At 38.8% G+C, this 71069-nt stretch overlaps 5 protein-coding genes across 8 annotated transcripts in view; 3 read left to right on the top strand and 2 right to left on the bottom strand.

Moving 5' to 3' along the window:
* The window catches only part of LOC140937748 (far upstream element-binding protein 1-like), an 18800-nt gene extending 11705 nt beyond the window's left edge, over positions 1 to 7095 (top strand). For all 3 annotated transcript variants that reach the window (XM_073387313.1, XM_073387312.1, XM_073387314.1), the window contains 7 exons: positions 3155 to 3266; positions 3559 to 3660; positions 4240 to 4544; positions 5036 to 5060; positions 5531 to 5614; positions 5967 to 6173; positions 6817 to 7095. In XM_073387313.1, the coding sequence (XP_073243414.1) occupies positions 3155 to 3266; positions 3559 to 3660; positions 4240 to 4544; positions 5036 to 5060; positions 5531 to 5614; positions 5967 to 6166 (828 nt within the window). In that variant the 3' untranslated portion in view covers positions 6167 to 6173; positions 6817 to 7095. The remainder of the gene's footprint in view (positions 1 to 3154; positions 3267 to 3558; positions 3661 to 4239; positions 4545 to 5035; positions 5061 to 5530; positions 5615 to 5966; positions 6174 to 6816) is intronic.
* A 6582-nt stretch (positions 7096 to 13677) lies between these two features.
* Positions 13678 to 16710, bottom strand: LOC140937148 (bcl-2-related ovarian killer protein homolog B-like). The gene is made up of 2 exons (XM_073386680.1): positions 15860 to 16710; positions 13678 to 14164 (listed from the first exon to the last, which is right to left on the bottom strand). The coding sequence occupies exons 1-2, from the start codon at positions 16433 to 16435 to the stop codon at positions 14057 to 14059; spliced, it is 684 nt and encodes a 227-aa protein (XP_073242781.1). The 5' UTR covers positions 16436 to 16710; the 3' UTR covers positions 13678 to 14056.
* A 3595-nt stretch (positions 16711 to 20305) lies between these two features.
* Positions 20306 to 46867, bottom strand: LOC140937746 (outer dense fiber protein 2-like). Of its 2 annotated transcripts, none has more exons than XM_073387308.1 (28): positions 46731 to 46867; positions 45563 to 45694; positions 44598 to 44642; positions 43160 to 43246; positions 42444 to 42521; positions 41688 to 41771; positions 40817 to 40912; positions 40547 to 40638; positions 40189 to 40318; positions 39938 to 40069; positions 38969 to 39043; positions 37991 to 38062; positions 37024 to 37140; positions 36545 to 36616; positions 36087 to 36130; positions 35110 to 35179; positions 34929 to 35017; positions 34614 to 34665; positions 33688 to 33771; positions 32424 to 32483; positions 26301 to 26405; positions 25839 to 25898; positions 24927 to 25025; positions 24197 to 24297; positions 24033 to 24114; positions 23518 to 23631; positions 21738 to 21830; positions 20306 to 21057 (listed from the first exon to the last, which is right to left on the bottom strand). In XM_073387308.1, the coding sequence occupies exons 2-28, from the start codon at positions 45680 to 45682 to the stop codon at positions 20911 to 20913; spliced, it is 2400 nt and encodes a 799-aa protein (XP_073243409.1). In that variant the 5' UTR covers positions 45683 to 45694; positions 46731 to 46867; the 3' UTR covers positions 20306 to 20910. The 2 variants fall into 2 exon arrangements, with proteins under 2 accessions (XP_073243409.1, XP_073243410.1); XM_073387309.1 differs by lacking the exon at positions 46731 to 46867 and adding an exon at positions 46594 to 46718.
* A 2294-nt stretch (positions 46868 to 49161) lies between these two features.
* On the top strand, positions 49162 to 61495 carry LOC140937744 (endophilin-B1-like). The gene is made up of 9 exons (XM_073387306.1): positions 49162 to 49277; positions 49349 to 49490; positions 52596 to 52724; positions 53863 to 53996; positions 55051 to 55143; positions 57182 to 57271; positions 58109 to 58209; positions 59129 to 59303; positions 59718 to 61495. The coding sequence occupies exons 1-9, from the start codon at positions 49182 to 49184 to the stop codon at positions 59823 to 59825; spliced, it is 1068 nt and encodes a 355-aa protein (XP_073243407.1). The 5' UTR covers positions 49162 to 49181; the 3' UTR covers positions 59826 to 61495.
* A 4172-nt stretch (positions 61496 to 65667) lies between these two features.
* LOC140937736 (E3 ubiquitin-protein ligase TRIM45-like) lies at positions 65668 to 68164 on the top strand. The gene has a single exon (XM_073387300.1). The coding sequence runs from the start codon at positions 65806 to 65808 to the stop codon at positions 67981 to 67983; it is 2178 nt and encodes a 725-aa protein (XP_073243401.1). The 5' UTR covers positions 65668 to 65805; the 3' UTR covers positions 67984 to 68164.
* Positions 68165 to 71069: the final 2905 nt, after the last annotated feature.

Here is a 71069-nt window from a genome sequence, read left to right as displayed (position 1 = left end):
GGAAGAAGTTCACGCATCAGAGGACCGACGCTAATTACGCCGAATATAAGAAACAAAGAAACAAATGCACGTCAATTAGGCGCAAAGCGATTAAAGATCATTTTAAAAACAAGTCAGAGACCGACAATCCACGTGCATTTTGGGAGGCTTATCGTCCTTTTATGCATTCGAGGTCCAGTAAACAAGCCAATGACATCACACTAATTGAAAACGATGTGGTTATTACGGATAAGAAAGAACTAGCTGAATTGTTCAACAACTATTTTGTTCACATCGTTGATGATGTACAGGACATTAAAGAAAATAACTTTGGAAATGAATTCAGTGCACACCCCAGCATTCGAGCAATTGCAGAGGAAAACAGAAGAAAGAACGCCACACATAATTTTAATTTTAAATACACCAATAAGACCCAGGTTGAAAAACTACTATCAAACATCAACGCACGCAAGGCCTGCGGCCACGACACCATAACTCCGCGGCTTCTTAAGGAATCCGCTTCTGCGATATCTGGTCCACTAGCAGAGTTAATGAATGAATCGATCAAACAATGCAAGTATCCTTCTCGATGGAAAATGGGGCAGGTTACACCTCTTTTCAAGAAAAATGATGAATTGAGTAAAGAGAATTATCGACCCGTTACTGTTTTACCGGCCCTAAATAATGTTTTTGAGAAACTTCTTGCTTCTCAACTAGACCAGTTCTATTCTGAAATATTGTCTGACTACATCTCAGCTTATAAGAGACACTATAGCTGTGAAACCTCGCTAATGAGGTTAACAGAAGATTGGAAGCGTAGTCTGGATAATAAACAAATTGTTGCAGTGATATCAATGGATTTATCTAAGGCTTTTGACACGATACCGCATGGACTCTTGCTGGCCAAGCTGAAGGCCTACGGTGTTAACAGTAGAAGTTGTATGCTTCTTAAAGATTACTTACAAGGTAGGATGCAGCGGGTGAAAGTAGGTGATACAAGTTCTGATTGGCAAGAAGTCATGCGAGGGGTACCTCAAGGCAGTGTTCTTGGTCCAATGTTTTTTAATATTTTCATAAATGATTTATTCCTACAAATCAAAACTGTACAATTAAATATGTATGCAGATGATGGTCAACTCTACACCGCCGATACGGATCCGGTATCTTTGGAAAGGCGTATCTCGCGTGAGGTTAGCTCAGCAAATGCCTGGTACGAGATCAATGGAATGATAGCAAATCCCAGCAAACACCAAGGGATGATACTAGGAAAAACTGACCATCAGTTTAATTTCTCAGTAAATGACTCAGTGGAGCTTTTCGGCATTACAATTGATAAAGATCTTACGTTTAAGCAACATGTGTCCTCTATATGTAAAAAGGTAAACAATCAGTTTAGCGTTATGTCAAGGTTTGGCAAACTGATGTCTACTGAAACCATGCTCCGTCTTTATAAGGCATTTATACTTCCTCACTTTTATTATTGTTCTATGGTGTGGCATTTCTCTAGTAAACAAGATTCTGATAAACTGGACCTTTTAAACAAACGTATTCTTCGATTTATTTTCAAGGATTTTAACTCTGAGTACAATAATTTACTTAAAAAGGCAGGAACTGCAAACCTTAAGGACAAGCGTTTACAAAACATGATTCTCACTATTTTTAAATGTCTTCATTTTTCTGATTATCCAAGATATTTAAAAGATATGTTTCGTTTACGCTCTAGCACCTATTTTTTAAGAGGACATAATATGCTCTGTTTGCCCAAACCATCGACCACTTCTTATGGTATCAATTCCTTTAGTTACTTGGCAGCAACATCTTGGAATTCTCTCCCTGACCATTACCGCACTATTTCTGATTTTACTTCTTTTCGACGACTGATATCTACTGGGAACAATAATTTACTTAAAAGGGCAGGAACTGCAAACCTTTCTACATCATGATAATTTGCAAGTTAGTTGTCTAGGTAGTTAGTTATCTTTTTTGCTATATAGAATTAACTTTTTATTATAATTATTTATTAATGTAGTTGGCTCGAAGATATTAGCACTTGAGTGCTACACTGTAAATTCGAGGGTAAATAAAGTTTATTGATTGATTGATTTTTGATGATTTTCAAACCCTTTGGAAAAGGTGGTCGACTTGACCAGGGGTATTTAATGGTACTTTTCATTCCGGGCAGGAGAGAACCCTGGTCTGATTGCCCTGGGCAAGTGAATTTTGATCTTGGGCAAGTAAAAATAGAAGTTTGGTGGCCCAGTGGGCAAGTGAAATTAGCTTCAAAGTCTGTTTGAAAGTGTCAGTTTAGTGATAATATCCAGACAGAAACTTATTAACAACTGAAAAGATGAGTGAGACAGTTATTTGAAAGCATGAATGAATTTAAAATCTAGGATTGCTTGTTGCTCCTCCAATCACCACAATTATTGGTCTTGTTTGGGACCAGGCTCTGCAGTAGGGAAAAGCACAAAAAAAAGTTGAAAACAGCCTAAAACAGGCGAAGACTCCTTCCCCAGACCACCGCTTGGCTCGCTTTGTTCGCCAATTTTTTTTTGCTCTCTCGATTTTTCTTTTTCACCTTTTTCCCCCACTGCAGAGCCTGGTTCCAGGCTATATTCGTTAAATCTGGTAGTTACTCTGAACAGGGTTCGCCTGCACCTTGAAAGTCCTTGAATTTTAAAATAAAAATTCAAGCCTTGAAAATCCTTGAAAATTGTAGTTGGTGCTGGAAAATCCTTGAATTTCGGTGCTAACTTTGTCCAACCTGGATTCTCAAGTACTTACAAGGAGCAAACACAGAAAGACCCTCAGGGTAAAATTGCTCATGTTGTGGAAGAACTAAAAAAGACATGTACTCAAGACTCTTTTTTGTATTGAATGGAGTCCTTGAAAAATGGGAAATGTGTCCTTGAAAGTCCTTGAAAGGTCCTTGAATTTTTTGTCCAAAAAATGGTACAAACTCTGTCTGTATCTGGCACAGCATTTAAGTACTAGTGATGTTATGTGTTATAATCTAAACTTATTATTATACAGTACCTTAGAATTATAATGCATCCTTCATCAAAATAATGTGGTGTCCGAAGTATGCAGTACATGTAATCGTGCTCATTCATGTACAGTTTGTACTGCAATAGATTTATTTATTGCTGGTCCAATATTAATTTTCCTTATGCAGTCCAGACAACGAGGAGGACCACCCCCCAAGGGACCACCTGCCAACATGCCTGGAGTCAATTCTGTTGAATTTCCTGTACCAGGAAATAAATGTGGATTGATTATTGGAAAAGGTGAGTCACATTATGGTGAAGTGATGAACACTAAAAAGATCTTCATTTCTGAAAGTGTAAAGTACTTGTTCAACTTTCTGTATTAATAGATATGATTTATTGTATGTACATGAAAGGATAGTAAATTTAAGTCACTGACTACTACCCTTAACTGACACTGTGCCGAAACACTCTCATTGCTCATACCTGCACGAGTGAAAATAACTGCAATTTAATCAAAACCACGACATATGGTGTTAGCAATTTTCTTGAGGGTAAGTTGATACTATGGTGTGTCTATTTATTTTTTCAGGGGGTGAGACCATCAGAAATATAATAAACATGTGTGGAGCCCATGTGGAATTGAACAGAGCTATCCCTGAGAGTGCTCCAACAAAATACTTTATTATACGAGGTACACCATCGGAAGAAATTTTTTTTTTGTATTGTCTTAATTATGTGGAGATTTTGTCACCGAATTTATTTGTTTGTTTGTTTGTTTTACTTTTTTGTGGGAAAATTATTCTGAGATAGTAGGTCATGATCAGGGAAAGAAAATTCATCTTGAACGATAGATTTGGAATCTATTCTCCTCTGCTTTGGCACACTTGATCACTGCGTAATCAAACATAGCAGTCAAAAGGGAAAAAAGGAAATGATTATCATGTAAAGGGTTCTTGATTGTTGAATAATTATCTTCACTTTATTGCCATGGGAACTGTATAAAAACTGCAGAGAATATTGCATGCCAATTTAAAGGTTTATATGGTTGTAAACCATTTGTACTTGTTGGGAAGACTACTCGGGAAGGGTTGATGTTGTAGCGACCTAACTATTGATTTCTTTTGGTTCTATTTTTCCTCTTTTTTTCTATGAAAGTAGCTGGAGATCATGTTTATCCATGGCCCTGTGCCATGGTGACCAAAATAGCTTCTGCTTGGAGTACTAGGGCCAGACAACTTTGGAACTAATGATTGTTAGTTTTTGATCAAAGGTACTGATCAACAGATCCAGCATGCCCAGCAGTTGATAAGGGAAAAGATTGAAGGGGATCGTGCTGGCGGTGGCAACTTTAACCAGGGAGGGGGGCAAAACTGGAATCAACCTGGATGGAATCAGCAACAGCAGCAGGGCCAACAGCAGCACCAACAGCCACAGCAAGGAGGCTGGTCACAGTATGGTGGCCCATATGGACAACAACAACAGCAGCAATATGGTCAGCAATCACAGCAACAACAGCCTCAGCAATACGGCCAACCACAGCAACCTTACGGTGGACAGCAGCCCCCACAGCAACAAGTAAGATGCATGCTACAATTGCAGTAGTAGTGAACTACAGCATTTATATTGGGAATATTTATAACTTTTGTCTCGTGTTAATCTTCTTATGAAGGAGGTAGAAGCTGTAAGGAAGAAGGCAGGCTCCAGTTTTTGTATTAAGTTTGCAAAGTATAGTCTAGATAACCAGCTTGATTGTACAGTTAGATATCTGAAATTATATTTGTTTTGTGTGTGAGAGTTTAAGGTAACCCAACTTTGAGCTAAAAACCTAAACAAATGATAGTTCAGAGTAAAAAATATGACTTCTCCTATTTTTTCTGAGGGTAGCGAAAGGCTGTACACGGACTAACTACCCCCCATGCAACAAAATTTTCACTTACATGTAGGACAGTTATAAGTTGGTGAGGTTTGCCTTTGAATGTTTCAATGGTACATGTACAGCTTTACCTATAAGATAATGGTTGGTCTGTTGTGTAATAAAACTTATATCATGCTTATTGTTTTTTTAGGGTCAGCAGCCAGGGCAGCAGCCAGGTAAGGTTATCTAATGTCATTTTATTGAACATGCAAACAGTTCCGGAGATCAGTTCATCCTTCATATAATTGTAAGGTTTCAGGGCTTGAAGAAAATTTGAATTCTAGCTCGCCCATTGGATAGGCAGCGTTAAAATTTTCCTTGCCCCAGGACAGCTGCACGTTGTATGCTTGTCTTAGTATTGTTTTATTGTGTTCTTTATTGCCTGTGTAAGCAGGAAAAGGTACATGGCTGGGAGGAACAACTTCTTGTGCCGGATGAATGAATGGGATATGGCTTAAGCCCCAAAAAATTCCACTTAAAATGTAGCCCTTGTCATATCAGACTGAGTCCACTAACATCTTAACATCCCCAGGTGATTCTGTGATTGTTATGAGGTTACCAAAATGTTTTGGAGTCAATGAATTTGAGAGGCACATTAGACCCTTAGTTTTTCTTGTTTTCATCAAGAATTATTTATTTTCTTCAGGCCAGGGTCAAGTAGACTACTCTGCAGCATGGGCAGCTTACTATCAACAGTACTATCAGCAGCAAGCAGCTGCTGCTGCCGCAGGTAAGTTGATCTTGTCTCAGTAGCTATTGGTAGTTGATAAACAAGTAAGACATTTATTCTTTCCTCTTCCTTTACACCTTGGCAATTTCACTTTCTGTATTGCAGTATTGCTCAGGCAGTATAACAACAAATATGATTATGTAGGATGTTTGGACTGATTGAGGTTATTTAATTGCCATGATGTATGCACTCCTGTGACTGTTATAACAGTGGTTGGCCCTTCATACAATAAATGGTCGGTTTTAATCTTACTGGGCGGATAACTGATGAAACAACCATTCTGATAACACGTTAACACCCTCCGATGAAATATTTGTCATGTGGGAAGATTTAATAACTTGTGTCCAAACAGGTCAACCAGGAGCCCAGCCAGATTACTCACAAGCTTGGGCAGAATATTACAGACAGCAGGGATACTATTACCCATACCAGCAGCCACAGCAAGGACAACAGCAACCACAACAACCAGGAGTACCGGGACAGCCGCAACAAGGACCCCCAGGGGGACAGCCTCCTCCGGGGGGACCCCCAGGGGCGCCACAAGGCCAGTAGAAGTTAGGTGAGTAGCTATGGTAATGTTTGATTTGAAGGGGTAATGTTAGTGGGATAGAGTAGGGGATGTTTCTTGGAGGAGGTGGGGGGGGGGGGGGGTAGTGGTAGCTGTGCTTTAGTCATTGTATGTCATTTGATGTTTATCCTCAGGGCATTTCTGACATAACCTTTATAAAGACTAAGAGTATATGTATCATGAATCAGTTCTTGAAATGTTTAAGATTTTTCTTGAGTTTACCTATGCTGTGGTGATGTTGAATTTTATTGTTATTTACTAACGGTGATTATCTGAGATTGACATTGTATAGTCAACTACTAAAATATAACAAAGAAGAGCTAAAGATCATGCAAAGAACTGTCACTGTCAGGTCAGCGTGCCACTGCATAATCATTAAGACATGTTCTATGATATAAAGAAAATTTTAGAGAGAACGTCATGAAATTAACTTCTCCTTGGCAAGACTTTAAGATTAGTGGGTCTGTCCGTTAAATAATCATTATAATTATGTTTTCTGTTGCTTTGGGTATCTTGATTAGTTAAGCAATGAGTAGCTTAACTTATTTTATACATATTTTAAAGGTGTTGTGTTAGCTCTTTCACAAGATTCAATAATGTTGACGAGTTTGCTGTCATCACTTGTCTCTTGTAGGAAGATGGCAACAAACAGTGATGCAGAAGAAGACCCCAACTTTTATCCTATGTTTTTCTCTTTCAACATCATAATCATGATTTTGCTAGTTCTATAATCATAAACTGTATCCTGTATATTGTGCATTTTTAGTTTATATGTGTAAGCAGTTGTACTGCGTTTGTACTAAATTTATTTGGATGCTTTTGTAAACATGACCGTTCATGTACGCTCCTAGACGAGCCTGAAAAAAACCGTCTCATAGGTAGGCCAATATTAAAGAAACCATTTTTATTTGTGCGTGAATTGTTATTTTGCTGCAAATACTTTAGGTAAAGACGTCAGCTCAGGGACTCGGGTGAGTCATTTTAGAGTGGTCTGTCGTACATGATAAACTTAATTTTATCCCTTTCCCTAGTAAAGATATTCAGTATTTTAACAAATATTTTTTATTCTTAATCGGTGAAAATAATAATAAACAGCACATCGTAAAGTACTACCTACCTGAAAGTTTACTTAGTTTGTTCAGGTGAAGAATTTAAATGAAAGTTCATATTCTAGGAGAACAATTTAACGTTGTTAGAAAAAAAGCACTTTCGCTTACGTCTTAGACGGTCTGTGGTCAAAATTTATGAAAAATCCCCAGTTTCTCTTAACATGATACATTGTGTTAGCAATGCTTATTTGAATTTTGTTCCTTGACTCCTTAGTTGATTCTAGGAGTTAAGACCTAAAGACACCGTATGACATAACGTTACATTTAAACAGTGACCTTAATGATAAAAATGATGTTTTTGAAGCAGGGCATTGCTCTTTTTTTGTGCTCTGTTTCTTAACTTTATGTACATTGATTGTTGAAAAACTGTTTCACTGGCTGTTTGCACTGGAGCAGAAACGTCAGCCTTTCGGCATATCTTTTTTTATGAGGGCTTAGAATATGTTTAAATGGATGTTAAATGGTTGTGTTTTTAATATTCTCTACTTAAATCTTTGGATGGGAATTTTGTATCTCATATGTTAATAACTTAATTGAATTGTTTGTGTCTGTGTCGTTGCCTACCAGGCATGAAAAGGAGGACGTTCTTAGTTTCATGTTACGGCAGTTACAAAACTTAATTTTTACTGTCAAACAGATGAGAGACGTTGTAAGCTTAGGAAAGACATATTCTTGAAACTAAAAGTGTTGTCCTTTTCCTCAACTAAGTCTCATATATATACCTTTGTATTCTCATGCCTAACGTTTGATTCAAGTTAAAATTAGTTAAGATTGACTTGTTGTCTTTTTTCTGACCTTTAGCATGCTCGTCCCTCTTAAATTTTATCTTCAATGATATGAAACAGTGATATGTGCATTGGGACGATCATTTTAAAACGTAACCTAGTAATAATGATTGAAATCAGTATTATGACATTCGTTTTGTCTGGTATGAATGCTGCTTGCTTAGACTGTCATGGTTATTGTCTATTGAAGTTTTTGTTGTTGCTATTTGTATATGCAATCTTGCTTGTAATAAATTGTTTAGTCTAGATTTTTAGGTTGGGAATAACCACACTGAATAGGAAAAGACACAGTAAGCTTACATATTAAAATAGCATTTTATTCAGAATGACTAATGTGGATGAAATATGAGTTGTTTAATTTCTGTTTTCACAAGTAAACTGTCTTTAATTTGTTCTTGATGAAATTGCATTTATGCTTGAGAAATGTCATAAAGAGGATATTTTGTTGCATTTTTGCATTCCAGACGCAATCGACTGGCAACATGGACTATCCCAAAGTCCCGGCGCGTTCAATTGCCGGTGGTCATGGGTTATCTAAACAATTTAATTGTCGTTGTCACACGTGTTGTTATAATTATTTGACAAAGTTTTGAACAGATTTTAATGTAGCCTACTAAAGCTGTTTCATGCATTCATGTAATTTTTGCTCTACGCGTTGTTAGTATAAATAACAGTGTTTCTTTTCAGAATGTCTCCACGGAGTTGGGGCTTGTCTGGGCGATTGATCCGTTATGTTGCGATGTATCTGCCCTCAGAACATTTCTGTACTGTTTATTTCGTCTTAATGTGGTTTTGGCGAAATTGTATTAATGCGGGAAAAGTTTTATTTTAAACTGCTTTAATTGTTGCTTTGTTTTGGATTAGTGGCACAAATAACGCCGATATTTGGCAAGAATACGAATACATCATAAAAGGTCAAGATCATGAGGATATTTCTGTTTTAGGTCCATTCCGTTCTAAAGTCATTGCTTAGTACCTTTACCCATACACAAAATGTTCCTGTAGAGTTATGAAGAAGATATCGAACTCAAATTTCATAAGGGAGCACTAACTATAATATTTTTTGGTGATTTTCAAGTTTCAATCCATGTACATTCTTGCCATCCGTAACAACAGACGAAAGGAAAATGTTTCATTGCCTAACCTAACAATAGTGTTAAACAACAAAAGTAATCACAATCGTCGCAAATGAAGAGAAATGCTTATTGTTAAAACTAGAAATGTTGCCTTTCCCCCTAAATTTTTTTAGTTTACTCTGTGCCATTAATAAACCTTTTAACGTTAATACTACCAGTGAAAAAATAATGTTCAACTTGTTTTCTATACATTTTCTGTGTGCTGTGTGAGTAATGATGAGCATTTTACTTAGTGACCGTTTGCGCTATTCTCAATGACGTTCATTAAGCAGTGACATTTTAAGGGAAAATTAATCAGGACTGATTTTTTTGTTTTTGTTCTAACCTGTAGCAGGCGATATGAAACGGAGAAATGTGTCGACTGGGACGATTATTCTAAAACGTAACTAATTAATAACAATCTTTGAATTCATAATCATGACATTGGTTGTGCTTTGTTTGAATGTTTCTTGATGAGAGTTATGTTATGGCTGTCGTTACTATTTGTGTATGCATTCTTTCTTGTGAAATGTTTAATTTAGAGTGTAGGTTGGAGCAACCACACCGAATGGGAAAAGACTCAGTAAGCTTACATAGTTAAATAGCAGTTTGGTATTATTTAGTATTGGAATGAGTGAAGTGCATGAAAATTGTCTTGTTGTTCAGTTCCTATTTTCCTATTTCTTAAATTTATTCTTGATGAAATTGCATTTATACCTAAAAAAATGTTATGAAGAACCTGTTTTGTTGCATTGTTGCATTCCAGACGCAATCGACTGGCAACAAGGACGATCGGAACGTCGCGCGCAATAAACTTCTGGGTGTTGTATTTTTAAAAGCAATTTAAATCGTTTGTTATTGTCGAATGTGTTGTTATAATTAGTTGATGAAGTTTTTTGAAGTTAAACATGGCCTACCAAATTTGTTTTATAACTGCATGTTTTTGTTTTTCGCTGTATTTGTCCATTACGTTTATTGGAATGAATAACAGTGTTTGTTTTCAGAATATTTCAACGGAGGTGGGACATAATTGGGTGACTTATCTGTTGTTGTGCATTTATACTCTAAGAACATGCAATATTTTATGTCGTCTTACTTAACTTTTTGTAAGTTTTATTAATGCGTTGAAAGTTCTATAAAGAAAATGGTTTGTTGCTTTGTTTTCTGGATCAGTAGCATAAATGGCGCCGATATTTGAACGAGAATACATGACCAATTCAAGTCTCGAATTTACTTGCAATATCCTTTAAAAAGGGAAATATCAAATTTGTTCAGTATGCATTCATTTGGGCGTCGTTTATGCAAAATTTTTATAACATTGTTGTATTCTAGATATGAAGATCATGAGAAAGCCTTGACGTAATTAATCTGTAATGTCGTCGTTTAATCACTTTAATAGTCAAACCGTTTCTGTTTGCATTCGTGTTGATATTGTCTATAGCTCTTTTCTAATTACTAGCACAGGCTAGAAATGGATGTGGGATGCCGAAACCAGAGGCTCACTTTTTATAATTATTACCAATGTAAGACTTTTTTGAAAACTTGCTTTTACCAGTGAAAAGTTGTCTTTTTTCCCTCTCCTATCGATTTATTTATTGTTGAAATTGTTCACAGTGTTTCTTTACAGAAAGTACTACTCAAGAATTTCGAAGATCTCTTGAAGAAGCTTGTAGAAGCATTGTAATACCATATAATTTTTCGGGGTAATTTTAGCCTTATTTCTGTGGCTAAGTATTTCAAATGAATTGTTCATTTTCGTTTATGCAATTGTGTTGTTTAATTGCCCTTTCGTATGAAAAAAATTTCGCATAAATAACAGCGTTGCATTTCAGAATTGTTTCTCATGCTATTTTGTTGGGGTGTTTTTATTGCTTTACTTGTTGATGTGAAAATGGTGATGTTGCCTTTCAGAATCGTAGGGTATGGTGTTCAGAAAGCTCTAAACTAACATCCTGTTTATGCCGTATTGTCATTGCAGTGTTCAATTTTGTTTCTTGATGCACAGTCGTTGTTATATACACCTTTTGTTTGTTAATACTTGGTATTCCACTCCTTTCTAATATGGCTGATGAATATTGTGAAAGGTGTATCATTGTCCTTTGGTGTTTGTTACCTGATTTTAACTTATTTTGATACATGCTATTGTCATTTTTCGAATTTATTGTTGTTTTTGTTGCGAGTGGTAATGGTCTTTTCCAGAAAATGACCAGGGCATCAAGAACAAAGCAATCGAACAGTAAGCTTTAAAATGTTTAATTGTTACTGACTCTTCGATCTGATCAATCTTTGCTGTGACATTTTAACACTAATGGCACTGGTGCTCCCCCAAAGTTTCTGAAAGCGCTGTTTTTTTATTAAGGCCAAACTACATGAAAAACTTCGTGTTTCAAATAATGTCAAGCGCCTGAAGAAGATAAGTTCAGGTATCCTAAAACCAGACCGCTTTGAAATCCGGCGGTTGGGCCGTGTTCCCAGTTTTTTTTTCACGAAAAATGTTTGATAGGCGATGCTCAAGAGATCGAATCCATTGACACGGGTTTGTTTCACATTAACTATACCGGGGTGTATTATCAACGTTAAAAAATGGGATGCAGGGCGTACTTAGTGTCGTTTCTCATGTGCAATTTTATTTCAGTCTAAACCTATCCATGATGTCCTTGCAAGTACCCTTTTTTTGCATCCCTTTTTCTAGTGTTAGTTATTACCGTGGATTGTTGCAAAAATTGTGTAAGTTGAGGTCTTCATTGTTGTTTGGAAAATAACAATGTTGCTTTTCAGAAAGAGCGGCCATGATACTAGCGAGAAAGCAAGTGAGGTGCTACTCTCCCAAACGTAAGCTGCTGACATTCCAGTTGATAATTATAAACCATTTTGGCGATAAATATAAATAAACATACTTCAATACTTACTTGAACGTGTTTGATTGAATCGTGTTTGACAATCTTTTATTTATGTGCCGATCACTTCGAAACTTCAAAATTCGCCCCTCCCCCCACCACTCCTCGGACTCCCGAGGGTGGGGAATGTGAAATTTGCCTGGGTGGGGTGGGGTGGGGACCGAAAGTGTCAAGATTAACTTCTTTTTATCCGGTGTTAGCTAAATAAAGTCTATCTTTTATTCGCCAACTTTTTCGTTTTCTCTGTTTATAACATTCCCGTGAAACAGCTAGGTTGGTAGCTGCACAGTAAACACCCACAAGTCAGAACCTGTGTTAGCTAGAACAGGTGGCACAAATTTTTAGGCTATTTGGTATTTGCCTATCTTAAGGTTACACGTGGGACTGGGTTGCTGTTGTGTCCATGCACTGGCTCTTTAGACTGTTTTTATGACACTGTGGCTTTTTCATTTGCCCCAAACAGTCCCACAGTGCAACAGGCCTTTTGCAATAGTCACGTTATCAACTAAAACAGTTCGCCTTTGGAAAGTTTTGTTAGTAGGAAGAGTAAGAACATATTAAAATTAAGTAGCCTGTGAATTATCAGCCGTATACTCGAAAATAGCGATTGCAACGGCCCCCTATGAGAAACTACCCTTGCCACCCAGCCACGCTTGAGTGGTTTTCCATAGGAATCCTTGTCGTTAAATCTTAACCTTACACGTTTAATGGCTCAAATTCCCTGTTATGAATTAAAAGGAGATTTGAGCCCCGTAATGCCCCGTAAATTTTCTAATTTCCAAGGGTTTGTATGGAAACCACTTAAGCGTGACTGGGTGGCAAGAGTTGTTTATCCCATACAAATCCTTCTACTTTTGAGATATACGGCTGAAAATGTACATTTTTGCTAATTTTAATATGCTCTTTCAGTTCCTGCTAACAAACTTTAAAAGAGAACTGTTTTCGTGTTTCAGAACGTTGATCACGTGATCAACTAATGCGAAAGGCCTATTCCACATAACGCCAACCAGGTTTCTTGTGCAACTTTAAAATACCAAAATCGCCGAAAGGAACTCCAGTTCATCAGATATTGGGCCAGAAAACTAACAGTCCTTTAAAGGTATTTTAAAACAACAACATTAACAAGTATTTTCTAACCACTGTTGTTGGTTTTTTAAACATTTCTGAAATATTTTAAAAAGAAAGAGAGATCAAACGAGACTGTAGGTGAGATGACAAAGGACTGAAGCGTTAACTGAAGGCAGGATATTGACGCAAATATTTGCGCATATTCCTTTGTGGAGCCGTTTAAGTTTCCTTTGTGAAGAGAACAGCAGGATGATCTAGAGGATGAAGTCCTTGAACAAGAGCTCGGTTGCATAAGGCAACTTGGGATTAAGTGTTTATTTCCTGCTATCACTCTCTTTGGCCTGGAGGATATCCATGCTCAATATCACCGAGCAGTCGGCCGAAGGCTAAGTTTTGAAAAGAGAATAAAGAGTACTTCCTTCCGAACGCAGAAAAAGATTGCCGAAAATTCGCGCTCAATCTCAATTTGCTGTATTCAATCGTACCCAGGTCCCTGAATGATCAGCTACCATATATGACTTGATCGCTGAGTTTCCCTGATTGAGCTGCTGCTCGGACTTTAATTGCAGAGTGAGACCGGAGTTCACTTGGACCGACACCTGAATTTGTTAAACTATTAAACGAACCATACACAAAGCAATGAAGACTAGTCAAGAAACGTGTTGTTTATTGACTAATAATAATTATTAGTGGGTGGGGCGCGATCAGGAGAGAGAGCACCCATGCATCCGTTCCCTAATAGAAAATAATGTCTATATATGACGGCATTTTCCCAAACCAGAACTTGATGGAATATTCAGAAAGTTGATAACGACCGCTATTCAGATACAGCTAGGCGATGCAAGCTCCTCCTTAAGCAACTCCCAACGTGAACGGTTGAAATGACGCAGCTACGTTGATTCACTCGCCAGGCTTCTGTTTCAGTCTTGGTTGATTTCGTTTTAACCATTTGCTAAAGGAATTCATTACAGACCGCTCCTCTTCCTTGAAATGCGAAACGAGGCCCTCCTGTAAGTCGGGATTAAAACAAGCATATCAGTTTTAGAATAAGTGCTTTGACCTCTTTATAATTGAGTTTCCGGTGAGAAGCCTAAACTAAGCAAAATTTATGTACGTTTCCTCATTTGTTTGTTTGGTTAATTTGTTTACTGGCTTACGAGCACGCTCCAGTCCCTTACCAGAAGTATCCGTTTCACATAATTTTATGCCCACAGCCTCTTACCTAGCCTAGTCCCTAAGCATCAATATTGGGCCCGGCCGATGTGTTTCGGGTCACGTGATCTGAGCGAGTTTTTGAGCCATTCGTCTCTAACCCTAGCGCTAACCCTAAAACAGCATTCTTTAAAAAAAAAAAGATCGACTCCAATCCCGGCCCCGGCCCCGGCCCCGACGCCGCGTTTTACTGACACCCTACCCCTTTCACATACTAGTTTAAAACGATGTATCCCTTTTAACTATTGAGCTGTTTTAAATGCACCGTCTTTTCAATATCACTAAGCCAAAAAGATTTCTCTTCTTCACAACCCCGGAAAAAATGTGCTTGATAGCCCCTTATCTCCCATAGAAATCCCTAAGGCTCTTTTGGGCGAAGTTTCGCCCCCTCCTCCCCGGGCTAGTCTGAAAGGATAGGATAGGATAGGATAGGATAAGTGCTTTATAATCACCAGAGCGCCTACAGACACACGTGCTTACAACGATAACAAAGATTTTAGTGCAATAATTACAGTGGTGTACATTTGTAGAATTTATACAACTATTAAACAAGGTTATATTTAACGCGTCTATCTCTTTTGCGGAAGCGATCATATACGTATTTAGCCACAATAAAAGAAGAGGGAGACTGAGGAGAGCATGAAGGTGTACGGCAAAAGGACCCTCATAGCCCCAAATCCCTTCAGAAATCTTCGAAGCTTCCTCGAATATCTTCGGACGTCTTCGGATATGATCGTATTCTTTACGAAAAATGCATGTCCTCCAAGGAATAAAATCACACCATCGACTCAAAACAAGGCAAAACAACAGGAATGAAACACTGAAAAGCAATTGTTCGCCCTAAGATACCCCAGCACAGAAAAATCTGTCTCACAAGCCACGCTCAGTCTGTGTCCAGGAGAATTGTAACACATCCTTTTGATCGAAAGAGGCAGAGCCGATCAAAAGGATCTGTTTTTTTTAAAAAAGCTGTTAACTACAAGCTAAAACCTAACGAAAATCAGGTTACACAAAATAACCCAGCCCCTCTCCCCCGCCCCCGCCTCCCCACCTTACCGGGAAGTTCTCTAATTATAATTTCTAAATGAATTTTGCGTTTGATATATTACTAGTGATCTAGGCAAACAACACGAAATAAATAAGAAGGAAGTTTTCGCCGAGTATTGCAATGAGTACTTTTAAGAATATACTGAAGTATGAGAGAGTTTGAAGGAGGACACGCTTGAGTGACGGAAAAGCCACTCAAGCGTTTTCTTTTCACAATTTAATTGTTTTGCTAGCTTCACACGTACACAGTTAATCCAAAGAAATGCAAATTAACGTAGTGTAAACCGGCCCTGATCTGTAATAATTCAATTCAAATAAACGCACGCGAGTAATTTCATTGAAATTTTAAGTTACCACAGAAGAATAAACACAATCCTAAAAATGACCGGAAGACTTAATGTGGTTTGATCTGATTGAAATAGATATTAAAACGAGCCTACTCACCCATCCGCCATTCTGTCTAATCCACGGACTTAATCGCCTAGCACAAAATCGTCCCATCCATCCGGACACATTGCGGATAAATCTCGTGTCACCGGCTTGAGTAAAATCATACGCAAGCGCACCGGCAAAAGCGTATACCGCGACAATGCGTCCCCAGTTGATTCCCGAGGCAATGATATTCTCCGAGACGCGATTGAACATATGACAGACGAGGATCCCAAGATTTATTCTAAAGTTCAGTTGTTCCAACACGTTTATGTAGAGCTTGGGGTAGCTATTTTCTAGTAATGTACCCACTTCACAAAGAGTCTTGATCACATCTTCGGAACACGTGGCAGATGAATCGAGCCTCTCGTTTTTACGGCTCTTTGGATTAAAAAAACACAATTCTGAGCGGGTAAATCTGGCTTCGATGTACTTCTGGCACAAAAATGCAGCTTGTTCTGAAATTTGGACTTCCTCAGCAGACAACGCGGTTGAAACATGCTTGATACCTTTCCTCGCCTTTCGAAACAGAAATCCACTTAAACTAGTCCAAACGCGAACTAAAAATCTCCAGATGATTGTCAGCTCCATAATTTTATATACGCGTGTGTTAACAGAGCCTCGTGTTGTCGTTTGAAGTTCAAAACAATGTCAAGCTTACTGTATTGAAATTACCTGTCCACTTCAAATTTACATATGAATACAAACGGCGATCGGTGCGAAATGATTGTGTATGCTGGCGGACGTTTGTGCCCTCACGAGGCTCTTTATAGAAGCAACGTAAGGAAATTAAATGAAAAGCATCTGTCCTCTCAGTATCGCAATGATCATGAATAGTGAAATGAGACACTGTGATCAGAGTCTGGGGTATCGATATTAACCTTGACCCAGTGGGCGCTCTTTTCAACAACACATGTAATAACTGGGTTCAAGCCGGGTACTTCGATGACGTTATTGGTGGATAAGTCGCTTTTCTTTGCTTCCGTTTCAGAAGAAAGAGGATTTTTGTTTACCAATAAATGATTACGAATATGGTGTTTCGTTTTTAAAAATAAAACAAAAACTAGTTTGCATAACATCCGTTTCAGATTTTTCAGGGGCACCCAACGTTAATTTTCGGAAAATATCTGTTCGGAAGACGATTTGAGATCTAGAATTTTCGGAATGATTTGTTGTAAAATTTCTTTCTGGCTGAAATCTTCGAAAAGGTAAGTTTTGATTCCTATAATTTTCGGATCACTAGACTTTCAGCTAGGAAATCCGACCAGATGAGCAATTTTTAGGGGATAAAAATATGCCTATATCTACCGTTTAAATACTAAAATACGTTTAACAATGCTTTCGAACTACATTCTCGGTGGGTGCCCCTGATTTTTGATAACCTACGGTGCGCACATCAGGTCCGGACAATCTGCGAGACATGCGAGCTATGGGAAAAATAGAGTTTTATGAAATTGTAAATGTATGAAAAATGTTTTCCTGCTTAGTTCCGAGGTTTTTGCTGATGGAATATTGCAGAATTACGCAGTATTGGTCGACTTTCACTAATTAGAGTTAATTAAGCGCACATTTTACTGGCTTTACGGATTAGGATTAAGCCGCGCTCTTCAAGGTTAAAATCTTTTTTAACGGATTAGGGTTAAGGGCTTTTTGGCCTTAAACTTTCGTTTACAACGGTTAGCTTTCGGTTAACTTTTTTTCGTATTACTGTTTTTTCGACTTTTTCTATTTTTCTTTCGCATGGCTCGCTGGCACGCACTATGCCTAACTCGCGCCCATCGTCTGGTGTCAACCTTTTCATAGCCTGTGTAAGGGACTGTACAATAATTACCAGGAGGGGGTGCTGAAAAACTAGAGTTATCTAGCAAAAACTTAGACAGTACCCCCCCTCCAAAACAAAAAAAATTAGTTCTAACCCCGCCTCTGTTATGTTAAAAATAACATCGCCCCCCTCCTCCTCCCACCACACTGGTAAACTCAAAACTGGACTGAGCTGCCATCACAGCTTCAATAATGACAAACGTTATTATGTAACATCTAGTATCGAGAAGGATGTTGATCGCTTGATTGAAGATTTAGACAAAGCATTTGCTAAGTACCGGGGTGCTTACCACATTGGCTCAAAATCTACAACTTCTGAAGCCAGAAAGAGAAAGGAGCAGAGAAAAAAATCAAAGAACAGGAGATTGAACGCACAGACGAAAAAGAGCTTGCATTATATTTAGATCCTTGGGAGGAGAACCTGTTGAACTTTGTTATGAGCCACATATATATGGAATTCAGCAAATCGATTCAGTCGATGAAACATTACTTTTATTCACATCAAAAACCGACAAAGCTTGTCTAGGAGATCTGTTTGATTCCCATTGTTTTAGGGGGAAGCTGAGAAACAAGTTCATGATTTTTGCTTTACATAGGATCAGCTCAATTAATTACAAGACGGGTTAAAATTGATCAGTTGTGAATTTGCTTTTCATTGTGATGGAATATTTTCAATAAGCGTTTAACAGCTGTTCGTGTTGATATTTGTTAGTCTATCATGATGCCTGTATTGAGAATCTTTTATTGCGTTTAATTTTATTTACATTTCGAATAAAACTTAAGGCTCCCCCTCCGTCAAATGAGTGATTTTACTTTGAGCCCCCCTATCTTGGCAGCAGTTTTATGTAATGCCCCCCCCTCTAGTTTTTTAGCCCCCCCTCCTGATAATTATTGCACAGTCCCTAACCGCGTACCTTGCCGGCTTCGCCGCTTGCGAAAATCCCTCGTGTTATCGCTGCCTAACCGCCGCCAGGTTATAGCTCAGTTGGGTTACGTTAAACAGCACCTAAAATTCTCGGCAAAAAATACTGGGTGAAGTAATTGTAATTTAAAAAAGACTCAAGTTCCCCGAGGATGACAGAACAGGTACAAATTTTAGTGCCGCTCAGAATGCATTATTCTAGAGGTCTAAAAGTACTTTGCTGGATATCCTAAAAGTGTTTTCAATGTATTTAGGAGGAAACCGTCGTTTGGCGCCCCGGCCAGTTTTCCTTCAAACGCTTGCCACTCGTGCCTGCTATGTTCTTGATCTGTAGGGAACCTACAGTGCTTCTTGGTAGGAAGGACCCTAAACTGTGAAGTTGAGTCAACGGCACTAGATAAAAATCGCCTTCTTTGTAATTCTCAATATGGCGTAATGAAAAAAAACTGAAGGATGACTGCTTCAGCGACCTCGCTTTAACATATTGGCTACTCTGCAATCGGTAAGGATGACTACCGAAATTGAGCAGCGCACCGGAAGATGGAAACTGACTGAAAAAGGATCTAAATTTGGCATTATCTTGAGAAGTCCGGTGCGAGTGGAAAGCGATCTTGCAAAGTCTGCACACGGAGATCTGCTCCTTTTGCCGGTCCTCTTGACGGATCGCGCAAAAAAGCCACTGCCAGTAGGAGAGAACCCTGGGAACGAGGTTGATTCCCCGCCAATTAAATATTGAAAAGGCGCGTTTTTGGCCTTCTCGTGCGCGGCTTCATGCTCCATTTTTGAGGGGATTGAGAGTTCGCTGCTGCATCAATTATTCTGTCCAAGATTGTAGCTTATCACGACTGCAATCTTTTGATCAATGGCGATGGTCGAAAGGATCGCGACGCGGCGCTAAGGACTCCAAGGGTCGGGTGTAGAGAGCAAGAGGACTGCAACATAAGGATTTAGTTGATCTTCCGGGTAAGGGAAGGAAATTACTCACACGAGAACGGCATGGCCCTCTCTCCTCTTTCTTTCACACGGCACCGTACGAATTTTCGGCTGGCTGAAAAATTTGACCGGAACACTTCCTTCACGACGAACCTTTTAATATTTCCGCACTGTTCACACGGAGCTGACGAAAAAGGTTGAACTTTAACTTTTGTCGGTGGTTTTCAGTACCATCTGCCGGATACTGTCCATGCGCAGAGCGGCTACTTTAGCAAATCCAAAATGGCGTCTCCAAGCTGAGTTACGCATTTATGCCACCACGCCTTTGCCGCACAAGAATTTTGTCGCTGATGGTGTTGACATCGCGCTGGTGAAATTTTCGATCGTACCGGCTAATAATTTAACCTCGATTTTTGTGTTTAAAATTTTGAACAGCTAGGCGTCTAAATTCGTATGGTTCACTGAATGTGGTTCCGTGTGACGAACTCATGAACGTATCCTCAGTCGATCATCCGAATAAGGGTGTAAAGATAACCTTCATACCAGCAGACGTACGAGAAGGAAGGAAGAAATCGGGCGAGAACGCGATGGCCATTTCTGGCTGTCGCACGCTAATTAAAATTGTCTCTTTCCTCTGTAAACAGGGTTCCGAGTAAAGGCCAAAGGCGACCGCATCAATAGCCTCCCCGCAGACGTCCGTTGGGGTTCGTTTGTCACGCATTTGACAAACGAACCCCAACGGACGTCTGCGGGGAGGCTACCGCATCAAAGGTTAAAGACAAACATAACTTAGGGCACACTTCCTCTTTATCAATTTTTCTTTCATAAAGTGATCATGCCCTTTCGTTCACATGTCGATTAAGATTAGAACAGTAAATTACACATCTCATTTCGTACCAAGATTTTCTTAAAAAGTGGAAAAATTAACTAAAATATCATGTAAAATTTACCTTTCAATTCGTATGACATAAACTAATCTAGGGAATTACACAATGTACGCTTGAAATGTCTAACGCAGAGGAAACAAAAAATGGACAGGGAAAGTTGCCAATAAAAGGACACAAGGTTGTCCTGTAATATGATGGATGTTTGACTGATATTTTGTGAAGATAAATACCTAAAACTGTAAGACGGAATAGAAATGATCGAGAATATGGAAAAAGTGAAATTCACTCAGTAAGGTATGGTGAATAATATATGCGTTATCGCTGTTAGTACTCTAATGTTGTAAGTTGAACATAAATGAAAGTGATTCAGCACATACACGAACTTAAGTGACAACTTAAAACCACGTTTTTTCGTTCACTTAAGTGTATAAAAAGTTAAATACATTTTTGTCATGAATAAAAACCGTTTGCAGCCCGTAAATATTTCCCAGCTATGCTGTTGGTCATCTTGGAGACTCGAGTTCATCGAATACGTTTGAGTAAGATGATTTCAGAAAGGACACATAGTTTTGCATGCTTCGTGTTGTGCTGTTCGCCTGGTCCAATCTGTCCCTCATGTCGTATAACTTGGAATTGTATCGCCGCTCAGCCTGAAGTAAAAGATAACACTAGGATCAGGTACGGATATGGGGAGCATGCGTAATGTAGCCCGCGTGGGAGGCGTAAAAAGGCGAGGAGGAGGGGGAGAGGGAGAAATCCTCTACCACTTTCGACGCCTCCTGCCCAGGTTATAGGTGATGGTAGCTTGGTTGCCAAGACTTTTCATGGGTAGTTTCCGGTTTGGGCCGAAGATCTGTCGGCCTGCAGCTGACACCAAAGTATCTTGCCACATACACGTGTACATCACGAGCAGTCATCCTTCTTTCTTCAAAGGCCAGCGCGGCGAGCGAAAAGGTAAAATTATGCAAATTTGTGGTTAAATGGCAGAGAGGAGGTGAAGAGAAAAAGGGCGACCGCCGTCGTTCTCCTCAACTTTGCCGCTCACGTCAACGCGCTCTCGATTTTTTGTGACTCAAACGAAAAATAAGAGACTGCTCGCAGTCTATTACACTCGAGAGAAAACTCCTCTCGCAGCTTCCAGGTTAGCGTGATGGGCGTATAAAGAAAAAAAAAGGAACATTACGTTCTGGGATGAACTCCGATCTCTTAGCTTAGACTCTTTTGTTTGGAAAAACAGTGACAAAAGGCACCAGTGATTGGCAGGTTACTGCGCCTGCGTATTACATGTACCTGTGCTTGCGTCATTACTGTATTACTAGTGCCAGATTACCTCGTCTTTACTTCTTTTGAGTTGCGTCGCTGTCGCAGTAGCACGACTCAGTTGAGCTTCCAGGTCTGTGATACGCGCCTGTGCAGCTCTCTCCTACGAAATCAAAGCAAAATGAGACGTAATTACAAGAAATACCTCCGATAGATAGCCTGAATTTCCGACATCACCTCGAACCGCTCACTCCCTCAGCGACGTCTGAATCGACGAGCCGTTAATGCCGTCCAATGACGTCACTACTCCTTTGCTTTAATTCGTTCAAAAAGTAAAACACGATTTTCAACTAGCAAACGAAAAAATATCTTCCGGAAATGTCTCCATGGTATAGAATTGCTTTATTCTCAAATCGTAATTCATGTTTAACGTTCAAACTGTTAACTGCATGCAGTACTCTGAACGAATTTGTTGCATGTATCTGATGTATAGCGCCATAATTCAATAATCAATCACGCAATGAAATACACACACCTGACACAGAACACTTTAAGACCACAGCAATTTGCTTTAATTGAAAAGAAGCTATTTGGTCCTTAACGACGAACAAAGAAAGTCAGAAAACAAGAAGGAAAAGCTAACAGAATCATTACATTCTACGGAGGAAATGAGCGGAAGTTCGAATTGTAAATCTCACAAAAATCGATCACTGTTGCTTTGCATAAACGAAATCACTGCTGCAACCACAAAGCGGCGCTAAATGAAAACCTACCGACTCTCAGCATTGACTGTTCATTCGCAGTTCAATTTAACAAGTCATAGTTTCAAAGACAAGAGCAATTTTGCTGTTTACGATAAAGATTGCCAACATTTTTTAACTCCAAGTAAGCGTTCGATCCGCGGAAAATCAAACGACAGTCGCACGACAATTGCTCATAAATATACATAATAATGCGAACGACTGGACAATCAACCAACCAAAATCACTACCCAGTTTTCGGGTAGTGACGTCACTGAGGGAGTAAGCGACTCGAAGTGATACGAAAGAGACAAAGTCAAGAGTTCGCATAGACGGGAAGCGTCCTTTATATGAAGGTAGAGTTTGTATGAAGCTGGCTGTGTTTGGGACCAAGGAAACGGTCCTCAATAGAGGTGTCTGTAATAGTGAGAGCTTCCACTTATTTGTATGAAACATAAAAATAACGGCTCAATTCAATAAGGGCCTGTTTACATGGAGGTGGGGGACCCCACATATGTGAGGTAACATGTGGCGGGTCACCCCACCCATATTATTTAAACGTGATCAAATTAAAAAGAGAGATTTTATGGACAGGCGGGTTACCTCACCTACATGGGGTCCCCCACCTCCATGTAAACAGGCCCTAAAAGAAGCAATACTGATGAACAGTTGCGACACGTAGATATATATATTTTTTAGCAGCTAATATAATTTGCAGTCTGTCTACTTTGAATACATAACGCGGCAAATGCAAAAGAAGACACAGATAGACAAATTTGAAAAAGGTTTTAAAAACCACATTGTAATTGTGTTCTTTGAAAACTTGTTAGCCTAGCAACTTTTCAAAGTTCATTTTTGTTTTTTGTAACGCTGGTTGGATTGATATAATGCTCTGGGAAAGATATTTGTTCGGTAGGAAACTGTGATTTTGTCATTCACGAGTACACTCCTCACTGACGTTAAGTTCCTTAGCGAATCACGCCGTGACATCACAGCCCTTTTAAGGGCGTCCTCTAAATACGGGTGTTACTTTACCAGCATCTGTTTTCATTTCAATGGCAGGAAATTTTAGATTCCTCACTTCTTATAAGTCGAAAATAATTTTGTCACCTTAACGAGCGCTTTTTCCTTTTGACTGTCCACTTGTCTTCTAGCTTCAAGCACTGATGACTCCAGCTGTTGATTCAGCCTGATATTCTCCGCTCGAAGATCCTCAAATCTTTGCTATTAAATTCAAATCGAGACCAAGCATTAACGATATTGTACAAGTGAAAGTAGCATGCGAAAACAGCCGTTTCTCAGGCTAACGTGATCTTTATCAAAACATAACAAAAACATTGCTATACAAGAAAAATCGCAAGAGATTTCGCTATTGTGGAAATACGGTTACGAGATCTTCAACAAAATACCCAAGAACTGTTCAAGTTTGGCCTCCTAGCTCATTCTGTAAGGCAAGATTATCTAGCCCGTAAATCGTGGGTTAGATTCATCAACATGTCAAGAATTCATTTATCTTCTTTTGGCTTGTGTGGGTGCGTCCTAACACTATTCATACATTTGGATGGAATTTCGTTTCACTTTGAGTGACTGACACTACATTCCATAAGTCTAAAAATCGATCGAACCTGTGATTGATATAAAGACTCCTCTTTCTTGCTGATCACACCAATAAGTTCCCTGTTCTGCTGATCAGAATCTGACAATTTCCTGAAAATTAAAGAAAGAGGTGGGAGTATTGCTGCGGTGTGTTAGCACAAACATGGCAAATTAAGGTTCTTGGTCAACAAACCTCTCCAAGAGTTCGTTCTTTGCTTGAACGCTTCTAGTCTCGTCCTGCGCTGTTCTTACTTTTTCCCGTAGATGTTCTAATTGGTCTGTCTGCATCTCCACCTTAAGTGTGTACAAAGACATATCAGAGATCGAATATAATTTCCAGGGTTTAAACAACGAATCCACAAGACCTGATTTCCCAGAGTCCGTAATCCCCCTCTTTTCAAATGATATATCTCTTAAGAGGGGTTTATTTTCTTCAGTTTTTTGGGAACTAGTAGTGATCAAACACCAAATTCCTTCTGCATTATAATTGCCTAATCAATCTAAGAGGTTTTTTTCTTCCAATACTTCCAAACAAACAGACAGGGGAATCTACATATTGACACCGTGCCCCTATACATGTTCATAACTCGAAGTTTAAGTAGCCACCATGGCATTGACAACTAGAAAGGCACATAAACAACAGAGCTTCAGTCCAACCTCCTTAACCTGTTTAAAGCCGCCCCCCCCCCCACCCCTTCAGTGTGGGGAAAGGGCGGATCTACACCGGCTTACATCCTCAATACAGAAACCAGAAGGACACTCTCATCACACAGTATTCAATATAGAAGAATTGGTTCTGTGAAGTTTGGCCCACAATCGGGAGGTTTCCGGAGAGAGGGATTATTAGACTGAAAGGAAAACACATGCGTTTTCTTTAATTAGGTACCGACATATCACGACTTCAAAATCACAACATTTTGTACCTTCTGTGTCAGCTCAGATATAAGCTTAGTCTGCTCGCTGGAGCGTCTATCATACGCCATCATCCTCTCTTGAGATTCTTGCAGTCGAACGTCCGTTGTCTAGCAAAATAGAAAAAAGTCTCGCGTAGTTAGTTACCAAGTACAGGATTGAGAGGAAGGAAAAAAGGGGGGGATTGTGGAGAAAGGTTCCCTTTCGCGCCTTTCTCACTCTACCCCCTTTCCCTACTCTTTTTGCGCCTGCTACGCAGGCTAGTTCCCAATAACTCAAGCCACCTAAAGAATGTTCAAGTTTTTTCTTTATACATTTCTCTAACGGCTTCAAACAGCAAGAAATAAATCCTTTTCTTATGGTGATGTTGAAAACTAGAATACAAACTACGTGTCGGTCAATGAGTTGCAAAAAGAGAAGGAAAGGGGATGCGTACAGGGCAGCATTGAGCGAAACTTTTGAGTCTTTGATGAAGTAAACGGAAAATCAGTATATTATCTAAATAGCGAGTCATAATCTACGCAAGCCAATCAGACAGCTGAAAACTACTTGTCAGTCCGATAAGAATTGTCACATGTCGCATACATGTCACTATGCAAACAAACTGGGGAAATTGGCTTGTGCAATTCCTCCGCAGCGGCCTCTTTGTGTCCCAAGGGGGCTAGGGAGAGGGAAAAAAGAAAGCGCTCGGGGAACGATGGGCGAGCTTTCCGTTATTTTTTCTTCGATTGGTGTATTGGATACCAAGTGGGAGCCCCTGCGAAGGAGAGAGCTCGCCATGTCGCTTCCAGGCGCGTCAAGACCCTGAAAAAGAAGCTTGCCTACGAAAATCACCTGCGATTATTCAGTTTTAAATTTTTTACCTATTGTGCATGTGAAGTAAAGAATATTATCCTCATAACGAGTTAAAAAGAAAAAGTTACCTTCAGTAGATCCGCAAGGGGTTCGAGCTCTTGAAGCCTTTGTTGCATTTTCAGCTTAACCTGAAATAAAATATATGTATAAGCTTATACGTAATGATAGTGCATATACAGCTATTTCGAGAAAGGTTGTCGGGAAAAGTGCACGCGACAATCCTGAAAGGCATTGTGGGTGGTTTTAAGTTCTCTTTTTTTTCAAAGAAATTTGAAAGAATTGGCACGAAAGGCCATGGAAATGTGTTTGCGAGTGCTAAAGGAAAGCAACAAAAGTAGGTTCGACAGCTACAGTCGTCAGGAACAGTGTATTGATCATATCCCATATTACCCTTCGGGGCTGTCGCGTACACATGTTTTCCGACAAACTTTCTCGAAATAGCTGTAAACAGAAACTTACATCCTTCCCCGCTCCTGTCTCAAGCAATATCTTGTCTGAGTCATTCAAACATGTAAACTTGCGATATTTACCTTTTCGTTCTCCAGAGCATTTTCCTGTTGCATTCGTTGTGTATCCGCTTCGTACTCGTACAATCTATTTTTCATTTCTTCAGCTTCCCTACGATACTTGTCGATCTGTTGACAAATAACAATTATACCGTAAATCCTCTACTAAGCCCCCTGGGCTTATTTATTTCAAGCACCTTTGATGGGGGAGGAGGGGCTTTTTTAGTTTAGCGAAGATAATGGTATCGATTCTCCACGAAGAACTTGGCAAAAGAAGTTGGAAGTTATGCATTCGAAGATCAACAAATATATCTGAACTTCCAGCACATGAATCCACCATATCCGATCAATTCGCATGAAGGCAGGGAGGGGTGGGGGCGGGGCTGGGCGGGAGTAGAGGATGTACGGTGTCTCATATTGGAAATTCGTGGGCACATAAAACCACGGTAAACCGAAAACGTATGAACTTAGACGCTCAGGCGTTCAAAAATGTGACCTCCAAAATCGAGGGCGACATTTTAGCTGGTACCACACCTGACCTCGATCTTGTGCATACTTGTACATTAGAGGCGTGGTTGCATAGATGCCTGGTAATTTACCTACAGGACGCCGCACGCTCTCACGTCTGCACTCTTCAAAGCTGTGACGTGCAGTGATAGCGAATAAGATGAAGCAGCCTTAACTCAGGCCTGCTGTTGCGTTTCAAACTTCATGGCACATCGATAGCAAGACAGGCAGAGGAGAAGGGATATTTGCCTTTAAAAGGGGCTGGTTGCTATATGCACCATTTTGGAGTTGCCAAGAGTTTGGAAGGTTTCTTGTTTCAGATTTTAACGTTTCCTTGTTGCAACAACGCAATGCCGGCGTATATGAGTGGAAGATTCTAATTAACTGATGCATTTTCATTCACAACAAACAAACAAAAAATAAATAAAATAAAACAAAACAAAACAAAACGACGCCAAAGACAAAAACAAAAACAAAACAAAAAAGAATGACTTGGTAATTATCGTCCAAACTACTCTATCTCTAATACCTCTCTCCCTGCACATTACAGCTTACTGGACTATCTCCCTATCTACCCTACCTGTACTTTATACTCGCGAATAATATCTTCGTACTCCTTAACAGCTGTGTGGAGCTGAGCAATCTCAACTTGGCTGTACGTAAACTGTGAATGACAGGATCAGGAACAGAAATACAGTCGAACCCCTAGCAAGCGACCACCCAGAATACGAAAACTTATTGGTCGCTTACGATAATTATTTGGGACTTTAAGATCAAACGACGCAACAGCAAAGAGAATGTCGCTTAAAAAGTGAATTTGCGTTCTTTTAGTCTTATTTTTTTTATCGCAATTCTTCCTACTTACCTATTTTTGTCAAATATACGCGAACCTTCGTGAATTTTATTTCCAAGGGACCATATTCAAGTTCTGAAACCGAGATAAAATTTCGTCGTTCCTTGTTTACGTTCTCCATGCATAAAACACGAAATTAGGCATTTTCACGTCGTACTCGTGCAAAAACGGCAAAGAAATATACAAAAAAGCGTGATGCACGTGCAAAGTAGTTGTTTTGCTTATTAAAACTATTGTTTTTTAGACGTTATAGTTGCAGTCGCGTCATTGAATCTTAAAGTCCCTAACAAACGGTCTCCTCCTAGAAAAGGTTTAAAAACATGTACATTTTGGAAGAGAATTCAAAGCATGCAATTTTTAAGTTACAACACGTGTAAACGTTCTCTGCATAGTCTGAGTAGTGTAGGACATTCAGCCAACAAAGAGATCAAACCATACTCCAAGTGGTCGCTTACAAGAGGGTGAAAACTAACAATGGAAAATTCGACATGAACGTGGTAGCGGTCGCTTACGGGAGGTTCCAACCGTTGTGCTTGACTGAAACAAATTTGGTGTTTTGGAGAGTTGGTCGTATATGGGAGATGGTAGCTTACAATGGAAATTCGACTGTCTTTCAGTAAAAGAGCATATCAAAGGGTGTGGCCGAATAGCCTTCCAAATTCACCATACATTTTTCCTCGAAAACACGATTTCGCATCATTTTAAGGTGGCATTTCCAGCCATAAAAACAGATGAAGACAATTAGACAGCACATGGAGCTCTGTATGTGCATAACTCGGCGCACGGTTGGTAGACAAGTTTAACCTTTTATCGTTATACCTACCCTTGTTCTGTGGTTCTCCAACAAATGATTTGAATGATTGACGTTTGCCTTCAAGTTATTTATTTCCGCCTCGTAACTTACTATCTGCCGGATAAATCCAAGTGACGTTAGCTCCCTCAATTGCCTACATTTAACAGACTACCTCATTATTGTAACTATTCTAAAACTTAACACCACCGCACCATAATAATCAAGATATTCTGAGAGTTAATGTTCGGCATAAACATAAACATCTACAAAAGGAGAGTCGATCATTACTTAGTAAGGAATGTGATTTGTGTTGTCTTAGTAACGATTACTAGGCCAAAACAAATCAACTTCCTCACGAGACGACCAATAATCTCGATTTAAATATTTCATTAGGCATCCTGTGCTTTAATACTATACACTTAATGTCAGATCCCGAGGGAAACAGTTAGTTTTGTTTTCCCAAGAGTCCTGATGTTTCCCGAGACGAAGTCGAGGGAAACATCAGGACTCGAGGGAAAACAAAACTAACTGGTTTCCCGAGGGACCTGACATTAAGTGTTTTGTTATATTTCTAGACTTTCACTTCAACAGCAACAAAAGAATAACCGGAGCGAACTAAAACAGTCGACTCGGTACTTATAACAACGCAAATTTAATTCTCAAAATCACTGAATGAATGATTTACAAACAAAAGTACTTTCCTCATATTATCTGCATCTTTTTCCTCCACTAGCTGCTGTTTTTCTTCTGGGAGCTTCTGGGATAACTTTAAAAATCGTTGCTTTTTAGCTTGAGGCTTCGTTTTTGTGTTGTTGTGTTTATTCACGAAAAAGAAAACTGGCTGGACCTGGCGGTGTTTTTCCCGCCTTCTGTCACAGCACTTTCCACCATGCTTTGATCACGTGCTGCAATGTATCCCGAGCGGGATACATTGTTTAATGTATCACGATCAATCACGATCGGGATACATTTGATTTTAGTCAAGGCCACGTGACCAAGAATCAACCAATGGCAGTCCCTGTTTAGTTGAGTAAAAGTCTAGGAATATAACAATGAGTTATATTGAATTCGCTGAGCTGTTCTGAGTGAACAAACATAGTTGGAGCGTGGATTCGTATGATTAGAGGATTCGTCTTACTACATAATTGATCATACTTTTGTCTTGTTGTCTGTTCGTTTCTTTTGCTGGCAATTTTCCTAAGGTTTTGCTTCTCATAATGTGATCCGGCAGGGAAATATGAGCAAATATCACTTCAGTAATATCGCATATATAATGTTGTCTTTATTAGCTAAGTACTTCTGTCTGAGTGGTGCCTCCTGTTGCCTGAATTATCTACATGTCATCTACCTGGTTCTTGTATGCATGAAGCATAACTTCGTACTCCCCGGAGCAAACTTTCAGATTTTTAATTTCATCTTTGTCAGATCGATGCTGTGCAGTGACATTAAAAAAGAACAAAACAGATTTGATGGCATACAATACTACCGAAATCAGTAAATCGTTAACAGCCCTCTCCCCTGCCCCTTTCCTGTGCTAGCAGTTTAGGGATTTCGAAACAGCCATAAAGTTATGATAAATAAACATTAAATCAGTAAGGCGTCAGTTAAACCTTCTTTTCGATGCAAGATATGTTTCCACGTACATTTCTATTTATTCAAAGGATAATTTAGAGTTGCGCAGCTGGATAAAACAGAGGGAACACTTAAACAATGCATGGAAACGCAAAACTCTGATTTATTTAGAAGCAAACACATCGCATTCACTCTCAAGAAAAGTATTGCATGAACTGATAATACATCTAACTGTTCAGCGGTTTGAATACCGGCTTTTTACTCTAACGATCTACCTGTTTTCTAAGCTGCTCTAACTTCGCTTGGTACTCGCTGACGCTATCGTGAAGATGACTAACCTCTGTTTCTGATGTGTTCACCTAACCGTGATAAAGGTATATGCACTCGTTACAAAGAAATCTGACTCCTCACTTGCGGGCAGTAGGGTCAGCGGCGGATGTTATAAGCCGTTGGGAAATGGTTGCGAGTCTGCACCACTTTGTGTTCCCGCCAAAAAGCTTGGAAGTTGCTAATGTGCAGAAAATGTAAGTTGCAGACAAGGACGAAAGTCTGACAAAAGTTTTCGAACCTTTATTCCTCAGTATTATTTAGTTCCCACTGGGTGCTTAAACAATTTGGTGCGATACTTCAGCTACAGATAAGTGACGATAAAGACGGATTTGACACTAAGGACTATAGCCTTGAGGGAAAAAAAAATTCACATTCTCTAAAAACGGTGAAAAATAAACAACTTCACTTTGCATAAACTTTCTTTAGAACACTGAGCTGCTGGGCAAAAATGCATATTAGGCAACTATAAGCAACTTCTCAGCGAAAAAGTTGTTCATTACTGTACCTTAAATTTGTACTGCTCCACCATTTCATCATAATGCTTCATGTTTGTTAATAAATCTGTGACCTTTTCTTGAGCCGCCTTGACCTGCCACATGCATGACAACTGACTCACTAACAAGCTAACTACACTGACACTAACTATCCCTTCTAATGATTACAAGTGTGCACCTAATTAAAACTATTTCTGACCCTCCTAGTCATCTTATTCTTCTTATATGCCCTCAGAGCCATTATTCAGCCCCACTGAAGTCAAGCCGATTAATCGAATTCTCGATTAATCGCGATTATGACCGTTCGGTTCGATTCACGATCCTTTGCTTCCACGTTTCGATTTTCCTTCGATTTTTGCATACCTTTTCCAGGGTGCCCTCAGTGAGTTATTATATTGTAAAATCAGAATCCAGAACTCTTTAAAATGTGCGTTTGTGATTGACGAGCAAAGACGATAGCAGTTGGCGTGCCATTTTGTGTTGCCCGGTAAAAATGCTGTCCTTCAACCACCCCTTGAGAATTTCCAAATAAGGCAAATTATCTTTGTCAGGTTCTCAAACATGGCGACGAACCAAGCGACTGTGAATCCTCCTGTCCCTGTTACTATTCTTAAATTGAGGGTTTAGGGTTGCATGTTGTTAACATTACACGTTATGTTATAAGAATTAAGAAACATTTACATAATCGAATCGAAATAATCGAAACCGAAAGACAATAATTGAAATCGAATTGAATCGCAAGGAATATGAACAGTTACACCCCCATCAAATTTGTGACTAGTTTCTGTGCGCAATTTTGCTGAAGCAGACATCAGTCGAAGCTCGTAAAAAATTAGACCTCACTCATCAATGTTTGCAGGAATGTATCATAATGAACAAAAACGTTTGAATTCTGAGTTAGATTTGTCTAAATTCGTTTAAATCATCTTTATTCGGAGTTGTATATTTTCAAAGAACACCCAGTAATACAAGCAGGTATAGTAAGCAATACACTAACAAGCTGCTGTTCCGTTTAACCTCGTTCCCAGGGCTTCTCGGTTGCTGTGCATTTATCTGGCGATAGTCTGGACTATTGACATCATTTTATCGGATATCGCAAAACGTCTACCTAGTTTGGTCCATGTTTGCTGGTTATGGAGAATTAATGGAAGGATTTGAGCCAATTAGAAACGGAGAAATATTTTGAATGACTAGTAAATCAAAAGATGCTACATTGACAAAATTGTCAAATCACTGCTTTTAATAATCCTTTAAACCAAAGCCTAACAATTCAGCCTCTTTTTTGAAGCGGTTTATGATGAAAAACAAAATGAAAAGCAAACTATCCCTGCTTTGCGTGCTTTTCGTCTTCTTTAAGATGGCGACAGGAAAGCGAACAAACACGTATGTAGTTATTTGTCACTTGTCAGTTATACAAACCTGTGTCCTCGCAAGTACAACACGTTGTCGGCAAAGCTTTTTGTGTTTCTTATCATGTATGTCATCGTCGGTAAATGTCTCGTTGCAGCCCATGCCATTTAGCGATGCACCATCCGTAACACCGTAAACCTACCTCGAAAAATTCAAAGCAGCGGACAATATTTACAGCAGGGTCTTACCTTGCTAGAGGCCCTTTGTTCTTCATCGTGAAGCCGCTCTTCTAATGCAGCGATGTCAGCCTTTAAAAAAAAATACTTGTGAGAACAAGATTGATAGGAGACACCACATTTTTTGGCTAGATCGTATCTCTCGTTACTCGCTGCTTAAACACGATGCGAACAGTAACAGCAACAAAAAACTTCAAAGCCTGCCCTTTCCTTGATACTTTCAGAAGATCACAAATGATCGATTTTTGACATTTTTTTTGCTAAGAAGCAAGCGAACCAACGCTTGTAGCCGTTGTGGCCATCGTTTAAGTTAATAAAACTAGAAGTCAAGATAGCGGCAAACCAAGTAATTTTCACCACTTGCTCCATTTTAAACCATTTTATCGTTCCAATCATTTTCAATTGAACCAAGCGATTATTTTTGCACCTTTTCTTCCATTTCCCGCACGAAGCCCACCAGTGCAAGATATTACCGTATTTATTCGATTTCACGCTGCCGCGTTTATTAAATTCTTAGCGTTTCCAATACGGCGTTTATTTCAAAATCGCTTTTTTTAAATCACTGACAACAGTTACTGTAAATCGTTTGTAAACGTTATGTAATGTCTACCTTATTTTGCTGAGATAGAATCGTAAATGTCTGGACATGCTCGTTCAAAATAAGAACGTGCAAGTTGTACTGAGGTTTTTCAATTTATCCTCTCGAGGTATTTCGAAGCAATTCCGGTCTCACTTCGTGAACAACTTTGCGACATTCTTGAGCGTCGCGAAACCTTTACTTGGCCCTCCGCCCAAGTAATGAGCTCTCGTTAGCGACTACATGGTAAAACAATAGAGGGTGGCCCGCTTACGTTAGCTTCAAAACTCATTAATAATTCATAAAGAAAAAAGCACGGCTACACTTTAGGTCCAACTTTTAAATACTGGTGCAAGAATGAGTTGAGTGGTCGCTTACGAGAGCTTAAAAACAAGGGAAAAGTCCAGTTGGCTAATACCAAAGTGATCGCGGTCCCTTGCGAGAGCTTTTTATAACAGTTCCAACGGGGTTTCACAAATGTGGTCGTAACTAGAGCTGGTCGTTTACGAGAGTGGTCGCAAGGAGAGCTTCGACTGTACCTTGCTACAACTCATTTTTAATCTGACTAAAGACTGACTGTGACAATATTTTATCTCTTTCTTATAGGCATCGTTAATGACACATTAACTTGGTTTTCTGGCGGATTCAAAGTTGCGGCTCAGTGTTCCAGAAGGATAGGTTACCTTCCTATTCACTTACTTTGAGTTGTTCATTTTCCAGTCTGAGAGCGTTAACCTCTTGAGTTCTTGTGCTCAGTTTAGCAGTTAAGGTCTCGCTGTTACTCTGAAACCATCAAACAAAGGTAAACGTTGATCAGTTCTTGCCAACACTTTTTCCTTGAAGCAGCTATAAATTAAATATGGATCTGTTTCCGTTGGTGCGGCTCATGGGTTGACTATTCTAGGAAGTCTTAGAGCAAATGACTGTTCACAGCCTTTCTATTCTCATTACACAAAATTCAAGGAAAGCAGCAATTGGCAAATGAAACAAGAGTGAGCGCGAAGTTCAGGGTAGGGGAAGACAGTGGGTGAGCCAGAAATTATAATCATGTTGGTATTCTAAGGAGTTATTGGTATATCCAAGTTTCTCCTGCTCCTAAACGAGTACGAAGACCCCCATTTTTTTTCTACAACAAAAACAACAAAAATCTCACTGCAGGTCCTATTTCCGAGCAGCTATATCGATCAGTTTTAATAAAATGGAAACAGATAATCCTGGCTGGTAGCACTGGTTAAGAATCAACTTTCTTCTGCTCGCTGTCTGTGTGGTCAAAGTGTTGCGCTGGTTTTGTGACGTTGTACCTGTTCCATCTGACATGTCGATGTTCTGCCCTCGTCAGTTAAGTCAGTTTTTTATCGGTTATTTCCTTCAAGTAGGATTCCAGAGTTAAGCCAAAGTTCAGCTCGGCAAACGTTAACTGTTGCTTATACATCTTCGTAAGGGGTTTTAGAAGGGCTTATAAACGGAGGTACTTTTAGTCGAGGGGGTTTGTAACCGTAACAGAAAAGGCGCTTCGAAACAAGCTATCGGCAGTGATATGTGGGGATATGAGCGGCAGTTTATAGTATAATGATAAAGCCGAATTAGCCTCGCTCAATAGCTGTACAATAGCCTGATCATGTTACCTGGGAAGCTTTTTCCGTGGTCTCCACTAATTCATGAAGTTCCTTCATGCGACTGACAGATAAAGAAAACAGTGATTATGGACTGTAACACAATGACACTCGGGAAGGTTGGAGGGGGGGGGGGGGGGGGGGGGGGGAAGAAATTAGAGTCCGTATCGGCAAAGGACCTGTTCAACCTCGTTCCCATACATTGGATGGATACTGGAAAGAAAGATCCTGGGGATGAGGTTGAGCACGTTGTCGTTGAGGCTTTTTCAAGAATGATACAAAATGGACAAGGTTCCTTGGTTCCTACAACTTTGTTGGTTTACTTACCTTTTTAATGTTCTAATTTCGAGATCAGCGTCGCCTTTTTCTTCTTTTAAACTTGCTTCTGCTCTCCTGGTCTCACTCAGCGCGATATCCTAAAAATACGAAAATATTTAGAAATTTTGTTGCAAGAGAAACCCTCTAAGCTGAACTTTGTCGCCACACTTTAACCAGCCGAATACCGTACCTTTTCAGCTAACTTTTCTTGTAAAACTTCTAAATCCTTTTCTCTCTCACTCACACGGTCTTTCTGTACCCTGTAAAAAGTATGTCAACAACTTTGCTCAGTTGTAGCGCTCTGCGGGAACCCAACTGTTATTTCAAAACGCAAGAAATTACGTAGGCTTAGCCTGAGAAAACAGCCGACATTTGGCGACGCTACTACTGGTTTCCCCACCCAAATGACGTCTCAGAAACGAGCGTAGAAATACCATACTGATGACGCGTCACTACCCAGATCTGGGTAGTGCTTCTGATAGGTCGTGTCGCGCGGGAAATATTATTCAACCAATCATAAGCGCTACCCAGACTTGGGTTGTGACGTTCTATCAGTATGGAATTTCTGCGCTCGTTTCTCAGATGTCATTTGGCGGGGAAACCAGTGGTAGCGTCGCCAAATGTCGGCTGTTTTCTCAGGCTAAAGGAGGCTCTGTTTTCTCGCAGGGTGGTCTTTTACATTCACCGCGTATTTTTTTCCCCGCGAACGGCAGAGAGGGTCACGTGAACTGATTTTTCCCGCGTTTGCCGGCAGCCGCTTCAGCGCAACGAGGATAACGACTATTTCTTGTTTTGATCGAGCTATGTTTCGTTTAGCATCCTTCTTCTACAGGTACTGTTTGTAAAGCTAAAAGAGTTTGAAATTCGAGCAAAGAAAGATGACAACTTCTCTGTACTGTTTTGTCCAGTCACTGTGAACGGCGACCGAGAACACTTGCCGAGTATCATACGTCTTTTACTCAGTTTCAAACAAAAATTAAGAAATATGAAAACATTTAGTTTAATACCTAAAAAAGTAGCTAATTTTCAAATATTCTAGACAATTCTTGTACATAGTTTCCAGTTCTGTCGACGGGAAGCTTACAACAAACGGCTTGCTGACGTTCGCCGCTAGCGCGGTGCTTTATCTAACTAGTAAGCCTCTTTAGTCTGCTCCCTTTCAATTACCTTGCAGCTTTCTTGAGAGCTTCTTTTTCTCTGCCGTTTTTTTCCTGAGGAGAAGTAAGATGCGATGAAATTAGAATATAAACAAGATATTGTTGCAAAACAAACCGATTTGCATATTTATTAGCATTTTCTCGGTTTAAATCGCTTATTGATTTCTACGCTGTACCAGAGCCGTAAAACCAAGTTTTACGTAATACAATTTTTCCTTGAATGAGCGTGCATGAAAAAGTTCCAGTGACGTCTGTCACTTGTAGCATGTAATTTAGAAAGAGACGTGAAGAAACAATGACCGTTCGGTAACATACAGAGAGGACCTCTCTTCAGTGAGTCTTGTAATGAGCTATTGCCAATTTAGCCTCTTGTACAAAAATTTAATGAGTTAAAAGGAAGAAGAGAAGGGAGAGAGAGAGAGAGAGAAAAAAACTAGGGCAAAACAAATATACTTATTATATAGCTACCCTTTGTGCGGCGATTAAACCCTGCATATGTTCCAATTCTAATCTTCCATGTTCATATTGATCTTCAAGGCTCTAGAAAAAAAAAGAAGAAGAAGAAAAAAAATACATAAGGGAAGTGTAGCCTATGAATACAGCTCCACTTCTCAAACTTTCTTCATTGCCTTCCGCTACGGGCGAGAAACGCAGGCTAAGATAAAATATGTCTCCAATCAAAACCCCGACTCGATAACAGGTATTTGGTAGTCTGCTAGCAAGCTCTCTATTTTGAGTGTCGGGCGAAGCAAGCCGCGCGAGAACGCCATACTGCGCTTCTTCGTCTCTTCTCGTGTCCTGGGCGCGCGTGACTTCTGGCGATATCCCCCAATGAAGAGCTTGCTCGCAGGCCAGTATTTCAGAATACGGGTACAACACTTAATTTCTAATACAGTCTTCAATTCTTTAATCAAAGAATAAAAAAGCTATATTAAATAAATCCTTACCCTAATCTGTACCGACAATCTGCCGCATTCCATTTCCTTAGAACGGAGTTGGTTTTGAAGATGGGCTCGCGTTGTTTCCATGGTTTTCTTGAGGTCTTCAAACGCAACAGCTTGATCCTGTAACGCAGACCAAACAAAACAAATAAACAAAAGATAATGTATGAGTTCTTACCCTCTACCCTCCAAAGTGTGTTTGTTATCTCTTTAGAATTGTTCTGTCTTAACCCGGCATTTTCGGGAAAATTCTGTTTAAACTGAAGATAAGGTATACGTTGAGTGTTGTTATAGTTTTACACTGACCAGGCTATCCATGTTCTCATTATACCGGATAGCTTTCGCGCCGGCGGGAAAACCATTTTGGATTGGGCTTCTGTTCACACATAAAACGGTGATTTTGGCGCGGTTTTTGGAACGGTGCGCCACGTAGATCTCTATAGTGAAGACAAGACAGGGGCACCCAACGAGAATATAGTTCAAAACCACTTAAACATAGCATTGTTAAACGTATTTTAGTATTTAAACGGTAGATATAGGCATATTTTTATCCCCTAAAAATTTTTCATCTGTTCGGATTTCCTAGCTGAAAGTCTAGTGATCCAAAAAATATAAAGATCAAAACTTACCTTTTCGAAAATTTCTGCCAGAAAAAAGGCTCCAGAAAATTCTAGATGACCTTTTTAGGGTAAAAATCCGTTGAAAATTGGCAATTATACCTTTTTTTAGATGTTCGAAAATCCTAGGAGAGGCAGGCAAGCAAGAAATTTTACAACAAATGTTCCGAAAATTATAGATCTCAAATCGTCTTCCCAACAGATATTTTCCGAAAATTGACGTTGGATGCCCCTGACAAGAGTCATATATCGATAGGTGTTCACACGACACCGGGTAGCTTGTCGTGTTGGTACGAAAAGGTATCCGATTCCGGTATACTGTGAACATTGGCTAAGATGTCTAGAATCACACCAACCTTATCAGCTTCTACTTGTGCCAGTAACGTTTCTATTTGTCTGTCTCTCTCAGTCACTTCCACCTGTAAACGCTGAGAAAAAAAGGAAACTAATTGCGATTGCCGCTTATTGTTACGTCAAGATGTCATGGAAGGTAATAGGGACGTTAAGATGCGACGACGGCGACGGGAACGAGAACTTTACTTTAGAAAAAGGAATAGTTTTATAATAGGTCTGCACGTGCAGCAAACTTTTTTGTACATTTCGTTGCTGTCACTGTGCGACTAAGACGGGAAAATGCCTGATTTCACTTTTTATGGAGGACGTAAACAAGCAATGTCGAAATTGTCTTTCTCTTTCTCAACTTGGATATGGTTCCTGGGAATTCAACTCCAGGAGAAAAATCGCGATGAAGATTGAAAGAAGGCGAATTCACTTTTCAAGCAACTTTTTCGGCGCCGTCGTTGTACTCTGATCTTCTTATACCTGACAACACCCACAGACCCAGGACTCCCCGTATGGGTCTCGTATGGTCAAGTGGCCACCCAAAACGGTTGGCATTTTAATGACGCGGTAGCATTGAGGAAATTTTTACATTTTAAGAAAATGGCTATATTCGTTTTGTTCACTTGGGAGGAAATAATGAGGCCGCAGTAACGGTAAACAATTTTTTGTACCACTACTCGGCGCAAACGATAAAGGCTGGCTTCTTTCAAATCCGAAATTCATATACTGAATGATGCGGCAGGATTAGCTCAGTCGGTACAGCGCCTAACTGCAGAGCGGGAGGTCGCGGGTTCGATTACCGAGGCCGGGAGTATTCTCAGGTTCTTAAAATAACTGAGAAATGGAGGCACTAGACCTTCGCCTGGCTCGGTCCCGTCTCCAGTAGGAGAGGTAAAAATAGTCCTCAACTTTCGTGCTAAATACGTTGAGTCTCAAATAGAGTGTTTTTTTTTTTTCAAATGTGATATAATTTATCAACACCGCATTTTTACCTCATTACTAGTGTCGGACTGTGTTAGTCTCTTAAGTAACACTTCTTGTTGTTTTCGTAAGTGATCGTGTTCTTCCTGTTGAGCAAGAAAGAAAACAGCAAGTTCCTTTAGCCATTTTTAAACAGCTCAGTAGACTTTCAATCAGGAGAAACGTACAGTATACTGCATGAAAAAGGGTGATTACCACTTTGATAGTTACGAAGGAAAATCTGGCTGAAATTCCAGTTGGAATATCAAATAGTTCCGTTTCGTGCCATTCCTTTGAGGAGCTGTAGAAAACCAGAATATGGGCCGTCGTTTGAGTCGATGCAATTTCTATGCTGTTTTAGATTGTCCAGGCCAGCTTACTTGAAGGTCACTAGGGCCATTTATACGAGGAAAAATAAGACGCGCTTTACATAAGACGCGAACTTTCCGTATAAACGGCACATTTCGTCTAAAATAAGACGCGGCTTAGCTAAGACGCGTCTTATTAGATAAGACATGCTCGCATAAATGGTACAGTTCTTGTCTTATTTAAGACGCGTCTTATTTTTCCTCGTATAAATGGCCCTACTCAGTTATTGCTGGAGGCTTATCCACAACAATTTCCAACCTGAAGAAGGTAATGGTAGGCAAAAAAAATTCCTCTCCCTGACTAGTGCCGGATTACGATCTGTATTCTGTAACGATGGTTTTCGTCCAGAATTTTTTCTTCAGTCACTGAAACCAGGTTTAACTTGACCGGTCCGGGCGAAGAGGAAGAACAGACGGCACAAAGACGGAAAGGGCAAAAAAATGGCGAGAACAGCGTAAACAGCGAGGGAACTCCACTTTGCAACTGTCATAACAAACGCCTGCAACGGCTTCATGAGCAAAAGGAAGATAAAAAAATAACCAATCCACAGAAAAACGCAAACGCAGAAAACAACAACGACGGTGACTACAAAAGCCTAAACGCGAATCAAGGATCAAGTTGCTCTGCAATACCTCTGTGGCCTGTTGTTCTCTAAGTAGTCTTCGTAACGCTTTGTTAGTTCTTTCAAACTCGTCTAACTTCTGAAGCAACATTTCTCTTTGTCTTGTCAACAGGGTAGTATCAGCAGCTGACATGCGTTTGTCCTGGTTGGAAAAAGAAGACCGACTTACATGCCTGAGAAATTGTTTTGTTTTGTGTAAAATTAAGGCAGTGTTATCATGGTAGAAGTCAGTTACGTCAAGGACGTGTTAAGTAGCTTTACCTCCTTTAACTTTCGAATAGTGTCTCTTAGTTTTATTAGTTGTTCGCCAGCTGCCTTGCCATCCATTTCCACCTCTACCAGTTTCTTCAAGAGTGAAGCTCTCTCTCCAGCTAATTTACCCACTTCCGTCCTGCAAGGTGAAGCAGTAATCAAGATGGTGAAAAAAAAGATCAGCTGAGATGTGGAAAGTTCTCTTAAGAACAGGCTTTTAAGGTACTGACATAATTACATATTGTATTGGTATGGCAGACGATTTTGCGAAAAACACTTGAAAATAGCTGCACTGCATGCAGGCACAAACAAATGACACGGAAGGTATGTTACTTGCAGATTGCAGATTTTGACACATGTCACCAACCTTGACACATTGGCATCTTCTTTCCATTTCTCTATTGAATGTCGTAGAGCCTCATTTTCCTTGACAGTAGCTTTCAATTCTTGCTTGTAACCCTAAGAGGGGCAAAGAACAGCTCTAGCTAAGGCCTTGTGGTTTGCATAGCTTACTGGCAATCAATAGGTGCTGAAAGACCATTTTCAATTTATAAAATGACCAGTAAACTACTATCACATGTGCAAAAACCTGATTGAGGAATCATAAAAAAGAAACTAGACAATAACAGTGGCATACCAAAAGTTCATCTTCTTGCACCTCAAGAATCCTTCTAGAAGCATTCAGCTGCTCATCTTTCTTTTCTACAGCTTGTCTGGCCCTACGAATATCCCTCTAAGAAAAAGGTACAAACTGCTAACTTCAAGGCCGGAACATGATTTAAGACACCCTTGAAAAAAGACGGTTTTTAAATATCCCCACATGTAGTGTTTTAACACTTCAACACCATCTATATCCATTATCTCTATTCCAGAGTACAGTGAAACGTTTTGATAGTGGTCATCTTGAAAATAAATGCATGAGGGTATTTTTGGAGAAAAGAAAAAAAAGAGTGCTTAAATACTTGGGAACTTACCAAGTCTAAAGGTGATTTCTTAAAAGCCAGTTAAGATAATTGCTCCACAAAGTCACAAAAATTTTACAGACCTTTGTAAGTTGGAGGAGAGGGGGGGGGGGGTCACGAGCTTGCCCCAACCATGATACAAACGTCTGTAAAATCTGGTGAAGCTATTTCTTTGTTAGTTTTAAGCTAATCACTTTCAAACTTGGCATCCTTACTAATTTTCAGGTGTTCTTTTTAGCTGTGTTGATGGATTTTCGCTAACTGTTCCCAGCAGAAAGTTGGAAAAAAGGGTCCCTTACATTTTCAAAGTGGCCATTATTCAGACTCTGAAACAAGAGTATGTGTATAGACTGTGCCCTCAGAGAACAAATTAATAATTAAGTGGCCATTATAAAGAGACCATGTCTATTTCTATCCATTGCATGCACATGCAACTAAATGGGTAAGACCATATTGCGATTTGATGGGATGGGTAGGAAACTGGCGAAAGTGTAAAATTGGTAAGTTTAAAATTAGTCATGACTGAGGACCTAAACTTTGACAAACCTCACTCTTCAGAGATCCAACTTCTGTCATCAAACTGCCAATTTTTTTCTCATAAGATCTTATCCTTCCATTTACTTCCTCTTCCTGGTAAGTTTTAGAGTATTCATACAAATAAAATAAAAATACTTTTACACTTTGATCAAGCTCTTGCAAACCTTGCTCTATCAAACCTATTTCCACACATATTTACAGCTGTAACATTACAACCTCTCTAATATTAAAAGTTAATTGTGTTGACAGCGTGTTAGTATTTCAAGCACCACAGTACACATGATAGGATGAATTGTAGTCAGTAGATGTCAATTTCAGACTATTTTCACATATTTTGGCATCAAAGGAGATATGCAGAGAACAGTCTTTGAGTAAGTATATGCTACAATGTATAGATGAGCAACTTTTGAGTGTTTCCACAGACTTAGTCTGCAATTAATGAATGCTTTGTGAAGGTTTATAGAGATGTTTACAAAACTGTAATTTGACAAAGCTATTGTCCTGTTTTATTTGTTTATTATTTTGTTCAAATAAAAGGAGGGTTTATTTTTTATTTAAATAACGTGACCTGCTTCATACAGACAGCCCGTTTATAATATGGACACTTTCTCTGGCCCCCTCACCAGTGTCTGCATTAACAAGGTTTCACTGTACTGTATTTCTGCAAAGGTAAGTATTGAATTCACTCCTAAAAGTGTTCAATTTTTGTTGCATATAAAGGCACATAATTACAATGATTTTCATAACAGGTCTGTTACTTTGTACCTCAGAGGTTGAAAGATCTTCCATTCGTAAAGTTCCACCTCCAGCAGGAGGACTTATTTCCAAACGATGAGAACTACCCTAATAAACAAAAATAAAGTACAGCTGAAATACAAAATTAAAATGCAAAATCGTATATAATGATTAACTTTGTGCTTCAATTATTACCTTAATCCCAGGGCTCGAAAACAAACTTTCATTCCAGCTTGTCCTTTGGGCAAGCAGCTCTCACATTTTGCCTAACCCAGGGCCACTTATTGCTTGTCTTAGTTAATGATTTTGTTAGAGGATGATTTGGACCCTTTAAGGTGGGCAAGTGTGTGGAGTTCTAAAAATTACTTGCCCAGCTTGAAATTCTACTAGTTCTGGATTACTTGATGGGGCTTTTGTTTGAGCCCTGTATCCTACAGCTGTAGACCTCGGTTCAATGAATACATGTATACACATTTTCCTTTGTGTATGAGAGTAGTAGCCAAAACTAATATTTCTTTGTTGCCAGAGGAAAGTGACTGTATATCATGGCACTAGTGCCCTTTGGCACATTAAGAGTAGTGGTGGTGATGATGAGGATGAAAGGACAACAGTAAGTCCCTAGGCTTGACAAAACACATTTCCTTGACTAATGAAACTAAAAAAATTTAATGTCCAACAGGGAGGGCTTATAATTTACTATATTATTTACCTCATTTTTATGGAAAAAAAAAAGTTACGTTACCAACCTCCCAAGCAAAGGGCCTTCTTGATGTTCTTCCAGGAGGGGGTACAAAGGGTGGAGAACCTGAGGATTTCATGGCTTTTCTCTGTCCCTGAAATGTCAAGAATATTAAAAATGCCAAGTCAATTTTACAAATAAACAATATTAATAATATCAATGATAAATTGTAATAATATTTATTTTTGACTCGTAACTTATAGCATTTATTAACAGACTACAGTCAAACCCCCTGTAAGCGACCAATGATCGGAATATTTAGTAGACGCTTATATAAGAGGTGGTCACTTACATGTATAGCTGAATGAGAATTCATTCACAAGGGCGCCCTTCCTTAAAAGGTTTAACAACATTAATTTACATGTACATTTTGAAAGAGATTCATTGCATGCAATTTCTAAGTTACAATATGTAAAGTTATTAGGGTTAGGCGTAGAAGAGCCCATGGCACCCAACTTTTGATCTTGGGCAACTAGAAAATCTTAGTTTTTCCAAACAGATCATATGCTGGGCACCCCGGATTTTACAGATTCAGAGGACTGGTGTCCCTTCAATTTTTCTTAGAACACAGCATTGTTCATGTTGTATAAAAAAATAATATTCTGTAATGTTGTAGCTGTTCTTTGCATACTCTGAGTAGTGTGGTACATTCAGCGAACATACCGATCAAACCATGGGTCAAGGAGTTACTAACAAGAGGTTAAAAGCAATGGAAAATTCTAAAACTGTCATCGAAAAATGTGGTCACAGTCGCTTTCGAGAGATTCGACATATACTGTAGTGATTTGCATGACTGGGAAAATTTGGTGTCTTGGATAGGTGTTTGCTGTAATAAAATAGTAATTAGCCCAATAATGCATTGATTTGTAAAATATATTAAGATGGAATCCATCGGGAAATTTAATAATCAATGTTAATTTTCAGTGGACAGAAACCTTGTACCAGAATAATTTCAAGCATATTGCAGTCTTTTTTTTACACTTTTTGGGGGCTATAAATGTAATAAGTTATCTGAAATAACTCCAAAGAAAAGGTTCTTATAGGAGCCCATGAAAACAAACTTCAAAAACTTCAAATTTCACAAAATGAAACCCAATATGCATGATGATTTTACCTGTGTTTTCTCAATTCCTGTGAAATTTGAATTTATTTTCACAGGCTTGCATAAGAAATTGTCTTTGGCGTTATTAGAGAAAACAAATTACCTCTATAGCCCTTAAAAAGTGCAAAAAATAATGTGATATGGCTTTGAATATTCTGTTACAAGGTTTTTGTCCAAAAAAATTACTCAATTTTCTGATGGATTCTGTCTAAATAAATACCTCACATTAACAGACTGCAGGTTTCTATGCACAGTTTTATTCTGATATAGCCAGAATGGTCCATGGAAGTATATAAAATTAATAAGTTTGTAACCAAACCACATGCCATATAACTGTACTTACGACAGATTTTGTCAAACCACTCATTCTCTTGGTCTTGAGTCGTTGCTATAAAAAGAATCATCAATCTCACTTATTAAAGAAAGTTCCATGTTCTAAACATTTTTAAATTTTATATTTATCGAAGGAGAGCAGAGAGCAGGTTAGTCTAAGGGCATATGAAAGAGGAGGATTTTCCTCTACAAACACCAAGAAGGTGGTACCATGGGGCTTTTACTGGCATTGCTTGTGCATGCCTACTTTTAATTTCTTGGCTACAACCAATGGGAGAGACTTTATAAGGACAGGGTTTTTGCAACAATGGAACAAACAATAGCTCTTCCCCACCCCGCACCCTCCCCAGGGAGGGGGTACTTAACTAATATTTGGGTATAGGTGAACTACTGAGGGTTTGAAACCTTGACCCTGTTTAGGAAAAAAAATCCTAAAATACATACCCTTCAAGGACAACATCCTTAATTTTATTACCTTGTTTAGGACAAAGGACAAAATGCATGCCATTTTGTTTTAAAGCCATTCACTGGCAATTGCAATAGAGCAAATTTACCTTATAGTCATTGCTTTTGTATAAAGGACTAACAAATTTCATCAGCCAAATCAAATCAATTGTGCAAGTAGTTACCCTGTTTATAATCAGGACAGACTCCCACGAAATTATATATCCTGTTTAGAACAGACTTGCACAAAATTATATACCCTTTTCACAACAGAGAGGTCAAAAACCATACCCTGTCCAGCAGCACATCCCTGTACAAGCCATAAAAGGGACTGACCCCAGCCTTTCTCCAATTTTTTCTTCTTTTTTTTTCCTCAAGAAGGATAATTAATTTTCTGAGTGATTCTTCTTCTTATCAATCACTCATTTTGCAGTGTTTGAAAAACATTGGCAAGTGGACTAATTTGTTGAACTCTTGCAAATGTCTTTACATTTTCTTAAGAATCCGAAAAAATACAGAATTTCAACACACCTCTACAGCTGTTGGAACACCGGGCTTTCCCTTTTTCTTCTTTTTAAGATGCACATGAACAGGGGTCTCTCTGTCCACATGGACATGGACAGGAGACTTGCGTCCCTCTGCTGTCATCATTAGTGCACAGATCTGTATGAGAAATTCACTAATAAAATGTTACTAGAAATATGTGTATCACAGACCCTTGCAAAGCTATAAAATGTTATTAAGATATCAAGTAAGTAGAAGATAATTGACAATTCCATATGATATACACGAGGAAACAAGGATCTTGAGAGACTGAATGTCTCTACTTGTACACACACATGTATGTTTGTGAATAGGAATAGCAAAGTTAACACTCTCTGTTTCCCCTTCTGTTTCCATGCACATGTGTTGTGAACATTTCTCCTCAAGATCCGCAACACAATTCTACATCTACTTCTTGCACATTACAGATTATCTTGACTTTCCCACTTTGCTTTGTAAAGCGCTTTTGGACAAAACTTGAATGAGGAATCAGATGGTGTATAAAACACAGCTGTTCTGTTGACTACATTAGCACACTACGTTAACAAGAGGCTTTCGAAACTCCTACTAAAGAAAGACAGCACATAATAAACTAATAATTTGGTACGATTAGACTTATAAAAGTCAATTATTTAAACTTAACGATTCACGATCTTGCCGTAAGCTTTTATCCAAAGCGAACAGTGCTGTGAATGTTTCTATAAGCCTTACTAATCTTAGCATTTAAATCGCCCATGATACAAATACTTCCAACAAATACAGTTTACTGAAAAAATTTTGAATGTAACAAAAGGCGGATACAGTCCGTGCTGTCAGACAAGAAAAGAGATGGTGGAATCCCCTTGCATTTTAGCCATTTACAAGCTGACATGTGACAAAATATGTGCAATTCAACCCCCTTGTGTGTACAATTTACAAAAGACATTATCTTTAAAATTGAATTGGAATGCTCAATTCAACAGTTAGCTCCAAGGACAATGTTTCTTTTTTCTCTTAGTACGCCGTTAGCGAAAACTTACCACAAATTTTTATGAAATGAACAAGGTTATTGCGTCGAGGAAAACTCTCTGTCGTGACACTCGAATTTGGCGCCGAAACATTGACTTCACCAACAAGAATGGAAGACAAAGCCACAATGCAAAAAAACGATACAAACCTTTTCTCTACAAATTCAAGTCACTCATCCTCTAAATCTATCCATAAGGACGGAAAATTCGTAGGTCTTGAGGATTAATGATCAAAACAACAGCACAAAACTCTTCTATAAACCCAAGCCGTTGCTTTGCAGTCAGACGCTAAATCTGCATCCTGATTGGACAACAAGCCTTTGAAATGTACAGCCTCGATTTCGTTAGATATTGTACTTACAGTGAAAATGGAAGGTTTTCAAAATTCAGTGCGTCCAGGGTTTTTTAATTTTGAGGGTGAAAAAAATCCAAAACTTTGCGCAAAGGATAGAATGAAAAGTTTCTTGCATAGCTGTGAGCATCACAATGCTGGTGTAGCAATGACAAAGCGCGCGCGATAACCATCGCGCGCTCCGACACGAAGCCGAATACAGTCGACTCCCGATCGACTCCCGATCAGATAACCTGAACTTCTAGAGAAATCGAAAAATGTTCGAGTCATCGGGAGTGTAATTAAATGAACGGAAGGCTCTTTCCCCGAAAACAAAAAGGCTCTTGATTGCAGGCTATGATCATTTAAAAAAATAAATTAAAAAATTATTTTCAATTTTGCATATATTGAGAAATGAAAACAGTTTAACTTAAGGTGATTCCATAGTAAAAGAACCTAACATAGATTTTAGCTAAAACTTGGTACACTGATGTAACAAGTCAAGAAGATGATAAAAAAGTAATAAAAAGTGGGGGTCACCGTGCTCGTTTTGACTTCACAATGCTCACGAATACGGCTATTTAGGACCCTTTTACAAAAACCGCGGGCAGCGCAAAACTAGACAAAAAGGAGAGATTTTTTCGATGATGCATGTGACATCACACAGAATTTGACTTTAATGTATTGTTTATCAACTTACGTACCAGAAAAATGCCTTTTAATGCCCTTCCTTTTACTTTACGCTCCAAAGTAGAATTAAATTGGACGCGCGCTTTTCGACCCGTGATGGCTCAATCCGTACAATTTAGTAGAATTGCAAAAAACTGAACATAGATTTGTGCCAATTTTTTTCTCATCGAAAGGAAGCACTGTCCTTATTAAAATCATGAAATAAAAAATGGGGGTCACCGTACTCGTTTTTGCGGTAGAGCTGCAGAAAGTGCGCACCAAACGCATTTTCTCCGATTTTTGAGAGAGGACTGGGGCGAGTTTCAAAATAGAAAGAAAGTATTAAAAAATCCGTTTTCACAGAATTTACATCGAGATGTCACATTTAGGACACAATGTGATAAAGAAAGTGTTTAAATGAAAATCAAAGTGAGCCTGAGCACAAGTTAAACATCCACTATCGAGGTTCTCCGAGAGGAGGTCGAACTCAGCAACACGCGTACTGCTTACGTTATGCACATTCCCAACACATTGAGTCTCACCTCGGCAAGAAACAACAGCAAGCAAAAATTCCAATAGCGTTTCTCTTCAGTCAACTTCATTTTAATAATATTACTACACATGCTCTTTTTTACGGCGGCCATCTTGTTATGCGCAGTAAAAGATGCGCAGTGCAAAACTAGGGAATCACCTTAAGACCGATTGGGGAGCGGGACTCCTTACAACTTGTTTTTCTGTGGTAATGAAAGTAAGTTAATTTGTGTATAGCCTGACAAAACAACCGAAATTTCGCGACGCCACCACTGGTTTCCCCGGGAAATGACGCCTAGGAAGATCGAAGCTAGCAGAGTTGCTTCGATCTTTCCTAGACAGGGTAATGTTACTGGTGATAATGTCAAGACACATAATTTTTCCATTCAAGGTCTCTTCACACTTGATGCTGTGTCAAATACTTAAATAATACATGTCCGACTTGTTTTTTAATTATGTTATCTTGTTGGTAAAGTTCACTCACAAAATAGTTTTTAGTCGAATTAATATTTGTAATGGGGCAAACACCAAATTTAAATTATTTTTTAGGCTGATATCTCGGCATAAAGTATGCATTTTTACTTGGAGATAGGCTGCATTATGTAACTCAATGCCAAAGTCTCTTTCTATAAAAGTGCTCCGTGAAAAAAATTACCCGTGCTGTAGTTTGGAGTTGATTTTAAACTAGCCTGCGTAGCTGGCGGTATTGTGAGGGTAAAAGTGCTCCGTGAAAAAAATTACCCGTGCTGTAGTTTGGAGTTGATTTTAAACTAGCCTGCGTAGCTGGCGGTATTGTGAGGGTGCGAGTTTAAAGTTTTGGCGGCGGAGCCGTGTTCCAAAAAAAATGAGTAGGGACGAGGCGGATCTCACTTGACTACTACACAATACCGCCAGCTACGCAGGCTAATTTTAAACTTACTTGCACAATGGCCAAGCCAACCCTAGCCCTCCAAGCCCTCCCATCAGTGGAGCATGTTCGCGGGGAGTCTGGATATGAGGAGGCGTACTGTTGCTGTGTGTCTGCGCAGAAAACTGCACTTTTGGCAATTTGCTGCGCATCATCTTCAATATGGATTACTTTCGCTCAGTAAACATCAATAACATGGCTGATTCAATGAAGAAGTTCGGTGCCCAAACGGCAACTTTCTTCTCAAGAGCGAAACAGGTTTGTTACCTTATACGCCAAGGTGTCTTAACATAGAGTCATTTTTTTTCAACGAATCTTTTATTTGTTAGTACACAGAGGAACAACTGGGGACATCAGAGAAGACTGTTTTTGATGCTAGGTTTGAGTCGCTTGTGGAGAAGGCTGATCGTACTAAGTATTGGACAGAACGATTGTTACGACAAACAGAAGCCTTGCTTCAGCCGAATCCAGGTTTGTTTTGCATGACTTTTTCTTGGTTCAGGCGAAAGTCGTAACATATTTTTGCAACTGTTAAAGCGGGCAAGGCATTTTCTTTGGGACTCAATATTTCCAAGAATAAAACCACTTCATAAATTTTACAGCCTTAGCTTCGTGGCGTCGATAATCGTCTCATGAATATATTCATGTGATAAAAACTTTATGTGGCAGATACCACTAGGCAATTTACCGTTGTCTAAGTGATTTTAGAGAATTTCCTCCAGGGTCACTGTGTTAAAACCGTCGTGAGATTAATTGAAGTTAAATATTTTTAAGGGAAAATTTTTTAAAACAAAGGATGGTGATTCTGATATTATTTTAATAACTTCATTGGTAATTTAAAAGTGGAAATGGGCTGTTATTTTAATTCCGAGCAAGCATAAAATTGTGTGTGCATTTTGACGACATGCCACATTCGGATAACTTGCGGTCTAATATTCTGAGAAAGTGAAAACCGGAAGTCGAAATTTAGCCTTCACGTCAACAAATCTAAGATCAGTTTCTTTTTTTGGTCGGGGCACAGGGGTGGGGGAGGAGGAGGGCCTTTGAAATTCAGCTCCCTGAGCTAAATTTTTTTTCATCTGTAGCAAAATGTAAAATGATTATAGTAATCTGGATGATGTATAAAGGTTGTGTATCAAGATCATGTGACATATTATTGCACCAAAAAATGCAACAGAATTTTTGTCTAGAAGTTACAATCTGAATGTTATTTACATGTAAAGCAAAAAATCAATAAAATTTGTCATTATTCTAGAATGTTTCATGTACATGTATAACATCATAAGAAAAAATATCAACATTTCGATGCAAAGATTAAACACCTTAATATAAAGAATAGGAAAAATCCATCAAAAATGAAGAGCAACAATGATTTTTAAGCAAGGCATGTTTTGATCGATCTTTGATAATTTTCATTTGTTAATGGTAATTTAACTTTTAAAATAACAATGGTGATGGGTATCTGAGTTGACAATGGCATTTAAGAACTTATGAGTAAAATTTATTAGTAAGCGCGAAATATCAATATTCTGCTTACAAGGGAAAACATTATTCAAAAAAAAACTAGTAAACCTACTCTGTATACAATGTAAATGTTAAAATCTGTTCAAATGTTTAATTTGCATAAAAAGGATTTAAAACATTAAGGTTATATGGTTCTCTTTTTATGTTTTTTTTGTGGAAAGCTGGATGTTGCACACTCACTAATACAACATGTAACATTAATATAAAAAGTTTAATAATTACGAGTTAACTTCAGGTCAATTCACATCATGTATCACCATTTATTGCAATTTCAAGCCTCTAAAGATGATCAAAAATCAATCAAACATGTTTTGCTAAAAAATCAAAGTTGTTGTTTACTATTATCAGATTCTTGATTCTTCTACTATTATCAAGACCATTTAATATTTATTTTAATTTCTATTGTGCAATTATTACTGTATCAATATAAAAATTTTCAATTGTGCATAAAAAATTTATAAATTTATTTTGAAATTTATAATTGGCAAGCTATCAAAAAGTGTTTTAGACCATTTAGAATAAGGAAGGTTGTGTTTCACTTATGAAAAACAAAATTTCAATGTTAAATCATCTACATGTATCATGGTCTTGTATTCTGGATGAAAATGTGTGAGATTAGATATGACTTAACAAAGATGCAATGATCAGGTTGATTGACCAGATGTAAAAACATCAAGTAAGGCTCTGTGACTCCCGATGATTTTGACAATTAAAAACTGATCAAAACTCAAAAGTTTTGCTTCTATTAAAGTGAAAGGATTTTGATCCCACTTCAAAGTGGATCAATACAAAGCTTTACCTCAGGTGTAGCGGTTTTGTTTCCAGATAGATAAAAGTTATTAGGGAAAAATGACATGAATGAATAATTTATATTAGATGTTTTTTAACCAATTTTAACTAGACTGCGAACAGTCCGTCTTTTCTCTTAAGATCCATCGAGTTCTCAGACATGGTGCATTTTGGCACAGAGAACGCTTTAAACAAAGGGACTGGGGCGACACAAGAAAATTCTTCCATCTCGGGCTTACGCCCTCATTTCTCGCAGCTCACAGGTTCGCCGCTCGCCCCGCACACGTCCTACCCCAGCAACTTTGCAGAAAATAAGAGACTGCTTGCAGTCTAAATTTTAACAGGACTATTTGAATCTGTTCCAGCAAAATTGTGACACATGCTCTTTTTGCCTGAAGCCCTTTACTGTCTGTTTGTTTCATTTTTATTGTTTGTTTATTTTCGGTTGTGGTTTCTTCAACCAGTCAGATTGTGGTGGAATATTTTGATATAAATTAGAAATATTGATGAATTATAAAGTAACCTGAATTGCCAAATTTTCTCTGTTTTGTAGATGTGATTGAAATTTTGTATTCACATATGCTGAATCTAATGCAAATGAGTGAGAACAGTAGATTTTCCTTGTAGGCATTAAATTATCTGGTACATGTGAAATGTGTGGTTTGAACCAGGCCTAGAAATAAAGATTCTTTATTTTTGCTGGTGGTTGCTGAGGCTTTGAATTAATTTTGAATTAATTTATCAAATCCTCATAAACTAGCTCTCATACTGAAACTGCGCTCACATGAAATCTCTCAGAAAATCAATCATGATTGTATAAAATAATTGAATGGAGACCTGTGAAAAGATACTTTTTTTATCTTCTCATGTTGAGAATACCTTACATGCAGTGTATACAATTCCCTTTACTTACATTTGTATAGTCACATTATCAATGCTCAAAGAAAAATTCTGTCTATGTGTAGGGTGCAAAGAAAGTCAGTTTTACAGCCTGCTATTCGGCCAAACTGTAGCTAGCATGTACTAGCCACAAGTCATTTCAACTAGCCCAAACCCTTTTTGCTTAGCAAGATTGATTACAATCCTTCTGTAATTTGAATTTCCCCCAAAAAACAGCGCTTGCCTGTCGGGCAAGTTAAGAACAAAAATCACTAGCCCAATAGCAAAATCCACTAGCCCCAGGCTATCGGACACGACTTTCTTTACACGCTGTCTGTGTGGTCATGTTATAAAAATATTTCTCTGTGTCTATTTATAATGTAGGCATGAGAGCTGAAGAATTTGTATATGAGAAGCTGGACAAACCAAAACCCCCTCGACTGACAGAGAGTGAAACACTTGGCCAATCCATGATTGAGGCTGGGAATGACTTTGGTCCTGGAACCAATTATGGTGAGATATATAGATTACAATATAACACTTTTTTTAAAATACCTATAACAGTACAGCTGTAATAAGTTGAGCCCATTTACATGTACTTAGACTTTCTCAAAGTCCTTCGCTTCTCATTTCCGGTTGCGGTAGTTGGCCCCAGCGTGAAGGACTTCTACCCCCTGCAGTGGCCAAATTTACAGGTGGAATTTTCCTCCAGTGGGTTTTATCCAATCACGAATGGTTTTACTGATGGGCTGTCAATAATACCCAATCACGCCACATTAAACTTGACTTAAACTGTTTTGATCCAAATTCAACTGAACTGTGTATTTTTTGTGGGCTGTATTTCGATTTCGTTTTATTCCCTGTATTCAAATACAAAGCTTTACTGGGTGTTTTATCTTCCTCCATTTGAGTACTTTACCAAGGCCGGATTTTCCTAGCAGCAATGGAGCAGAAAAAAAATTACGGACTTTTCTGTTTTGTTTTGTTTTTATGCTTTCTTTCACTGCGCATGCAAACCTTGCAACGATTCTTGTGTACTTAAACTCGACTGAATAATAATGAAGGGTCAGGCCCAAAAACATGTGGAGACTAAACTCACAAATATCACAAGAAGGCACTTTTGTTCATTACCCAATTTTTTTATTGAGCGTTCCTTTAATACTCTTTTTACTTTCTCTTATAGGAAGTTTGTTTCCGTTTTTTGTTTAATTGACATACTTTGACAGCTCATGATGACACGTGACAGGAACACAGTTAGTTCACACCAAAATGACGTCACTTGATCTGATTTTTTGCAGCGGAAACAAGTCAAGCTGTCACTCTCTCACTCACTTTTGCCACAGAAAAAATAAAAAATCTGCCGCTCTTGCTTCACGCTTGTGAAAAAATTTGAGCTTGACTTGTAGTTAAGTCTGACATGTACTGTGTATTATTATGATTATGAGCTACAGCATATGGTAAACATTACTAATGTAATTTTTGAATGTGTACATGTATTTCCATTGATATACATATGTACTTTGTGAACCTTATGTATTTTTCTATGTCTGCCATATTACTGTTGTCATATTTAGTGTTTGTCTAGGCCTCAATATTGAGAAGCAGTCCCATATATGCCAACTATCATTATTATTTTTTTTTTACACCTTAGGAAGTGCATTAGTAAAGTGTGGCGAAACAGAAAAGAAGATTGGTCAAGCGGGAAGAGAGTTAAAAGCCAAGTCCATGACAAACTTTCTTCACCAGCTAAAGACATTTTTGGAAGGAGATATGAAAACAATTGCTGTAAGTACATTGACATTCTACGTTTGTACAGTAGTATAATTTTATAATGACTTCACTACCATGTTAATTCTGCAGTGTTGCTACTGAAATTCTACCCTCATCTTTAGGTCGTACATAATTATGTGTCATCATCATCATCTTCATTTGTCCACTCAAACTCAGTGTTTGAGAGGTCGTCACTTGTTTCCATGCGCAAAACTGACATTTTCCTCTCAGTGGCTCTCACAAGACATTTCACTTTTCTTAAATGAAATTTCTCTGTCTCTTGAATTTTCTGTTCATAAAAGTCTAAGTCTCTTCAATTTTTAAGGGAAAAAAAATTAAAAGTGGTACGAGTAGGATTCAATCTTGGAGCATCGGCTCTGCAGTGCATTACTTTAACCCCTACACCACCGAGGATTTCCTGACAATGAATGGTTTGATTTGAATATATATAGCAACAACCGTAACCCTAACCCTAACCCTAACCCTAACCCTAACCCTAACCCTAACCCTAACCCTAACCCTAACCCTAACCCTAACCCTAACCCTAACCCTAACCCTAACCCTAACCCTTACTTTGTGTACGAATCATTAATCTGTCAACATCAGTTTGGCGGATGGAAATAAGTGTTGACCCGTTTGAGATGGGCCCTGTGTCTGATACAACTAAGAAACGTATACTGTACTGTATGTACTTTTTTTTCAGCCCGGCAAAACGGCTGTACATTTTCCTCTAAGAAACCCGGTTAATGCAGTCACCTATTAATAAAAGCCATTGGCCACATTCCCAAATAGTAGAATCTTTTATAAAGAGAACAGTTGTTCAAGAAGTGCCAATCCAATGTATGGTGTATTTGTCATTACCGCCCTTAAGTAATGAAATTTGACCCTGCCCAGTTGTAATATGGCCACCCTTTTAGTACAGCCAATTTTTTAAAAATTTTTTTGACCATTGGTGACCATATTAACGGGTTTATTAACGGGTTATGCATGGTCATAACATGTTTTCATAGTATACACTGTATTAAATTAAAGGTGGCTTATAACATGTATTTTTATGATCTGTGTTTAGAAAGAACGAAGGACACTGTTGGCAAAACGATTAGACTTGGATGCATGTAAAACCAAAGTACGAAAGGCTCAGAGCCCGGAAAAGATACAACAGGTAAAAACGGTGTATTTAGACAGCAAGCAGTCTCTCTTTTGCTCAAAAATCTGTAAGCAAGAGTATTTGAGCAGGGAAGTCGCTCGAGTTGCAAAGGTGCGAGTTGACAAGGTGTGAATACTTCGCTCGTATTCTCACCTTCTCAACTCGCGCCCTGGAAACTTGCACAACTTCGCTGCTCAAATACCCTTGCTTACAGATTTTTGAGCAAAAGAGAGACTACTCGCAGTCTATGGGGTATTGTACATCGCCCTAACTACAAGAAGATGACCAAAAATTATTGTCACTTTCGAGATTGCATGAGCATCAACACGTGTTGGACACTGTCATTTTCATTACATGTAATTCTCAATAGTTTAGTCCTAAACATTATTAATTTTTCTTCTAAAGATAAACATTACACAAGCATTCATAACATGATGAGTTCTTAATATCTGAACAGGTCACATTCAAATGCTTGACAAAAGGTCTCTTTCTTCCTGATGACAAAGCGGAAAAGGTGACATTTTGTAACTGTTGTTCTTTCACTTGGCACCTGTGGGGGTGGCTCTTTCCACCTTAAACTTGTTTTGCTTTAATTTGCTTTCTTGCAAGTTTTTCACTTGTCTTTAATTTAGTTGTTATGAGCAAATGTGGTTTCATTTAGATTGCTTAATGATGTGCTATTTTTTCATAACATACCTGACCAATGCATCTATTTATGTGAGTAAAATGAAATGAAATGAAGCTGTCAAATGACCCTTATCTTTCCTTTTTTGATGCAAAACAATTATGAAAACAAGCATGTGGCACCTAGTTTAAAAAGTTAAATCCAGTTGATTAAACACAAAGTTAAAATAATGCATTATTATAATTTTCTTTTCATTTTTTTATGCTTTGTGAGTTATAGCATTGGTTTTGTCATGTTAAATTTAAATTTTGTTACTCAAGTTTACCAGATTTGAACAATGTGAAAGCTGTTTTGCTGTACTGACTTGCATGATCCTGGTATCATATCAAAATAATAAAATTCTTTGTTTTTTCTATTAAATGCAGGAAGGATGATTTTAATGGTTACTTTTAAATTTAAGGCATCACCTCAGATATACTTTAACTGGCTGACAACTCAAACCACAATACAGCTCTAAACATATTAAATATAATGATATTTATCCAACCTTATTCCTCGGTTTATCACTGCTTTCCTGACAACCAATAACACTCATTTAACTTGTTAAAGTTTATGCAATGTCTTTTAAAGTGAGTTCTTTCCTTCCAAACTGTCTTTATTCCTGTATAAATCCTCTAAACTGTAGATGTATTCATCACGGAACTTGGTTGTAATCACTGAGTTGGATAAGGTGAGTATTCTTGAAGTAAGATCCTTTGCCTTCTATTCTTCAGTGCTGTCAATGCTCTTTTCCTTATTTCAGCTCTTTCCTCATGCTTAATCAAACATCTCTTGAATGATGTGTCAGTAATTCTAAAATCCTCATAGGCTCTGATGTGTAATTTGATACCCAGTGAGATCAAGCAGAAAATCGTGGAATAATCCTTGGAAGAGGCCAATAACAATTTAATAAGAGATGGGTGACCTCTTGTCTTCCCTCACATTTAATGCAGCAAGGAAGAAAAAAGTTCCATGTTGAATGACTGTAACTGTTTTCTCGTTTAAAATGGTACATGTATTCACAGGTTCTAAATGTAAACAACTGTACATTGGACTAGGACTACAGTGTCAGAATGGGGGGTCCTGCATGTGGTAACTACATTATATAAAAAGACAAGACAGCAACATTGTTAGCCTGTGTAGCTGGCAGGATTCTTGTGAGTACTTTAACAGCACTCCCATGCTAAACCCGCCAGCTATTGCAGGCTACAGCATTGTTTATTGGTTCATGTAATACACACGTGCACTGAAATGGTAGTCAACTTAGAAACTCACTGTTACATGTAGGTTCTGTTCACACACAAACAATAATGTTGTACAGTGCTTGCAGTGGGAAATTTTCTAATCTTCATGTATCATTTACTTTTCTTTACAATGTTATTTTCCTAGGCTGAAGCAGATTTGCGAGTGTGTCAAGCGGAGTTTGACAGGCAATATGAAGTTACAAAACTTCTGTTGGACGGAATTAGCACTGCACATGTGAGTACTGTAGACTTTTTTCTCGGTGGAACTTAATATTTCCTATAATGCTAGTGTGGCTAAATAATAATGTACTCTTAACTTGTCGACACTTCAACCATTAAACATCATGTACAAGGAAAGAGTTAAGAAGAAAGTACATAGAGCATGAACTCCTTGTACAGGCAAAGGTAACCTGAGGTCAGGCTCTAGTTTCTTCTTGCTTGATAGATATAATTCCACCAGTAAAATTTTAGTGTGACAACATAATGGAGAGAATTCATGAGAGCTGCTCTCCCTGGCCTGATATCAGGGTTTGTACTACACTGTTAGCGAAGCTCCATGTGCGCAAGTGGAGCCACATAGCTGAGAAAATTTGGTTGTCTATTCATCTGAGAAATTTTGGTAGTATTAGGTGACCATAGGTCCTTCCTTCCGACTGTCTGTCCGTCCACCCATCTGTTCCCAACACAGGGACCCCAATATAGCTACTGTAGCTAGTGAAGGAGCCTGCAACCTCATTTTGCACATCAGTGTTGTGGTCAATTGACAACTGTCAAAACAGCTGAGCGGTATCACATGACCATATCGCGGGTTTAGGTGTTGACCCATCGAGGTTCAAGTTCTTTTTAGGTTATCCACTGACAAATAAATAGTTTTCAACTGATCTCAGGTTCGACTCCAGGTGGATTTCTTTGCGATGGTAAAAAGTTTATTGTTTAAAGTGAATTATAAATTCTTGAACAGGAGCTTTACTTTTAGCCTTGGGTTAATCAAAATATTACATTGCGCTGAAAAGGCTTCACAGCAAACAAGTGAATAAGTTAATGATTGCTGTGTGATTGTTAATGTTTTCAGGCCAATCACCACCGTGCTCTTATGAACTTTGTGGAAGCTCAGGCACAGTATTATGCCCAGTGCCATTCATACATGACAGAGCTACAAAAACAACTTGCAAGGTACCCAGCCAGTTAGCTAAATCCAAAAGCTTGGCTTCAGTTTGTGAAGGTTTTGTATATAAATGCCATTCCCTTGTTTTACCGACAGTGTGTTCAAAAGGTTTCAAACGTGAGATAAAAGCTTGCTGTTTCTCGTATTTGTGTTCCTTCCTCTCTTGCTGTCTTAATTTCTGAATTATTTCTACCTTTGTTCATCTGTTAAATTTTTGCTTTTGGTAAACACTCTCTCATTATCAAGAACGAGGCTTCAAGGACATAGTAATTCTCTCTGTAATGTAATCAGGACTGTCAATGTTCAGTGCTTGAAGTAACCAATGATATGGAAAATGTACCCAGGGAAAGTGGTTGCTGGTGTAACTGGTGTTTAGTTTTTGTCTATCAGCGTAGGCCGTGATCAAATTAACCAATCGACAACAATTTTCCTTGGTCTACACTGACGTCGAAATGTTCAAACTTCAAGCGGAACCTCAACCATGAGCCACAGCTGAGATGTTTCACTGCAAAGTTTTGAACATTTTGACGTTATTTGCATGGTCGACCAGAGTATAGGCGATGAAAAATTGTTGTCGTTTTGTCTTCTCAAATACGAATTAAGTCCATTTCCGTTGGACTAGTTTTCTGAAAATCGCGCGCGAGAGATAAAGAAAAAAAAATTGCGCCACTATCATATAATTTCCAAAGTCTGTATTCTTTTCTACCATAGCTCTCGATCAAAGAGCGTGCAAGAAATTGCTCTTTTATTATAAACTACCCCTTGTAAAAAACCTAGCACCTGTGTAGATAAAGCGTTAGAAACTGGCCAGGGATACATACTTGCATGTTAACAACTCGTTGGCTTAAAAAAATATATATATGGACCGTTTCTGCACCGCTCTGGTCTTTATCATAGAACAAGGTCTGATACTGAAAATTATTTCAGTCCGCCAGGTGACGCGACTATCCCCCTAGCCCCTCCCTCTGCGTCATTGCCTATTGATAGCTCCAGATCACTGGACCCTAACACTGTTCCCAGGCCGGCTCTGACAAGGAAGGCTAAAGTACTCTATGATTATGACGCGGCTGACAAGAATGAGCTCTCTTTGCTTGCTGACGAGGTCAGTGTCACGGCTTAGTTGCTTCTGTTTTCTTGTAACTCGAACTTGTTGGTCACTTGGGGCGAGTGACTGATGTGATCACTAAGAACACTTTCTTGTTGTTCCGTAATCAGGGTCTCTCTTCTTGCACGGCGGCTCATTAAAAGAATTTTAATTTGTATCCATTTTCACCCCTCAGCTTTAACTTTACTTGTCGTCAAGACATTTTAATCCATACAGACATTTAAAGCTTTTGCTTGAACATCTTAAAACTATAGCCTGACAAGACCGCCGATATTTCGCGATGCATCAATGCTTTCCCCGCGAAATGACGTCTGAGAAACGACTGCAGAAATTCCATCCTGAAATTATGTGTCATTGCCCAGATGTTTCCTCACGGTACGACTTATGACTATCTTTTTTTTCATTTTTCAGGTAATCACCGTTTACAGTGCTCCGGGTTTAGATTCTGATTGGATGATTGGAGAGCGAGGGAGCCAAAGAGGAAAAGTTCCTCTAACTTACCTAGAGCTACTTAATTAATTACTAGATCAATTATGATAAGCATAAGACATAGATTACGAGAGGGCTATCTTGGGGCCGAGTGCCGAGTGAAACGTTGCGTTAGGAGTGATTTAAAGGGCAAGAGAATGTGATTATTCCATCTTTTGGTCAAAAATCCTTGAAATAAGCTACTAAGATAGTAGAATTTTTTAATAGCTTTCTTTGACTCGTCTTAGGTTTCTTTAAGATGAGTGTTTAAGATAATGACCTCTGTTTTTGCAGTATAAAGCGGAAAGGCTATGGCGAATAACTGAAACAAATAATTCGAATTCAGCAAAACGTTGTTAAGAATTCTAACCAGCAGGACGGAGTCTAGTTGGCTATTTACAAACTTGGCCGGGGATTGAAACTTAGGACTAGCCCAGGGATGTGCTCTAGCTCCCCTGGCGCCTGACTTTTTCTCTTGGGTAACTAGAAAATCTTAGTTTTTTTCATGCAAATCATATGCTAGGCACCCTAGATTTTACACGCTCAGAGCACTGGGCTCTCATTAAATTTCCTGGGAGGACAGCCTTGACTACCTTGGACACAAATCCAACACTGGCATGCAAAGTCCGTCCCCCAAAAATCAAAATTATTGATTAGTTTTCCTCTGTTGAAATAACTTTGGTCATTATCTTTTTTTTAGTTATTGATGTAATAGCCTTCTTTAATAGGATTTGTCAAGTGATACTAGTAGAAGAAGGCACTGTCCCTTTGTGCCCACGCACGAATTTGCGAAAAACGCGATTAATGTCTGTGTAACTCCGTTTACGCAGGCGACTCGTCTTAGAAGAAGGCCTTCGAAATTTAAACATAATTTAAGATATTAGTTTAAAAAATATTCCTCGGGGTGAACTTGTGAGAGTAAAGATCAGTTAAGTTTGTAACTTAATATCAGATTCGCACTTAAACTGCCCATCCCTGATCTTGGAAACTCGCTTGCTCTTAACAGTTTTGATACTTTATAATTTAGGGGGTTTTCCTATAAATTTTACCAGGCAAAACACATTTTATAGTCGTAGTTGTACAATGTACTTTAGGTTTGTCTTGTAATTATACGCTTACTAAAGTTGGACCGCTAAAAAAACAACGGCATATCAAAAGTACATAAGACTTTGAGTTTGCGGGAGCTCCCTGTTTTGTATATGAGTTAGATTACCGTATTTATTCGATTAAACGCCGCCCTCGAATAAACGCCGCACCTAATTAGAAGAATCCGGCGTTTACGTGATGATAATAGGAAAAACCTCGGTACAACTTGGTAATTTACACCATCCAGACATTGACGATTCTTTCTCAGCAAACTGAGAGACACTGGAACCTTTAAATTACATAATATTTACCTACGATTTACAATAACTGTTGTCATTGATTTAAAAAAAGTGATTTCGAAATAAACGCTCAAAATTTAATAAACGCCGTGGCGTTTAATCGAATAACTACGGTATTCTGATATTTGAAGATCGCGGATGAATTCATTCTCCGTGTATCATTTTTTTTCCTTTTAATTATGCTGGCTTGCAGTATAACAGAAAATGAAAGTTCAGTTTGTGGAAAGTTAGAAACGGCTTATATGCAATGTTTAAAGTACCTTGAACAGGAGTGTTAATAAAGGTCCTTGAACTATAGCTATATGTGGAGATATGGAAATAAATTATGGAAGTGAAGTACGTAGTCCAAGCGTCCAGTTGCCTTCGGGATTCCACCATCCAAAAGTCGGAAATTTTACTGGACCTCATTAGAATAAGGCAATTACCCAAGAGGAATGTCAAAATCTGGTGGAATAATTCTAATATGTAGATAAAGGGGCTGGAAACTTAAAGAACTGGTGAACGGATTTATGGAGGCTTTTTGCGGTGAATGGTGCCGGGTCACATGAAGTCGGAGGTGTGGGTCAGTGTTACTGAATAGAACATTCAGCCAAGGTAGAACGTGGTGAACTGAATTAGCGCTTTCACCAAGGGACTTGCACGCCTGTGCAGGTTTAAGAAATTTTTGTGTGAAAGTTGTAATACTAGCCAACGAATAGCTGTTTCCTTGATAAGAAGCAGCTTTTTGGCTTCCAGTTTGTTGGATCTCCACTTCACTTTTGTCCTGATCATGTGACCATTTGTTTAGCTCTTTGTGCTCCAGGGACGTGGTACAAACGACTCCCTCTTCAAGTAGCTCTTCGGTTGATTCTAAGGGGCACACAGCCTTCCCTTGCTTTATTATTTCCTCTCCACAATGAGTAGGCTTCCGCTGATTGTTCTTCGTGAAACTGCTGAGTAAATCAACAGGAAAACTGGCTCCATTGGTTTTTTTCCTCTCATCTCTTTTTCATAAATGGACTTTTCAGAGAGCTCAGTGAAAACAGTGTTGCAGTTTCTAAGAAATTGAGAATCTTATAATTCGGTGTCAAGAAAAGTACCGGCATTTGAATCACGTTTGATTCGCCTTTGGAGACACATTGTTGCCTTACAGAATCCTTTAGCGTGAAAAAGCAGTCACTGATAGTGAAGTCCAAAACGTTATCAAAGTTTTCAGTGTTGTTTCTTTTCGCGTTCTTTTTAATATTGCGCTCGTTACTAGCCAGCGCATGTTCTAGACACCTCTACCTTTAGTTGAAGTTCAAACGGGTAAGCCGACCTAATAGCATCATCAGGCGCCAACGTTGTTTTCTGAAGTATATTTTCACAATCGAGTTCCGTATCAGCTATAAGAAGGCGTCTAGATCTTCGGAAGAAGGGAAATCAGTTACTAATTTTGTGTGATCCCCTTGACCAAATCCACAAACGACATCACTGAAACTAACACTGTGTGACGTAACTATCTCACCGGGTGTCTTCCCCTCTGACTTCACACATGCTTGATTTTTTGGAATTTATGATTGGCTAAGATTGTTCTATTGTTTTATTTAAAGCATCCATTTCCATATCAGGTGGAAATGCAATAAGATTCTCTGAAGAAGGGAAGTCGTCGTACTCAGTCCATTCACAAGAGCTTGCTCTTCTTTGCAGATGTCAAGTTTCTCGGAATTTAGTCCTCTTGTTTGAGAAGTTAGCTGTGTAAAGCGAGGCGAGTTTGAGTTCTTGCAGCTGATATTTTCTTCCTGATCTGAGATGAAACCTGATCTCTTCCATCTAAAATAGAAAAAGAAAACATCTATGACCAAATTATGCTGCAACCAAACTAAACTAATATCATAACACTTGAATTTTATCGACAGCCAAGTGCCTCCAAAAAGGTTGATTTTGATTAGAAACCGAATCTGAGCAAAATCAAATTTGGAGCCGTAAGGACTCTATTCTTCTGTCTTTTTTGACTGTTATTATTTCTTGGGCGCAGGTACCTGAGGCGCAAGAAAGAAACAGGCATATAGGTTCCTTGACGTTTTTCAACGTCGTTCGAATCTAGCAATCTAGCTAGCAATCCCAACGAATTAAGCGAATCAACAACCCTGGGAAACAGAACTGAGAAACGTTTTCGAAACTAGGGCTGACCGCTTGCAGAAATTAAGCAGCGGCCACTAGCAATATAAGAGGCGGGGGGCCGCTTAGGGGAGCTTGTATTACGACAAAAAAGTACAGTACCAGTAAGTGTTGGTTATGTTGTCTCATGTGGTACATATTGATACTATTGCGTGTTAATCTTATGATGCCGAAATTGTCCAGTAGTAGTAGCGCTCGCAGTGTAGAGGAGCAAAAAGAAAAGATAGAAAAAGAAATTAAAATTGAAACCGTTTTCTTAGAAAGGGGTCTGCGTCTGCTAAGGATATAATGGCCACTAATGAGGATGTAAAGTTAAGACAGCGCTCTACAAAAATTAAATAAAACAGAGTGCGACTGAAGTCTGTAAAGTTGTTGGAGTTATTTCTAAACGCCTCCGCGACAGCTAGAGTGGCCCCAGTCGGAGCGCAACTTCATAAATGAAAATCTGACAGCATTTCGCCGAAGATTGGTGAAGAATGACGGATTATTACTGGGAGTCTGGACTATTGACGGGAAAGTTTTTGTGAAGACTTCGCCCGGCGCGGGATGGAAACCCTATAAAAATTAGTCAGACCTTGATAACCTTTGACTCAATGTTAACCTACTGCTGGTACGAAACTCTTAAGTATGGGAGGGGGGTCTCAAAAAGGTTTCGAATCAAGCGGTTTTTTCTCTAAAGTATTTTCTTTACCCGGCCGTATCGTTGTTTTTTTTTAAGGGTTTGCGTCCGCAGTGGTTTCTGTGCTAACTTGGTTTAGCTGTTTTCATTTGTTTTCTTTTGTTTCTTTTATTGATCACACTGCTTTAGGTAAGAGGGTATTGTCTTAGATTAGCTTATCTAATGCACAAAGAAAAAGGAATGAAGGTCATCTCACTCAATGTAAGGAGCATTCCTTCTTTTTCAGTTTTTTTCGCTTCCTTATTACGTAATTATGTACCTCTTTGTAATTTTAACAGTGTGATTTAAGTAAAACAATTATTAAAAAGAAAAAAATTTGGATTTGGGAGTTGTTAAAACTAGAAATAGAGGGGAATAATTAGTAGACAAGTACCAATTATTCCACCACCACAACAAAATGCCCCTGACCTCATTAGCAGATTAACTGGCTTATGTGCATACCTTTTTCCCCTTAAAATTTCTTTCATTCTCAATTCGATCAACCCCATTTTCATAACAACCACACTGCCCCCTTACGTGCGGCCTTAAGTACAGCTGTTCACTGACGAGAGCGTCTCGGTTAAGACAGCCTCGATTGTACAAGTATTGGGACCTCAGTCTGGTTAAACCGTTGTATATTCTCCCGGGAAGGTTGATATGAAATTATAAACAGTCCGCAACTAATGCAGGCAATTAGTACAGGTAATGGCATGATTTGTAGTGATATTTGGCATAAATGCCACGAGTGATATTTCGAAATTGTTATACGTAATTTCCCGAGCCGTTAGGCGAGTGAAATTTGAGACAAATTTTGAAATATCACGAGTGGTATTTACGCCAAATATCACTTACAAATCATGCTATTATTTGTTTATACTACTACCCGCAAAGGTTTTGTAATTTTCACATGTAGGTATTTCAAATTAAGCTGAAATACCACTGCTCTAAGCCAATCAAATTGCAGACATTTCTCATGTAGTAGTATAATTTAGTATCAAGGGAACTCAAATAAAGTAAAATTTCTGATGAGGTACTCGTGATCTTGCGGGACTGCATCACAAAAAAACTTATGTAAACGATGCGGATCCAAAATCTAAAAGAGTGTTCCATGTGATATCTAAACTTGACGGTTGTCCCCACAATATTAATCATTCAGAAAAAGCTGATTCAAAACTAAACTTTTGAAACTTTTGTTAACTTCTGATCTACCGTCACTGAAGGGTAAGTTTGGTTGGCTGCCTGAAATGTAGGGTAAATTGAGTTTACAACATGGACTACTATACTGACTCGAAACGTTTTTTATGGATCCAAAAAAATAAAGGAGTATTTCATCTACAATAATAATTAGACTGTTCAAAGTCCCCTATTTTTTCGTGAGATCATTTAGATATACCGCGTCTTACCGTCACGGGTATCTTGATTTTCAAAAGTACCGAGGGGGTGGGCGTCGGGGATTATAGCTCTCCCAAACCGCCCCCGCCCCCCTAAGTAGTTTTGACACTCATGCAAGATGGCAGCCCGTAACACAAAGAGCTCGATCTCGATAATAGAGGACTGTGAACAGTCTAAATAATAATGTATTACTGCGTGCAGTTTCTTTATTTGTCAAAATGATTTAGACAAGTCACGCTTCTTAAGCAAAAAATGACCTTTGAAACTTCTAAGAACTTCCGCTTTTAGACTAGGGTCAGAGGGTGAAAAGATTCAAATTTGGTTGGCTGCCTAGCTGTCTGCAGTGTAATGCAAATTGCTTTTGTAATACTAGAAGTCCTTTAAATGGTCCAAGTTTCCCGGAATCACACTGAACAAGAATAAGGTGTGTTCTGTTTCTCTGAAAGAAACTTGAACGATGGAGTCTTTGTTGAAGAATCTCAAAGAACACGTTACTTGTTCAATATGTCTGGATACTTTTACCGATCCCAAGACAATAACCTGCCTCCACACATTCTGCTGTGAGTGTTTGAAGAAACATGCACTGATCAGCCAAAGAAATGGAAAGTTTCGCTGCCCCGAGTGTCAAGCCGAAGTCGATCTTCCCGAAGCAAACCGTTTTGATAAACTACCGACCAGTTTTCATCATAATAGTCTACTCAGTGTTCTCGCCATCCGACAGAGCGGCAAGGGAAATTACATCAGTTGTGGTATTTGCAAGAAAAAGAGCGCAGAGATAAGTTACTGCTTCGAATGCGCTAAATTCATGTGCAGTGACTGTGTAAACGCACATCAACTGTTTACAAACCTCACAGAAGGACACAAGGTGACGCCAGTCAAACAGTTCCAATCTCAAGACTACGAAGCCCTGATGAAGAGGCAGTCATTTTGTTCTGTGCAATATCACGAGCGAGAAATAACAAGGTTTTTCTGCCACAAATGCAAACTGTGTGTTTGTCAGATATGCATCGCTACGGATCACAAGGCACACGAGGGCCATGACGTGGAACTGCTGGACAAAGTGGCAGACGGCGAAAAAACTTATATCCTGATGAAAACCGAGGAATTAAAAGCAAAAACAAATGTCATAAGGGGTGCAATTCGTCTATGTGAACAAACAGCATCTGAGCTGGAAACAAATATCACTAACGCTAAACGTGAAGTTTCCCAAAAAGCTGAACAGATGATCGCCAAGATTCGAGAAAACGAACGGCAAATTATTACAGCCTTCGAGAACACGCGCGTGTTAAGGGCGGATAAGTTAGACTCTGCAAAGGCACAAGTACAATCCTTGCTGAAGCAAATCAACCAAGCAATCGAGTTTGCTGAAAATCTGATTCAAAGAAGCTCCAGCTCAGATATAATGCAAAGCAATAATTATCTAGAAAAACGTTTTGAACAGCTTGAAAACACGGCGGTCCCGGAACTTCCTGTCAATTCATTCCTGAAGTTTTATCCAGCTAAAGAAGTAAAGAATCTTACACTCGGTTACATAGCAACAAGTGAACCAGTAGTAGGACTGACAAAAGATTTCCAAGCTGGTGTTGAATCAGAGTTTGAAGTTCACCCACAAATACTTGGAGAACAAGTGCGTGAAGTGAAAGTATTAGTGGAACCCGCTGATAAAGTAGGAATTTTGACGACTTACGAAAAACAAGATGGAGATTACAAGGTGAAGTTCACACCTAAAGTTCCAGGCATCTCTAACATCATAATAAAGGTAAATGGCAAGGAGTTTGCAGGAAGTCCTTATATTGTCGAAGTAAAACAACGACTCATTCAAGTTGTGGGAGAGTTAAAAGTAAAAGGAGAAACTCTTAGAGAGCCATTTGGAATTTCCGTAAACAGCAAAGGAGAAACCGCTGTTACTGACGATGATAAACACTGTATCCTGATAATTGACAAAGAAGGAAATTGTGTAAGAAAAGTGGGATGTATTGGAAACAATTCTGGACAGCTAAAACGCCCAGTTGACGTCACATACTTAACTGATAATAACATTATGGTGGCAGATCATTTAAATCATCGCATTCAACAATTCAATGTTCAAACAGGGAACTATGTGATAAGCTTTGGGAAGGAGGGGACAAAGAATGGCGAGTTTCACTGTCCACTCAGTGTTTGTGTGGATGATAAAGGACGTGTTATCGTAGCTGACTGCCGTAACAACCGAGTCCAAGTTTTATCACAGGATGGTGAACTTTTGTTTCAATTTGGTGAGAGTGGGCCAGAAAAACTTAATAAACCCTCTCATTGTACTTACTACAAAAACAAGTTCATTGTCTCTGACAGGAATAATCATTGCCTGAAGGTTTATGACAATTCAGGGAAGTTTTTGTACAAAATAGGAGAACCAGGCGAGGGTGATGGACAGTTGAAGCAACCATGGGGATTGTGTGTCCAGACGTGTGGCGATCAGTGTTATCTTCTTGTATGTAATAGTGGCAATCACCGTGTTGACCAGTTTACATTGGAGGGTTGTTTCACTGGAAAAACTATTGATTCGTTACAATCCCCCACAGGAATAACTACAAAACCGGATGGACTTATTTTAGTTACTGACTACGCGACCAAAAAAATTCACATTCTAAAATAATCAAGAAGCACCAAACTGAGTAACCAAACAGACATATATCCTAAAATAAGTACCAGACCAGAAAAAGAAAACTCTGAGTATGACAGACAATAAAAGTAAATAGCAGCTGAACACTTCAAGTTCAGTAAGCAATGGTTTTAAGGGAATTCCGGCAATGTTATCAGCACTAAAAAAACAAAAATTCTTCATACAGACAGACCCGTGTGAAAACATAACTAATGAGCAGCTGCAAAGCATATGAATACTTCTTTCTGATATTTATTTCTTAAGGTTTCATACACGTTTTGCAGTTCTTTGTCATTTGCTATGTAAATTTGTAAATACGTAACGTAAAAGAAGCCCTCTTGTTATTGACCGACAAATTTTTTTTTCTCTCTTAGCAAATGAAGCATATAGTGGTAAACTCTTTTAAATAGTGTTTTGATCACAGCAGAGCGAGTCATAGCCAGAGTTTTCACAGAGGTACGCATAACTTTAACAATTCACCCTAATCGCTCACTCAGGTCTCTTAAGGTGATTCCCTAGCTAGTAAAAGAACGTAACACAGATTGTAGATGAAACTTGCTACACTGATGTAACAAGTCGAGAAGATGATAATAAAGTAATAAAAAGTGGGGGTCACCGTGCTCGTTTTGACGTCACAACGCTGACAAATACGGCTATTTAGGACCCTTTTACAAAAATCGCGGGCAGCCCAAAACTAGACAAAAAGGAGAGTTTTTTTCGATGATGCATGTGGTATCACACAGAATTTGACTTTAATGTATTGTTTATCCACTTACGTACCAGGAAAAAGCCTTTTAATGCCCTTGTTTTTACTTTACGCTACAAAGTAGAATTAAATTGGACACGCGCTATTCGACCCGTGATGGCTCAATCCGTGCAATTTAGTAAAATTGCCAAAAAACTGAACATAGATTTGTCCCAATTTTTTTCTCATCGAAAGGAAGTACTATCCTTATTAAAATCATGAAATAAAAAAAGGGGGTCACCGTACTCGTTTTTGCGGTAGAGCTGCAGAAAGTTACATCGAGATATCACATTTAGGACACAATTTGATAAAGAAACCGTTTAAATGAAAATCAAAGTGAGTAAGCACAAGTTAAACATCTACTATCGAGGTTCTCCGAGAGGAAGTCGAACTCAGCAACTCGCGTACTGCTTACGTTATACACTTTCCCGACACATTGAGTCTCACCTTGGCAAGAAACAACCGCAAGCAAAAACTCCATTAGCGTTACTCTTCAGCCAACTTCATTTTAATAATGTTACTTCACATGCTCTTTTTTACGGCGGCCATCTTGTTATGCGCAGTAAGAGATGCGCAGTGCAAAACCAGGGAATCACCTTAAATCGTTTCCACTATCCACGACTGAATTTACTTTTTATATGGGTACTGTGAGGTCGTGCTTAGAGAGTGCATTCTTACTTATGTCGCTTAGATCGCACTGACATTTATTATTCCATCAAGTTAGTGGTACCTCCAAGAAACGACATCATTCCGAATTCTCTGAATGTTGAAAGTTTTTGTACGATGGTTATAGTTAATTTCCCGAATTGATATTTTCAGCACAGCGTACCCACCATGGTATATCATTATTGCTATATCATTAAGTCGAATTGTTTTAGTCATTGGTTTCAATAATAATGGTATTAATACAGTTTCTTTTTCCGTCTACATGCCTTTTATGCGATTTTCATCAAAAAATAGAAAAAAACAAGGTTTCACCGAGTAGTTGCTGCAAATCCTGAAGAGGTAGCTGTGGGCACCCGTCCTAATATTGACTAACATACCCTTAGCTACAATCATGCAAAGTTCGGTGCTTTTGTCCGCTCTGTATAGATCTCGCCAAAATTTTACACTAAGCCACCGGACTAGTCAAGAGAAATCGCACTTAAACGGTTTTTTCGTTTAATTTAGTAACACAACTAAACTAAGGTTGCGTTCCTTATGACCAATCTAAATTGAGGTTTTGCGATCCAAAATTCGCATTCTGAACGATCTTTCTCCGCACTTGGATTGTTCAGAATGGTATCTCGATCTTGTTTGAGATTTAATGAATCCACTTTCTTCCATTACCTTACGAGGAGCCGCTTCTTAAGAGGAGAGAATTCAAAAAGCGATTAGAGAAAATTGCAGAAGATCAGTATAGCAACTCGCCAGCTACTGTATGGCTCAGTTTATTCACAGATTTTTCGGGCTAGCACGAAAATCCAAACAATCTGGATTGACTAAATCCGAAAAGGGGTTGGCGAAAAGGGCCTCAACCTAAAACAGCATAAGGGATCGATCCTTGATTAGTATGAGCCGGATGGGCTTGTGCAGATAGGGAAAGACCTTTTTGGCGGAAAATCTTCTGCCTTGGTGGACATGTCTCTGTAGGTGAACTTGTCATTATGAAAATTTTCCTCAGCCTTTCGCTGTCTTATCTTTAGAAGCGTTTACTCTGACATATCTGCCCGTTCCTTGATTAGTATACTGGTCGCAGGTGACAAATAAGTAAAAATTTTGTCTATAATTACAGTAATAGGCCATTTGCACGATGACATCATTTTACTACTACGACCAGAATCCTGCAGGGTTTTGCTTTCTTGTGCTAATTAGGGCTTTTGTTATTCAAACCTCACTGGGATTACAAAATTTAAATTTGAAAGGAAAAACGAAAAGGAGGCTGGTCGTAGTAGTAAAATGACGCCAAATGGCATATTAAAAAAGAAGTTTGCTGTCTTTTATTAACATTAACGTAATTGACTCCTAATTTCAAAGGACGCAGGTTATTTCCCCATTAAATTTTACAATTAATTTATGCGGCTGTACATTACGCCTCCGTTCCCAAGGCTTAAGTACTCTATGACTAGGAGATGCACTCTTTGCTTGCTAACGAGATCAGTGTCACAGCTTAGTTTTAACCGTAAGCAACGTAATTACGTGTAATCGGTAGGCCAGGATATCGGACCGTCTATTAAACGCAACATGCAAAAGAAATCAAAATTGTGATTTCCTTCATGACAACCGCCTAATCCTCCTAGCCGCGATTTCGATGGGCTTTGTAACGTTGGGATCCTGGCTTGCTGGGTTGAAAATT

Source organism: Porites lutea, chromosome 5, assembly GCF_958299795.1.
Source record: "Porites lutea chromosome 5, jaPorLute2.1, whole genome shotgun sequence".
Lineage (NCBI taxonomy): Eukaryota > Metazoa > Cnidaria > Anthozoa > Scleractinia > Poritidae > Porites > Porites lutea.
Note: the sequence above shows the minus strand (reverse complement) of the source record. Positions and strands in the feature narration are given on the sequence as shown.

What these genes read in the sequence shown, in the direction of transcription:
- LOC140937736 (XM_073387300.1), top strand. Translation starts at nt 65,806, where the DNA reads ATGGAGTCTTTGTTGAAGAATCTCAAAGAACACGTTACTTGTTCAATA.
- LOC140937744 (XM_073387306.1), top strand. Translation starts at nt 49,182, where the DNA reads ATGGATTACTTTCGCTCAGTAAACATCAATAACATGGCTGATTCAATG. An exon ending in TCTTCTCAAGAGCGAAACAG is followed by an intron (nt 49,278 to 49,348) that starts GTTTGTTACCTT and finishes TTTATTTGTTAG; the next exon opens with TACACAGAGGAACAACTGGG. An exon ending in CTTGCTTCAGCCGAATCCAG is followed by an intron (nt 49,491 to 52,595) that starts GTTTGTTTTGCA and finishes TTTATAATGTAG; the next exon opens with GCATGAGAGCTGAAGAATTT.
- LOC140937148 (XM_073386680.1), bottom strand. Translation starts at nt 16,435, where the DNA reads ATGGAGCTGACAATCATCTGGAGATTTTTAGTTCGCGTTTGGACTAGT. An exon ending in TTAGACAGAATGGCGGATGG is followed by an intron (nt 14,165 to 15,859) that starts GTGAGTAGGCTC and finishes CCCGACTTACAG; the next exon opens with GAGGGCCTCGTTTCGCATTT.
- LOC140937746 (XM_073387308.1), bottom strand. Translation starts at nt 45,682, where the DNA reads ATGATGACAGCAGAGGGACGCAAGTCTCCTGTCCATGTCCATGTGGAC. An exon ending in GTGGTTTGACAAAATCTGTC is followed by an intron (nt 43,247 to 44,597) that starts GTAAGTACAGTT and finishes TTGACATTTCAG; the next exon opens with GGACAGAGAAAAGCCATGAA. An exon ending in GCTCTCAAGAAAGCTGCAAG is followed by an intron (nt 35,180 to 36,086) that starts GTAATTGAAAGG and finishes TACTTTTTACAG; the next exon opens with GGTACAGAAAGACCGTGTGA.